The sequence below is a fragment of the Pelodiscus sinensis genome, chromosome 1, assembly GCF_049634645.1.
Source record: "Pelodiscus sinensis isolate JC-2024 chromosome 1, ASM4963464v1, whole genome shotgun sequence".
Lineage (NCBI taxonomy): Eukaryota > Metazoa > Chordata > Testudines > Trionychidae > Pelodiscus > Pelodiscus sinensis.
Genome location: NC_134711.1, coordinates 221,205,630 through 221,277,718, shown reverse-complemented (window position 1 = coordinate 221,277,718; position 72,089 = coordinate 221,205,630). Strand labels below are relative to the sequence as shown.

Sequence of the window (72,089 nt, the reverse complement as noted above, 5' to 3'; positions counted from 1 at the left end):
TTCCTGACAGTCTCCCTTCCCCCACCCCAAACTGTGACTGTCCCCAGACAATGACTTACCTCCATCAGGATGGATCCTACGGTAGACCTGCCCACTCCAAATTGGTGTCCCACGGAGCGGTAGCTGTCGGGGGTTGCCAGCTTCCAGAGGGCAATGGCGACCCTCTTTTCCAGGGGGATAGCGGGCCGCAGGTGGGTGTCTTGCCGTTGCAGAGCAGGGGAGAGCCAGGTACACAGCTCCTGGAAAGTGGTCTTTCGCATTCTGAAGTTGCGTAGCCAGTCTTGGTCATCCCAGATCTCCATCACGAGCCGGTCCCACCAGTCAGAGCTGGTGTCAAACCTCCAAACACGCCTGTCCACAAAAAAGTTAGGAGGCAAGGGCAGTGCGGCTGCTTGACGGAGGAGCCCCTCGTACCTCTGGTCTGGGTCCAGCTCGGGAAGTAGCCTCATGACTGTGTCATGCAGATGCAGCAACAGCTGCAGTATGGTGGTGTGGGGCCATCGCCTGCCCAGGGGCAGCTCTGGCTCCATGCCACAAAAATGGGTCTAAACCAGAAAAACCTCCAGAGAAAAAAGCTGCTGGGGTGTCCCAGGAAGCTGAGCACTCCAAACCAGCACTGCAATGCCTTGCTTACTTCCTCGAGGGACAGCAAAGGCAGCTGCAGAAGCAGAGCAACGGGTGTTCAGGAGTGTCCCTTTCACCACGCGTCTCTGCAAAGGGCAGGCAGGCAGCACCCGTAAGGAAATGCTGCCCCCATGCCCTGGCAGAAGCGGTTCCGGGTAGCTTTCAATTTCGAAAGAGCGTCCAGCAGTCAGGACGCTCTTTTTCGAAAAAGCGGATCGATTTTTCGATCCGCGTATTGTAGTCTAGACGCGCTCTTTCGAAAGAAGCCTGCAGTCTAGACATAGCCTGTGAGTAAAAGGATCTGAAAACCAAAATGGACTGGAATCAACTGAAAAACAAAACAATGTTATTTAAATTGGAGGTTTACCTAGAAAAAAATCACACTTAACTCCATGGGCATCTTGACACCATCTAACTACCCTTCATTATTATGAGACCTAGCATCTCTAATTATAATTGGCTTGCTCAGCACCTTGCAGAATTGAGCCCAATCTTCCTTCTGACGAGTACCCATAAATATTATTAAACTTTCAAGATAATTTTCTTCTGGGTTGTAAGTGACTTGGAAAGAGTGCCATTCCTTGTCTTTTGCCCACTTCATTCTTCCTAAATAGAACCACAGATTTTAACATTCCCATTGTGCAAATCGTCCCACTAGGTTTCAGTAACACCAACCAGATCAAATTTATGCTCATAAATGAGCAAGTCCAGTTCCTCTAGTTTGTTTTTCCATGTTCCTAGCATTGATGTGTAGACAATTAAATCATTTGTTCTCTTTTTGTCCTTTGATTCCTTGATTAATTTTGTTCTTAGTATCTGAAATTTGTGCTAAAGGAGTGCTCATATCTTCCCACTTTTTCACCCTCTCCCTGTTATTAGTTTAACACATGCTCCTCACTAGCCAGCTGATTTATCTTTTTTTAATGTGGAGACAACTTTCTGTTGGGAGAAGACACTGTATAGGTGTTGTGGCCTCCACCTTAATAATGCTTCTATGATGTCAAACATTCTTTCTGACTTCCTCTCTCTCTCTCTCTCTGACATTTTATGAACAGTCTCTTTCTTTCTTTAACTTGTTTCTTGAACATGGCTATTTAGGAGCTTCTCAGCTTCTCTAATTCTCTGTAGTATCATTATTTGCCCTTCCAATTTCTACTTACCTTTCTAATCCTATAATAATTTCTTCCAGGACAGTCAACAGTTTGCACTTCATACACAGGAAATTTCTTCTGGTTTCAGGTAGGGAAGAAAATACAGCACATCTGTTGCAGGTTACTGCCGATGTTCCATCTCTGGGTGTGGTAGAATTGCACATAGAGCTTAAACCTATTCAAATGCCCTCCAACACCATCACCCCATTGGCAGACTCTGTTGTGGCTCTTGAGTTCACTTGCCAAATGACTTTTTATACTAATTTTTCCTCCTAAGCTCAGTTCATATTAGCCCCTCCTTCACTACCAGGCAGCAATTAACTATTTTACAGAGAGTGATACTGATGAAAACTAAACAATCAGAGCCATGCAACCCTTACCAAGGCCCCAACAAATAGACCCGATTCAGCTGCTTGCTCAGGGACAAACAGCCCAGCTGACAAACAGTCAGACAAGCAACATATAGACTAACCAAATCCATCATTCACCAAGTTCTTTCAGGCACAGATTCTTCAGTTATATACTCTGAAACTCTCTTGTTAGCTGCCTTTGTTGGTGGCAGGAGAAGTGTGCTCCAAGTCTTAGAAGGAATGTTGTCTCTAGCCTCTATTTATCGGAAGCTTGGAATAGGTGACAGGGGACAGATCACTTGATGATTACTTATTTTGTTCATTCCCTCTAGTGCACCTGTCATTGGCCACTGTCGGAAGACAGGATACAGGGCCAGATGAACTTTGGTCTGACCCAGTATGGCTGTTCTTGTGTTCTTATGTAAATGCATTTCAGATATCTTCTATTCCTAAGAATGGAATATTAAGTGACATATCCCAAGACTGCTATACGCTCAAGGGTACACATGAGGAATTTAAGAATGGTTGGATTTGTAAATTCTGGAAAAACCATGGGTGAGTGTCTTCAGTATGCTGCAAGAGAGTAATAGGTGTATTTCTGTGACTAGTGCAGGCATCCAGGTATCCTGAATTTAGCTGAAAGCTTATTTCTGCCAAACTACAAAGATAAACTCTGCTGTAGAGGTTTTATTTGGGTGGGGGGAGCTTTAGAAGGATTTAATATACAATGACTTACAGGGATCCTTCAATTGGAGAGGAAGATAACAAAGAGTGGATAAACTTATGAGGACTCATAGTATTCAAATGAAATAGTCACCATTATTGCCATTCTATTAATATGTAAAGGCACATCACATGTGATGTTTGAGAAATCCTAGTGCACATTATTGGTCTATAGGTATGAGAGAACAAAACATGAATAAACTGTGGCCAAGAATAAATTAAAATTAAATTCTGAAATAATTTCTACTTCCTGATAAGAAATATGTTCTTTAAAGCCACCCAACCTTGTAAGCAAACCTTGTTAATGTGTTCAGAGTTTGCAAAGAATGAATGCATAGGTCATGTCAAACTACATTAAATTGTTTGGTAAGTTTAAATGAATGACAATAAAAGTTTTAGAACCTTTAATGCCTGAGCAATTTTTCATCTGAGTTCTTTCTTTCTTTCTTTCTTTCTTTCTTTCTTTCTTTCTTTCTTTCTTTCTTTCTTTCTTTCTTTCTTTCTTTCTTTCTTTCTTTCTTTCTTTCTTTCTTTCTTTCTCAGAATGACAGTTGGGCTCATTACTTTCTTTCTCATCACCTTTACTTTATGACTGGAAGGAGAGCATTAACAAAGGTCAAACAAATTTTGAGATCTGGACTTTGGGTCAAAGTGAGGTTTTATGGAACTAACTGACAAAGTTGCACAACAATTCCACAGTAAGGTTTTTAGGTGAATATGACATAGACAGATTTAATGATAAAAGCATATCATAGTCATTCCTCTAAATTCCTGTTACTAGTGGCATATTTAACAACTAAAAATGGAGCACTGGTTTTAGGCATATCTGCCTCAATAGCCATTTATTCACGTTAGTGGAAAATGGGAGGGGCAAACAAGTTATAGAAACATATACACAAGCCCTCTTTGAACAGCTGCTGCTGCATCATATAAAACATTGAAATAGTTTTCCCCACCATTGTTTTTGATTATTTAATTATTCCAGGTTCTAACTGTTGGGGTTTCACATCATTTGATTCTGAAGGCAGATATGCCAAAAGCGGGTGACTACAGTGAAAGCTTTTTTTATCCAGCTCTCTGTTAACTGGAAAACTTTGTTGACCAATGTCGCCCCCAGCCACAATACTGTCAAGTCTCCAGGCGCACACATGATAGCTGTGTATGTGTGTGACAGAACAATAAGCTTTGTATCTGGCACATTCTGTTAACCGGCAACCCCCATTCCCTATGGCTACATCTACACTGCAATGCTATTTCAGGATACTGGAATGTCCCGAAATAGCTATCCCGCATCTTCATAGCAAGCCTGTTATTTCAAAATATAACAGGCTCCCTATTCTGATGTCCCTGTAAATCTCATTAAGCAAGAGTTAAGGACATTTTGGAATAGCAAGTTATTTCGGAATTTGGTGCCAGATAGACAGCACCAAAGAACAAAATAAGCTATTTTGAAATATGATCAAAATAAGATACACAATTTGCGTAGTTCAAATTGCTTATCTTATTTCGAGTTACTGTGCAGTGTGGACATAGCCTGTGAGTGCCAGATAAAGCTTGTGCAGTGTTTCCATCTTTATTTTGAGCTCTTCAGGGGGAAGGAGCCCTTATGTCTCGTGAAATGAGGTTTACAGGATCAGTCGGCAAAGGCTTCCCCAGCCGACAGATCCGCGTCTAGACTGACGCGCTGTGCCGGATCAGCTGATCATCGGCACAGTGCAGTGGCCATGTTTATTTTAATGAAGTGGGGATTATTTAAAACCCCACTTCTTTGACCATGCCAAATAAACTAATTTACATGGCTCCGTCGACAGAGCCATGTAGTGTAGACATATCCCTAGAGTACAATCCAGACCAATGAGTAACTGTATCTTCCCTGCCCTGAAAATTTGGATGCCTTACAAAGCCTTGCTGAAGTAGTTCCCACCTGAGCCACTTACTCACAGCACTCTAGCGTGCAAATCGCATCCTGAGTGTTTGTATGTTGCTGTAGCTTGCCAGCCATACTGAGTTAGACTCTGACTCTCAGAAGCCTTAAATGTACTGTGAGGGAACCCCTCCCACACTCCCAGTCCCAGTTTTCTCCCTAGAAATCTATAATCTATAATGTCTAGCCTTCTCCCGGAGAGTACAAAATATTTTAAGTCTGTTATTCTTAAATGGAATAATTTCCCATCTGACCCTCTCATATATTATTCAAACACTTACACATAAACACACTAGATTAAATGAAACAGCCAAACAAGTATATTAACTACAAAGAGAGAGACTTTGGCTACATCTAGACTGCAAGCCTCTTTCAAAAGAGGCTTTTCCAAAAGATACTTTCTTTCGAAAAAGAGCATCTAGACTACAACCAATACTTTCAAAAAACCAAGCCACGTTCTTCCGATTTACTTTCGAAAGAATGCAGCAGCAGTCTAGATGCAGGGGAAGTTTTTTTGAAAAAAGGCCACTTTTTTTTAAAAAACCCTGGAGTCTAGACACACCCTTTGAGTAACTATAATTAATGAGACATAAAATTCAGAAAAGTTTACAAAAAAAAATAAAGATAAGACATTTACTCAAACCTAACTTAACAAACTATATCTGATTCTAGTAAAGCTTCTCACCACATGCTTCTAGCCCTCTGACTAGCCAAAGTCCATAGATCTGGACCTCTCATCCATAATCCAATGAATGCTTCCTTTCTTGCTTCAGGTACAGTGAATGCAATGGGCAGAGAGGAAGAGGGGTTCTTTGGTGAGTTTGTCTCTCCCTTTTATAGTTTCAGTAGCTCGCTTGAAAAAAAGAAATCGAGCTAGGTTCCTAGAAGACAGAGAGTCTATGTTGAAGGAAGTTCCCTGGTGGCTTTTCATCACTGCTTTGGACTTTCCATGTTTCCCTGCTTGCCTGATAATTCTTTTTACTGATAAAAACATATTAAGTAGGACACACATTTCTTTATTTAGGATAGACCTATTGGCCAGCTGCACTTTGGACAGATCTGTGGAGTTTGGAACATATGTTAAGAACATCACACTGGGAAAATGTATGTCTTCGCATCTAATGTGGCCACACACATTTTATGAGGACAGTACTGACAAGCAAATTATGTGTTTTCAAATTATATATTATGAACATGCTAGTTTCAAAAATTATTATAATAGTGTATAGGATGTGTAAACTAGGGATGTGAAAAGGTAATCATGTACATGGTTAACCAGTTACATGCAGTCTCCCACTATGCAAGGGGAGCCATCTGAAAAACCAGCTCCCTATGTGCAGTGTCTCCTGGGGAGCCACCTGTGCGCTGCTGCCTCTATATCAGAGGTAGCCATGCAGGGGGCAGGTGGGAGCTGGTATGTGTAGGCAAGCGTGCACTGGCTCCTGAGAAATTTCTTCCACCCATCCATGCTGCTTCCTTTGTATCAAAGGCAGCAGTGTGGGGGGCCAGGTAGGAGCCAGTAAACATGGGAAGCCAGCTTAAAAGCCAGCTCACCCGTGCACTGGCTCTCAGGAAGCCAACTGCTGCCCCTGCATATAGCCACATAAACATTGAAAATGTCAGCAGTTACATGATTAATTAAACACATTTTAACATATCTAGTGTACACAAGAGTGCATTTTGTCACACTCCTGATTCTAATAATGAAATGAAACACTGCAATTGCTCTAATTTTTCTTTGAATGTTGGTGATCATATGATTCTAGAATTTTCAAGATTCTGCTCTAACTCACTAGTTAATAAATCTTATGTAACCTCCCTTTTCCTTCCCAGGTTACTTGGGAGCAGGTCACACTCATAGGTGTGCCTGGGCGCTTCAGGGTTTTAACATAAAAGGAGATCTTGAGTACCCCAGTGGTGATTTTGTTTAGTTGGGGATTTCTTATCCACCCCCTTGCTGCAGTCTCTTGCTCATAAAGAACATACAATGGTAGTGCCTCCACCTGGCTATCCCTGTACACACTTAATGGTGTGCCTTGGGATCCTCCAGGAATAAAATTATTCTGGCAATAATCTAGATCTAATTCCAGGACAACAATTATAAATAATATACATCTAATTGGTTACATTAGAATGAACACACCTTTACTTAACAACTTAAAGAAACAGGGTTTAACAGATTAACAGTGAATAAGATCAATTAAAGTACACAGAAGTAATAGGAACTTATATAGCTGACATCTGTACTGCCATCATTTATCCCACCCCAGAGTGTGCATTCCTCTGGATTCAGAGTCCCAGACGCTTGCGTGGGTGCGCTTGAAGGTTGCAACTGAAGTGAATACAGCACTGTGTAGGTCTTGAGTGTGTTGGTCTAAGCTGAGCAGAGAGCTGCAAAATCCCTCTGCCACTGGAGCAGGTTGCACCAAATGCCAACATCTCTGGTTCACTGGGCTGAACACTCTGCCTCTCTTTGGACCCAGAGTTAGTCTATATCTCTGAGATCTGTCCCAGGCAGCAGTTTCCCAAAGAGACCATTTACTTACAGCCTCCTTCTGTGTGCTGGTTTTTGTGTAATCCTTCTCAGCCACAATACAACCACAGTCTCTCCCCTCTAGGGCAATCAACAGCCCCTGAAGTAGCCTGCTAGATCCAAGCACCATAGGCTCTCAGTCCCAGGCTATAGCTGCAACACAACAGCTCCTGGACTGGATATAAGGCACCTCCACAGTAGGCTGGTTTCTCTCTCCCAAAAACAGAGAGCCCCAGACTGCTGAGCCCCTCTCTCAACATGCCCAGAAGAGCCCTCTCTTTGGGTATGTCTACGCTACCCCACTAGTTCGAACTATTCCTCGTGGAATGAGGAGTACAGCTAGTTCGGATTAGGAAGCCTAATCCGAACTAGCTACTCCGTGCCGCATGTAGCCGCGCGGCACGGGGTTCGAACTAGCCGGGATTTAAAAATGGCTGCGCCCGGCTTATGCAAATGAAGCCCGGGAAATTCAAATCCCAGGCTTCATTTGCAAGTGCGGTATGCCTACATTACCCTCCTAGTTCGAATTAGGAGGGTAGTGTAGACATACCCTGACTGGTTTCCTTAAGGGCTCATGGGAGTTGTAGTCTCTAGGGCTAAATTGTAGCACACAGGATCCTCCCAGAAAAAAATTAGAGGCACCTTTAGCAAGGGGACTACACTTAAAAAACAACAAAGATCCTGTAGCCCCTTAGGGTACGTCCACACTAGCCCCCTAGTTCGAACTAGGGAGGCTAATGAGGGCGACCGAAATTGCATGTTAATTCGAACTAAGGGGTTTATCTCGGAATCGCGCTTCTCTGCCGTGCGTAGACGCAGGCAGTTACTTCGGGCAAGTCAGATTCCAAAATGGTGACCGTCCGGGAATATGATAATCAAGCGCGGGATATTTAAATCCCGTGCTTCGTTAGCAATTTCGGTCACCCGCATTAGCCTCCCTAGTTCGAACTAGAGGGCTAGTGTAGACATACTTTTAGAGACTAAAAAAATGGTCCCCACCTGCCACCAGCTCACTGTCCTGCCATGGCAGCCAATGGTACCACCACTGGGGCTCTCAGCTCCACTTCGGCAAACCGCTGCCCTGCTACTGGTACTACCGGCCCCACCACCAGTGCTCCTGGCTTCACCAGCTCTACCGTGGCAGTACCAGCCCCGCCAACCTGTGATACCGCTGTCAGGACTCCTGCCCTCTCCTGCACCTCCTGTATGGCAAATCACTGCCCCATCATCAGGGATCTCAGCCACACTGCCAGTGCTCTGAGCCCTGCTGTGGCAGCACCAGCTCTGCCAGCCTGCCACCAGGACTCTCTCGCTCCCTTTGGCAGACCATTGCTTAGCTGCTGGGGTTCCTGACCCCACCAGCCTTGTTGTAGCAGCCCACAGTCCTGCCACTCCCGGTCCCACTGCAACACACCACTGCCCGGCTGGAGCCCCCTGGCATTCTGGCTACCCTGCCACTGGCTCAGCTAGACTTCCTTGGCAGGGCTCCCAGGCATTGGCCTCCCTGAAGCCAGCTTGGCTGGGTTCTCAGCCCTCTGCTGGGCTCCTGCCTGTGGCTCTCCATGGGGTCTCTCTGGTCTGGCAATATTTGTAGTCCTGCCCACGGTTGTTGTAGGACCAGGGAGACCCAGTTGAGAGAAATTCAACCTATAGATAATCTGGCCCAAAGAATCAAAAGGGTGATAGAGCCATGAATAATGGTTTCACATTATTGGGTTTTATTGTAAATAGGCAGATCAGTGTTGCACCCACTAATGTGTGTTTGCCCCACATTTGGTGCAAAGTGGGCCACATGAGGTGTCAAATGAAAGCTTATGTTCTGCTGACTCTGTCTAGGCTACTCATGTATTTGTACAATCTGTGTGTGTAAAGTTATGAATATGGGCTTTGTATTTATATTTTAAATGTTTTCTGCTGGGATGGGTGATTACTCAATACTGCAGGGACAATGTTTGATTGGTTTGGTGATTTATACAGAAGGACTCTAGTCTTGGGCTGCAAGTAGCACTGGTTTTAAGCAATTTGTCCTGATCTCACGCCCTCAGAGGTGCCCAGATGGGCCTGGTATATTAGAAATGGGGAGCATGGGTATATAAACAATAAAACCTCCCAGACTAACCTGATTGCTTTTGTGGCTAGAGTTACAAAATGAGAGGATAAATGGACTGTAGTAGATATACTATATATTAGTTTTAGTGAAATCACAAAATCTTAAGAGAAAAGTTATTTCAAATTGGTTGTGACAGGACTGCTCTAACATAGACTGAAGCTGGCTATTAGGCTATAATCAGAAAGAAATGTCAAATACTAATCTTTTGAGATAGAGGATAAATAGAAGTGTCCTGCAGGGACTGGTTTTTCTTTAATATCTTCTTTAAAGATATTGAAAAAAAAGAAGACAAGATATTAATAAAATATGCAATTGATGCTAAATTGAAAGGAGTTGCAAACATCAGTAAGGAATAAGAAAAGGACCCTTGAGAGAGCAAGGAAAATATAAAAAATGAGATTCAATTTGGAAAAATACAAATCCATTTGTGGACAAATAATCGAAAACACATCGAAAGAAGCCTGTGCGGGTGTCCTAGGGTGTGATAGTAGACAGCCAATTAGACATGAACTTGAAATGTGATGTTTAATTTAAAAGGATTCAATGCAATTCGGATGTGTACATCACCCATATGCAGGGAGATAATACACATTCTCTATATGATTCTGATGCATGTGCATATGGAGTGCTATCTTCAAGTAAGGACATGGCATTACTAAAGTGATAATCAGGAGGCCAGAGAAAAACTTCAGTATTGATTAGCAGTGCTAGAAAGTGTTTTATGAGAAAATATCTAAGTCTGGGAGGCAAGTAATTAGTCACCTGAATCCTACTGAACTTCAGAAGATCAATGGGATTTGTAAACCTTAAATGTCATAGGCTCTTTTGAGACTTTCTGCCTAAATATATCTCATTTAGTTAAGTAAGGTTCCAGGAGTGAAATGATAATAATCTGACACCAAAGAGGGAGAAAAAACAATTAGTGTAGTCCCGTGATATCCAACCAATTCTGAAGCAGTAGCCACTATGGTTGCCACTATAGTGACTACTGCTACAGTGAACTAGCCACACTCAACTACACAAATAGTCAAATGTGGCTAATGGCTAGTGTGTTGGACACTACGGGATAGTCTACTGAGGTGTAACTAAAATTATGAGATGACATAACAAGAAAAATGGAACCTGGATATCAATTACATTTGACAGACAATGAGGCCAGGATCCATGCAAAGTCATAATACTGTAAAACGAAACCTTGGAGTGGGGGTACCGGACCCTCCTTTTCCATTAACCAGGTGAGTGTACTAACCACCAGCCATAGATTTGTCCTCAGTTTAGACCACTGAACATTTAAATATGTTGGAAACATCTTCAATAGGAGGTGTTGGGAGATCTCCGTAGCCCACGGAGAATTTCATATGCCAGTGGTTAGAACATGCACCTGAAAAATAAGAGACCCATATTTCAGTATTCTTTCCCCTCAGGCAGAGGGCTCAATGTCCCATGAATTGTTTTATAATTTTTCATTCTCTTGGTCAGATAAACCCTGGAATTGCCTCTTTGGATTATCTCAAATCCTTCCTAGTGATTTTGTTGCTAGAAGAATTCTCCACATTCTCCTGCTCAGAAGCCAGATATTGTTTAGAGCATGGGTGGGGAGGCCCCCGACTTGCCTGGACCTATCCCCAAGGCTCAGGGCTTCCCCCCAACACTGTTTCTCCAGACCTCCCACTTCCCTGATGGGCTAAAACATACAAAATCTATTAGCCTGGGCTCCTATAGGCTCTGGCATGTGAGGGAAATGTCTTTCTCCTTCTCAGTCAGGGTATGTCTACACTACCCCGCTAGTTCGAACTAGCGGGGTAATGTATGCATACCGAACTTGCTAATGAAGCCCGGGATTTAAATTTCCCGGGCTTCATTAGCATAAAGCCGGCTCCGCCATTTTTAAAAGCCGGCTAGTGCGAACCCCGTGCCGCGCAGCTACACGCGGCACGGGCTAGATAGTTCGAACTACGTAGCCATTCCGATCTATCTGTACGCCTCGTGGAACGAGGTGTACAGATAGATCGGAATGGCTACGTAGTTCGAACTATCTAGCCCGTGCCGCGTGTAGCCGCGCGGCACGGGGTTCGCACTAGCCGGCTTTTAAAAATGGCGGAGCCGGCTTTATGCTAATGAAGCCCGGGAAATTCAAATCCCGGGCTTCATTAGCAAGTTCGGTATGCATACATTACCCCGCTAGTTCGAACTAGCGGGGTAGTGTAGACATACCCTCAGGGTCAACGTCTTGCTTGTATTCATACTGAATTATTTGCTATCTTATTTATTATGTTATCTTACATATTTGTATTACATATTATACAACCATTTCAATATTATTCAAATGAAATTTTTCAATTTGTTCTTTTGCTGAGAATTTTGGAGTTTCAATCCAAATTGGAACAAAACCAATTATTTAAATACTGAAATCATTTATTAAATGGAATTCTCACCCTTTTTCCAACTTTGGTTTCAGGTCAGTTTGACAGTGCAATATAGTTTAGCTTGGGTTTAATCAAACAAAATATTATTTAATTTAGGTTTTCCTGATGAGAAAATTCCATTTTTGGATTTAGATAAGTTGATTTTTTCACATTTTTATAAGTTTTTCCTTAGAAATAAATCTTATTTTCAATCACCTGTAGGTATATATATCCTTGATGAGGGAAAACATCTGTGAAACTACTTTAGCCAGGTAATTAAATCAGGTTTTCAGCTGTCTTGCATCACCAGAAAGATAGAAAGCAAGCAGAAGCAGAAAACAGATGCTCCAATCATAATTGACTATCATCACTGTAAGAATTTTGAGGCTTGCTTATGAAATTTTACTCACATCACTGAATATTTAATTATACAAATATTCAGTGGGAGTAATTAAAAAGCCCTAAGTAACAATTGGATACCATACTGCTAAGTAGTACTGCTTCTGAAAGCAACATAAAAACTTGATGAACAATTGTGGCAGTTATGAAAATTTCACACAATATCATGGACAAATCTTATTGGATTAAATTAAACCTTACTGAAATAAGTTTAATTAGTTTAGAAGTTTGTTGTATTAAAATACAAACATGTATTATTGTGATATTGTATGGAACATCTTGAGGAAAAAGATAGGATTCATGCAATCTTTGGGAAGCATTGTCAGATTTGAAAAACTATGTTGAACAATGTAGAAGACACAAATGATCTTTTGGAATAGTACTTGTCTAGTGGAATTCCTAGGAAGTACTTGGGAGGAAGGGATTGCAAATTTACAAATTTACAACTATGAATTCAGGTCTGATTTACACAACAGATTTAAACTGATGTAAGTTACCTTATTTATCAAGGTCCTTATTTATCAAGGACCCATGATCTGGGCCTTAGAACTCAACATACTCTTTATCTAAAGATAAAGAGTAAAGAGTAAAGAATATAAATGAATGTATTATATACAAAGGAAATGACTAAGAATGTTAATTTTTACTAAGAGATTTTAACAACAGGTCACATTCCTTGCCTTCAAAAATATTGTGTGTTAGCTGATGATACTAGACAATGAGTCAATAAAATATGAGAGGTTTGCTTTTGTTTGTTTGTTTTTACTCCAGGGAGGTAATCTTGTAATATTTTAGAAATGAGGGTTTTGTAGTACTGCAAAGAAAATTTTGGTGCTGCTGTCAGCTCTAATGAAGGAGAGTCAAGGATTTCACCTTTGGAGAGCAGAAGGGGATGGATAGATGGTGATAGCAAGGATAAATGAGAAGTCAATACAGTGGGACAAACACTCCTCCTGAGAGGCGTGACAGGACCTATTAGGATGCACGCCATAACTCATTTCCACACTAGCAGAGTGAGTGAACACTGAAGGCTCTCATTGCAAGTTATCAAAGCAGCCTCAGTGGCCTGGGCAGTTCCCACAATACATTGTGTGTTATGATTTTCCATTGTGATGGCTTTGATATTTTCCATTTTGCATTTTATTGCAATTCATAATTCATCAGGTGGGGTTCACCTGCACCTTGTATTAATCCAATACCAACCTAAACTGGCTGTCAAGTATATTCCATTGCAATAAATAATTGACAAATTAGGCTGTGTGATATTACTTTCCTAAATTTGCCTCCTCAATTTTACCTCACAATCCTTTATCAATACTACATTAAAATGTATAGGAATGTGCATTTTGTGGGTCAATGAAACTGCACCAACAAAAAATTTGGCCCCATGTGCTTTGTGGGTAATTCCAGCTATCCAGCTCGCTATCCATATAATTTGATGGTAATAAGAGACATACTGAGACATTATTTCCCCCATTTTATACATGAGGAATCGATTATTGCAAAATGCGCTAGAAGAATTGTGTGGTGTCGCCAAAAGTTGCACACAGATTTTCTGCCCCACATCAAGTTTATATACAAAAATCACTTATCCTCCTTCTTCTCCAAAATATGAGGTATGTTTACACTGCAGAGTTTTTCCAGAAAACAGTTGTTTTTCCAGAAAAACTACACTTATGTCCACACTACAATTGTGTTTTTTCAACAGAAAGTCGAAAGAACACAGAGGTTTTTCTCACAGAGGTAAACCTCTTTCTGTGAGGAAGAAGCCTTTTTCCGAAAGAGCTCTTTCAGAAAAAGGTGTGTGTGGACAGGGAAGAGAGAGGTGTCTACTCCATCCACAGCAATCAGAATTTAAATGCGAGACAGTGTCCAATGAATGTGGACACTATATTTTGAAAAAGCACATCACTTTTTCGTTGTGCTTTTGCTGTGTAGACGCTCTCTTTTGAAAGAAGTTTTTCCAGAAGAGATCTTCCAGAAAAGCTTTTTCCAAAAGAAGCCTGCAGTCTAGACATAGCTTTGATGAGTTTGCAGAGTTCTTAACACACAGAGGATGTTGCAACATATGCACTGAAGACATTAAGTAATGTTCAATGAAAAGAGGCTTGCTTTAACAATCCATATTATCAAATCATGAGTGTGAATGAACAGTATTAAATATCAATTTGCAGCATACCTAACCTGTGGAAACTGAAACAGCTTTTAAATGTTTACTTGCTCACACTCTTCGTTAGCTAATTCTGGCTTTTGTATTTACTGAAACAATTAAAAATATAAATCTATGCACTATTTTTTTAATGTTCCATTCAGCAGCTGTGATGCTCATTCTCAAAACTGTAAATTTTATGTTACAGTACTTCAGGAAGGATGCTTCATGCCATAGCTACTGAGCTTTTGCACAAACTGGCTTGTTATTTAGAAACCGACTAGGAGCAAGAGACCCTCACTCTAATAGCCCCAAATAGACACATTCACAATGATAAGTATCAAATAACCAGTCTGAGATGATGATGGGATATGCATATGGGAGAGTCTATGCTAACAGGATGATGGCATGTTAGTATGAGAAAAATGAATATGTTGATGAATATGGTAAGCATTTGAACAAGCCCAAATTGAATCTTAGCCTTAGGCATATCCTAACCTAAGTGATCACTCCATCAAACAGTGAGCTAGCGCTAGTGTTCATGCTCTTTCCTCTACCAGCGGAGGCATGGCAGAATGGCACCACCAGCCCAGCATCAGGGAACCATCCCCATCTGTTATTGGGTGTGAGGCCACAATGTTTTCTCTTTGACCTCAGAGTCTGCTGTTCCTCCCTTTGGTGGAAGTTGTCACATGCAAATCTCGTTACAATTGGTTATGCTCAAGTCATATCTAGAGGCTTTTCTCTGTAATCGTAAGGGCTAGAAACTTTTATTTTATTCCTCCCCACTGAAAGCTGGGATTTTGACATCAACATAATGCGACTCTGGGAGCTGGGGCTCTAGGCACTTTCTTACAGTGCCAGTACCTGCATTACGCCAGGCTTGCCTATCCCCAAAAGCCTAAGCAGGCTCAGCCAGATCTGATTGATCATGCAGATAATACAGCTCCTATGTATACAGTGCCTTTTTGTCTAGCCACCCTGCCTTCTGAGGGTTTACTAAATGTGACTGCTTGCATACCAACAGTCTTGTTATCCGGCTGGAGAGAAAATATGCAGTACTTGTTGATATTAGGGTGGCAAACATCAACATCTATTACTGAACTAATAAAGAGGGAAAGGGATATTTAGACAATTAAATTAAAAATAACACAACCAATGGCTTCTGTGGCTTGACAGTTCATCCATACTCTCTAATGCATCTGCTAGATATTTTCTGCATTAATAAAAGATGCTGCTCGAGTATGATTTGCTTCTTCCAATTGTTAAAGTTTATGGGTACATTTTGCATCTTTCTCTTGCTTGCTAGATTTAAAATGATGAGAACCCTTCAAGGCTGTGTCCAGACTCAGGGTCTAGACTCACCTGCATCTAGACTTTTCTTTCGACGGCGGTAAACCTAATTTCACGAGGAAGAACGCCTTTTTTTGAAAGTGCTCTTTCGAAAAAAGGCGTTCTTGAATGCAAACAGGGGTTTTTCGAAAGAGAGCATTCAGACTGCCTGGGTGCTCTCTTTCGAAAAAGTGGCTTGCTTTTTCGAAAGTTCCGCTTGCAGTCTAGACTCTCTTTTTCGAAAGAGGCTTGCAGTCTAGACATAGCCCAACAGTAACTATCAGCTTCTTGAAAACCAAAAGGAAAAGAAATAACAGCCTTTCTTGTGTTTTTTATCTGGAAACAGTTCATATAGGAAATCAACTCAAGAAGCCTAATTCCCCTCTCTGTTACATCAGGAGTAAATCATGGCAGTCCATAGATTATACTCAGGTTAAACAAGATAATTGAAATAAGAATCCAGTTCTTGGATCCCAAAACTTCAGCTGAAACTGCAGACATCTTTATATTTTGAGGTGTCTTGTGACAACATTTTTAAAAATTCTTTAAAGTTGTTATTTTTTCAACATCACTTTGGCTCAGATGATCTCACAGGCCATGCACGTTGCAAGGCTAAACTGATGAAAGAAACCCTGACCTGTTTTAACATGTGGCACATTTCATTAGTGAGACATAGTGATGTGCAGAATTACCCTAATACAATTTGAAGAGTCTTTGTAGCATGCTATCTGCTAGCTCATGGTTTTCACACTCCAGTGTCTTGCTAATCACATTTGTAGGTTAAAAGGGCTATAAGATCCATCTAGATGTACCAAAAGCCTATGAATGATCATATATTTCCCTTTATATTTACATTTATTGATACAGTCATATATCACAATGGCTTTTTAATAGCATTGCTACAGGGAATGATTGTTCAGAAACTACTTGAAATTTATCTGAAATATTCTTGGACTCAAGATAGATTCTGTTTGACCCAAGGCATGAATAATGCTTACTGCTAGTAGAGGAAAGGGAGTAAAAGATTTATGGTTTTTCTCAGAAGAGATGAAGCATCTGATAAATTGGCCTACTTCCAAATTGTGCTAGTCACTATACAACACAAATGAAGGTGTGAGCTCTGTCCCAAAGAATTTACAGTCTTAGATATCACGATAGTGACCAGACTTAATAAGCCCACTGAATAGTGTAATACCATTTGGAGCAATAGTGTTTCCATTAAGCTGATGTTCCTGTTAGAGCATATCTATACTATGGATTGACTCTCTGGAGGTTGATCTTATAGCATTCAATTTAGCAGGTCTAGTGTAGACCCCCAAATCGACTGCATAGGGCAACTCCCGCCGGCATGGTGTACTCCTCATTCTGTGAGAAGTAAGGGAAGCCAATGGGAGAGTGTACTCCCATCAGCCTCCCGCAGTTTAGATGATGTGGCAGATTGGCTTAAGGTAAACCAAATCAAGGTATGCTTAGTCTAGTGCTTGGTCTATTGTAGAACAGGTCCTAGTTGTATCATTTCTTGTGCTGCCCTGTCCAGTAATGATACCTGCTGTTATTTGAATATTTTAGTGCATGTCCATCTAGTTTTCAGCACAACTTCAGATATTTTCCTCACTTCTGCTTTCAATACTGCAAGAACCAAATTATGGAAGTCAGAATGAATCTACTAAGCAAATCGATAAAGTAAGCTCACAGTTTCCAGTTCTTGCTTCTGTGATAGGTAATGGGAAATAGATATCCACACAATGCTGAGAATGACTACTGCAATTTTCTAAATGGCTATGAGTTTTATTTCAAGAATTATGTTAAAGTCATTGGTACATTGATTTGCTGGAGCATCCCACTCTTTATTCTTAAACAATTCACTAAGTGCAACCATGACCCAGGCTCTGTTCATATTTGAGTGCTATTCTGAAGGTCTTTGTGAACATTATTAGTAAACGGCTCTTTTAACTATAAAGTATATTTCCCATCTTATTAACTGCAACACAAAATACTGATACAATTTAGAGCTACAAGAAGCTATTTTCTTCAAATGTAAAGTTTGACAAACAACTCCTTTTCTCGTTAATTTTTGTTGGGTAATGTCTATTGAAATATATTTTAAAGGAGTGTTAGACATGAGTCTTATCATTCACCTTTTGGAGTAACATAAAGCAAATCAGTAGAGATTATTGTGAAGGAAGGAGCAGCTGACTTGCGAGAACCTTTGGTAGATAAATCTTTCCCCTTGTTCTTTTTTTTTTCTTTTCTCACAATGAATATGTGAATGGAAGGAAGAAAAAGAAGAAGTCCAATTCCAATCAACACATTTATTGGACTCTTCTTTTATTGGACAGCGTCTTCAATTAACCAGAGGAGTAATGTGGTAGAAAGTCCAAGTATTGATGCACATCTCAGCAAGCAGCAAATGCTTGAAAAAGAAAATACAAAATCAGCAAATAAAGACCTGAAGGTATCATGGTTGTAGTATCCTGTGCTAATAACATATGTGAAACATACAAGGTTCCAGAGAACATTTAATGGCAGCTTCTCATTGACAGCATAAAAAGGAAAATGAAGAATCAAGAATGCCTCCATGATTATGGCATAATAATCTTCATAGCATGACAACATGGGCAGAAATTATGGTAAGACATTAAACAATCAATTGCTCAGTTTTATTTAAAGAATTAGCCAATACTTCTTAACATAGTGGCAAATAACTGCCTCACATTGCTGTACAGCTGCAGTAATAATGGGAAAAGTATTTGTTGTGCATTTTTTAAAAATTATACTGTTCCCTAAACACCACCCCAAACTCTTTCTTTAAATTAAACAGATTGAGCTCTTTAAGCATGTTTTCCAATCTTTCAATCATTGTCATGGGGCTTCTCTGAACCCTCTCCAATTTATAAGTGTACTTTTTGAACTATGGACACCAGGCATGGAATCAGTATTCCAGTTATAGTAGGACCTCACATCAATTCTACTAGGGACATGCGTTAATAACCTGATCCAACTCTCAATGAAGTCAGTGGAAAAGGTTTCACTGTATTCAGAGATAGTTGCACTAGGCCCCCATATGCACAAAACATCCAGAAACAGGTATAAATAATATTAATGAATGAAAACCTACAAAAGCAAAATAAACTCTGGAGAACGTTGCATTTATATATGTTTTGAAAAGACACAGATTTAGAATTGCAAGTTGCGAATTCTAAAAAAGATAAGATGGAACTGTCAATGCTGTTCCTTTCCTAGGTACTCATTAGTCACTTAGGACCACTAGGTCTGTTTTATATACTCTGCTGTCAATACAGCAACTCTAAATAAATGAGATAATTAGAATAGAGAATGAGATATTTTAACTTTTGAAAAGAGTTCTCAAAGGAACAATGTTGTTTTATACGATTAAAATATTGAGACTGTTACTGGAAAGTTACACCAGGTTTTTTACACTTGTGAGTATTGAAAACATGATAGAAAAAGGGAATGTGTGTCAGCCAAAATTTGTTTGTTTGTTTTGCTCTAATAGAAATCTACATTAGTGTCTAGTACCCACTGGCAGTGTTGATTATGAACAGAACATGTAGTACTGCCATTCTTGGACTAATATGTTATGAATGTCTTACCACAACAGCAACTTCCCATCATGTCTTATTAGTCTCGCAGCATGTTGAATTAACTGGTATTCATTAATATGATTTGAAAGTCACTAATAGGATGAAGCTTTTGTCTTCTATTACTGTTAAAAATATTAATGTGACATAATAGTGATGTGACATGATGGAAAATTGCTAATATTGTAGAATGTATCTCTCTCTAACTCCTCTCCTTAAGTGGAACAAATTTGGGTACAGCTAAATCTGTACTTTTTCAGTACCATATTCAAATGCACATAGTGGAAGAAGAGAAAGAAGCAGGAGGAAGAGACACTAACATTCCATTTTGGGCCCCGTTATTTGTTTGCCATTGTTTCTATGTTTGAAATTCATGATTTTTCTGCAGTTGAGTTCAAATAAATCAGATCAGTTTTTATATAACAAACATAACTGCCATTCTTTTGAAAAAAACAGAAAGAGGAAGAATTATTGATATTGCTTATAAATAGAGCTGCAATAATAATGGCTTTTTCCAGCTCTTTGGCAATTCTGAGAAGTTAAAAAATGGTTTGGGGTAAACCAAAAATAAGCTTGTATCAGACAAAATATTTTGTTTAGACAGAATTAAAGCCTTTTTTTAATTATTTTGACCATTTTTAAAAGGAGGGTTTAAATATAATTAAAGGTATTTTTTAAACAAAAACAGTTTTAAACAAAAAATGAAATGTTCATTCTGAAAGTGTTGAAACAAGATGTTTGATTTTTCAGATTTCTAATTTTTTTACTTACCCAAAACAATTTGGCAAAGAATTCACAAAATATCTTGGTATTGCCAGATTTGCATTTTCCACTGAAATCTGCATTTAGCTCTACTTATGATTTCTAATGCATTGTCTTTTGTCATCCATATGAAAATCCACTCCAATCTGGCATGTTATAACCCTTCCAATAATTGCAATTTGCAAATGTGCCATTGGGATTTCTTAAATAATAGTGTAGACCAAAGATTCTGTCTACAATGAACATGTTGCAGTCTATAGCTGAGCAGACTCTCCTTGAAATTGCAGCTCTGAGTTGATGCAGCCCCCTTCAGGTACACATCTAGGTACCTGAACTTGTTATCAGGGAGACTGTGTCTCCTTTGCTTTCAATGACCCTGCTGCTGGGTCCAGCTAGCATGGAGGAGAAAGCTGCCTCACTCAAATGCAATGGGGATATGAGAAGAACAGTTCAATAGTGCACTTTGATTTAGCAAATTTCAAGAGGAATATAACAAAGTGTGCTAAGGAACTTTTAATGCATGTCAGCAGCATTCACATGGACAGTTACTTCATGGCAAGCTAATGTGAAGTAGATTCACACCCGAGCTTCCCAAAAAATAATTATTTGTGTAAACAAGTCTCACCTTTCCTCTACTGTTAGTCTTTATCTGTGAAATCCTCTGGCAAAATGTCTCATTCCTCCTAAGTGCTGCTCGATGTAGAAGATGGCAGCCTGTTACTATTATCAGTTATTCCATTAGCTCAAGTGGCAGAAAACAGTGGCCCTAAAAGTACCAGCATGGCTGATCACACATGTGAGTATCAATCAGATGCCACAAAATGGAATTTCTCAGAAAGGGAGCTGTGTTAGTCTGTATCTGCAAAAACAACAAGGAGTCCTGTGGTACCTTAAAGACTAACAGGTTTATTTGTGTAGTAGTTTTTGTGGGTCAAAACCACCTTTTCAGATAAAACTGACAAAGTGATTTTGATCCTCAAAAGTTTATGCACTAATTTAGATGCCACAGATTTTTCCTCAATGAAATTTCTGTATTTCTAATTTGTTTTTGTTTTTAACCTTGGCTATTGCAAACACAAAAATCTACATTACAAGAACATTGTTAAGGTTCTAATGCCGAAGACTTAACAATTAGAAAATGCCTAAGTAAGAATTTCTGTGCACCTTAAGTCTCTGTCCCTATGCTTAACATTACAGTAGGGCAGAGGATAGCAATTCAGTCTTTTGTCAACTTCAAGGTTTAGAAATCTGTTTCCATTCATACTGGAACAAAACCACACTTTTCAAACAATTCACAAAACAGATTTGTGTTGAAGTGTCCATTTTCAGATCAGAAAGGCCATCTCTTCAATTCCCTGCTTCTTTTTGAACAGATTCCACCTTGGGCCTCAAAAATCTTCCCACAAACATGTCATTAAAATTGATACATCTCAGTAAAACCTTTTGTTTTGACAAAACTTCATAGTACATATTCATTTTTGAAGGGATGTTGTTGTCCTGTCTCACAACAATTATACTATTTGATGGAGTTTTAGAATGAATTTGATGAATCTGATGACTCATATGACCCTTTCCTAGGGCTTGAGACCAGATTTCATATCCAAAAAGCATCATAGTAAGGACAATATTATGTTCAAAAGTTAAGGCAAGTCTTAAATCCTCTTGGTCCTGTCTCAATTGATTTTCATTCCTGCAGCAGGGCCTGTCTGCAATCTCATGATAGTGGATGTTATTTTCCAAGATGCTTTGATATTGATTTGAGGCTCTTTTATCTTTCAACCATTTACTTTAGCTAATATTTTCCTGGATATGGCATCAATACCCTACACCATTGTCATTCCTACTTGAGTTTTCAATCTTCCATCTTTGGCCAAATCATTAGCTTCCTCTCTCCCATATATAACAATGTATGACAGAACCCATTGAAAAGTTAATTAATGGTCTTGCTCTCTGACGGTCTATTTCTCCTTATGAATTAAACTCATGCCAGTATCCTAGTTTCTCATAAAGCAGCCAAAGATCACTGCTTGCGAGTCAACAAACATCACAACATCCAGCTCTGTTTCTGCTCTGTTTATTTTTTGCAGTGCAGTAAGAATGACTTTCATTTCAGCCATATAATCAGGGCTGATATAAGCCAAACTAACTCTATTTTTTGTACTCCTTCTGTTAGGCCATGCAATAGAAACACCACAACCACCATTCCTGAAGGATTTGTCTGACAAATCAGCAGAGAGCACATAAGTCTGTTAAAGGAGTGTTATTAGGATAAATGTATTAGTGATTTGAGGCACTCAGAAACTAAAGTAATAGGAACCTTATAAGTACCTAAAATAGACAGATAAAAGAGAACATTATTAACTGTTTAAATTAAGCTCCCTGATTTGGACCAATAGTAATTTTAATCTCTCAATTTGCTGTCAGAATAATGATAGTGCCTTTGATTTTCTAGTGCATTGCTGAGTGCAATTACCACTTAATTAGGACTGAACAGGGCTACTTTAATTCCACATTGAACGTTTTCTCTGTGTGAGTGCTAGGACCAAAAGGAAGTGGGCTGTTACGACCTCTCCCAGGATACAAATATGTGTACTTTTGTAGGGAAATGTTTTAGTCAACAGATTTTGGGCCCTTCTTATTATTAGATTAGTATTTATTGTTTGTATTGCTATAGTACTTAGGAACTCTAGTCAGAAGCCAGGACCCCAGCACTAAACACAGATAGAACAAACAGAAGATCCCTGCCCCTGAAAGCTAACAATCAAGTAACCTGCTAGTAACAAAATGCTGTGATGACCACTAGTTTTTCTTTAAAAAAAATAAATAAATACAGCTTTCCATTGGTCAGAACTCATCTATCTTCAGAAACATTGCCACTCACGGCTAATTTGCTGCTTGATGAAGGTTGTTATCCAGGCAGTAAGACACAATTTAAACCATAATGACCTTTTTCCTATAGCCTATGGACCAATGGTTCTGGCAACTCCAAAACATCTGGATGGAGACAACTTTTAAATGATGAATAGCATAATTATTGACCAAATGGAAATTGAAAAGTCTGCAGTAAACATTCAAAGATGCATTCCACATGTGGGCATGGGGAAAATGAGATAAAACTTCACATTGTTGTGAAATGTGGTCACTGATAACCTTTATTTGAGCTACTGGTGTGGAAAAAATCATATCATTGTGAGTGGGTACAAATTCTAGAACACCTGATTCTGAAGACCAGACCCTGTGACTCGCTAGTGTCATTGAAGTACCAGAGCAGTACCAGAGCAATGGGAAGTGACTTTAAGGCATGGCTGATGTAAAACAGGCAAAACCCATTTTACAACAGCTGCTTCTGGTCTTTCTTTCCCACACCTACAGGACAATTGTGCCATTCTGATGCATGGAGGATGCTTCCAGGTGTGGAGTATGATGTAGTCTGCCAATTTCTAGTTGGTGGAATAGTCCCCATGCTAGCGTTCCAGCTGTTGTAAGTAGGATGTGAGTAGCACTGCAGATGATCTAACTTGCTTTAGTGGCCAGATTAAGTTAAGGAGAGGCAGCAAGGTGGCTCTGAGCAACCTTGCTCCCTCTATCTTTTCAACAGAGATGGGGATTGAGCCCTTAGAAATACTTGGGAATAAATGAATTAAGTTGAATACGAAGAAGGTTTTCGAATGACAAAGAAGGGATCTTATCAGCATCTCTTGTACCCATACTGAGAAAGGGTGCTAGCATCAGCCCAACTTATTAACATTTTAATTAATTCACAGATATTACAAGAAAGCATGAATGAAGTATAACAATATTTTGCTTCTACTTTTAGTGAAACAGTCACAGCACTGATCTCTTTTCTCATTACCATTTATTCTGGCTGAAGTGTTTGTATGATACATGATACAAGTTTTATGAAAGTTTCTCATAGACGCTTGCATGCACCAATAAACAGATAACAAACGGAAACTGCATCATGACAGAGGTGAATCAAAGGGTTTATTTGATTCCGCAAAAACATCTTGAGATCTTCCGCAAAAATGTCTTGCACAAGAGCGCTTCCACAATGCAAAAGCGCATCAGAAAAGCAATTCACTTTTGCACAAGAGAGAGTCCAGACTGCACGGATGCTCTCTTGCAAGAAAGTTCTGATTGCCATTAACAGAATGGCCACCAGGGCACCTGTGCTTCTTTCGATAGGCTATTTTTGTGAAAAAAAACCCTGTTTCCCATCCACACACCTTTTTGCACAAGAGCTCTTATGCAAAGAGGCTTATTCCTCATAGAAAGAGGAATAACTATTATGCAAAAACCCTTCTTTTCTTATTTACTGTAAATTTACTTGCTCAAAAACATTTTGCGCAAAAACTCTTCAGTCTAGACGTATCCCTACATAATGTATTTTAACCTCTTAACTGTACCCATATACATATGCTGTATGGGCATTTAAATGGCAATGAGAAAAATCTCACACCAGAGCATGAGAGCTTTTCTTAGAGAAAAGAAAAGACTTTAACTGGTCAGATAGTACTTAATTCCTCAGATACATACATTATTTATACCTACATCTAACATTGTCAAACAGCACAGAAGCATTTTATTTTTATTGTTATTGCTATTTTTCCACTGATATTTTCAGTTCCTTTCTTTTGTGCTTTTCCATGTGTTGTACATGACAGTATGCCAATTTGACCATGCTGTCTTAAGGATCTACTCCTGTCTAAAGGTGAGCACCAAGAACCTAACACACAGCCCTTCAGAATCAATGGGCTTTTGCTCAGTTCCTAAATTCAGTGACATAGTGAGAAACATGGATTAAAATGGTGGCATTTTTTGGTAAAATATTTCACTGAAATTTCAAAACTCAAAACATTGTACTCAGCTGTAACTGCGGGTGAGGTTTGCTTGTCTTTCTGGAATGAAAAGTTTTACCAAAACTTAAAGTGAAACCAAACCAGCTCACTAATCCAAAGATAGTGAAATGTTCCTGATTGCAGTGTAAAGGATTTCACTTGATCACATTTCTCTGCAAAACCAGGATAATTCAGAAGCACTGTAGTCTCCTGCTCGAGTTTTCTAACAGGTTCCCTTCCAATATGCAGTGTTAATAAGAGAGTATTGGGCCCAGAGTATCCAGACTAAAAGTTTAGGAAAAGACTTTTAAAGGATGGAGGTAAAATAAGACAAGGCCACATGTATGGTATGTTGAAAACAAGCATTTCATTTTGATATCTACTGAGGCCCCCTCCCCCAGGCCCTCTGATTCTTCTCAGGAACAGGGGGAAAAATCCACATTATTGACATGGATCAAATCAAACTACATGAAAATGCAAATTATTTCAGAGACACTGGAATAAATCCCGTTGATGAAATCCAATATACTGAAACTTTTGAAATAACCACCTTGCATATCAGGTACTGATCATGGCTTCCCCAGAGGATGGAGTGTGCCTCTGCATATTTCACTTTGATTCTTCTTTGGCACAAATTCAAGAATAATGCACAGAGACTTGGCATCTGTTAGCCAAGCTGAATGTATCCCTGTCCAGACAGAAACAAATCAAATGAAAATGCAACTTTAAAGACAGAAGCTGATCACTGAAGATTTTGCAAAAGCAGAACTGTGTCATGTAGCAGGTCAGTTGCATGCCCCCGGAAGGAGGTTATTCACGGTAAAAATAGCACTTGCTCCCAGTAGCTGATATCCCATGGATTTTTGCAAAGCAGACAGGATTTTTCTAGGCTCCAAAGTTTAAAAAAAAAAAAAAAAAAAAAAAGGTAGACATAGTTATTAAGAGTGTTGCTGAGCTGTGTAAACAGAGTCATTACAAGTGCTGCAGTACATGTGCAGGTGTCAGCAAGTAATATAAATAGCATGTGCTAGAAGGAGTCCTAGAGGCAGCAGTAAGACATCATAGATATTTTGTAAAACTATTTTTGAAAGATTATTTTTAAAACACCACAGCATTTCTAAAGTTATCTGAGCGTGACTACTGAGGATAAATAAAAAATATAGCATTTGCATTTGCATAATGTCCAACTTATGCAGGCACATTTTGCCTCTTGCAATAAGATTTTATGCATTGATTTCAATGATACCAGGATTTAAATCCAAAGTCATAGGCTGCCACACTGCTGGGGATATCAGTGGGACTAATGTGTTTGTCATAAATGCTATGTTCATTTTGGCTTCATTAAGTGAACCATTAAGAGCAGAGACAAGTGGTTACATACTTTTATTGCCTCCCATTGTTTTCTTCTGCAGATCAACAAGACTGTCTTGTGACTTTGGTTATAGTGTTAGCTTTAATACCAGTTTATGATGGTTTGGAGTTCCATGTTAACTTTTAAACTAAGTGGGTGTGAGGTTTTCCCTAAATCTTAAAAATGGACTATGGTTGCTTTCAGTGCTAGCAACATAATTAAATGTGGAAAAAAAACACGACAGTTGGCGCCTCCAAATTATTATTAAATTTTGTGGTGTTATGCAAAATAACAGTAAGATATGAATAACAAAACTGTAAACTCAAAGCACCAATAAAGTTAGTAGGGTTGCCAAGCCCTCCACCCCCTTGCATTCTGCCCCAATCCCTGGATTGTCCTGAACTGTCCAAGAATTTATGTAATCTGGCAGGCCAGAAACCATGAATTTTCAATGACAGTTCACTCCCTGGTTCAGGAATGAGCTATGTTGGAAGTGAAGAAATTCATAGACACATTAAGAAATCTGGTTCTCTAAAGACAGTCACTCAAATACCACAGGATATGTGCAGAAATGAAAAGCTGGAATATAAACCTTAACACACTTAAAACTACCTACACCAAACAAGGACGCTCATGGAGTGTACCACCTGCTTCAGTAAGGTGAGAGAATGAACAAACAAAGCATTGACCCCCTCCCATCATTGTCACCTACAACTCCACACTGAAATCCATTTGAAGTATCATCAGACATTTACAATCTGTACTTAATGATGACCACATTCTGAAAAAAAAAGTTCCTAATTGTCTTTTATCTGGTCCTCGAGTAATCCCCCAACCTTGCCACGCTCAGTGTCAGAAACAAGCTCTCCACAGAAAAGACTGAGCAACCCTAAACAGCACCATATCTTGTCATAAGAACAGATGAAAAACCTGCAGACGTATCTCCACTGCTACAACACCACAAGACACTTGTCAAGATCCATTGGTCTTACATTTGCCTATCAAAATGCGGTGTATTTCATCCAATGCATGAAACTCCTTAATAACTTTTTAACTTAAACAACAAATGGTCTGGTAACACTTTATAGACTAACCAAACATGTAGATGGTATCATGAGCTTTTATGGGCACACGAAAGCTCATGATACCATCTACATGTTTGGTTAGTCTATAAAGTGCTACCAGACCATTGTTGTTTTTAAGTTTGTCCTGTACAGACTAACTTGGCTACCACCTGAAGCTTCCAAATAACTTTGTGAGTGAAACCTGATGATCTGTACCTTCTTGAATGAACTCACACAGAAAAAAAAAGATAAACATAATATTGTCTGTTGGTGAACATTTTTCAAAAAGTGATCACTCCATATCAAGCCCCTAAATCATCTTCCTTAAAGGAATTCCAAATATAAGCTTGGGAATTTAAATTTATAACTCTGCCAGACACCAAACCTCACGGGCCAATAGACAGACTTATGTCTCCTTACTACAATTTGTAACCTACTAACTCTCCTTTGTCCTAAAACTGCGGTTATTAATACTTCTCTTAACTTCAACTGGTCTTCTGAATCATGTATTAATCTATTATGCTTAATAATCTGCCCATTTTATATTTATCTTTGATACATAGATTACTTTTTCTAGATCTGAAAACTCTGTGTAGCTCAAAACTTTGTCCCTTTCACCAACAGAAGTAGTTCTAATAAAGGATATTACCTCATATACTTTGTCTCTAATATCCCAGGAATACCATGGCTACAGCACTGCAAACAAATCTATTATGGTCATTTAAATGTCCACACTGTTAATCATTTCATTGATGTTCTTAATGTGCAACATCCAATGGTCAGAATGGGTTTGATCCTCTCTGGTGTTGATCCAGGAAATCCTTCAGGGACACATTTCCAAAGATGTTTAGGCACCTAGGGAGTACAGATAGATGGATAGAGAAATTTTCAAAAAATGCTTGAGCAGGTTGGGCACCTAATTCACATTGAAATCAACCTGCTTAGAAGCATTTGAGATGTAACTAGAGTAACTCTAGTAGGGAATTTCCATTCAGGATGATTTAATATCTTCTTATTACATCAGTAAGGTCTGCTTTAAAATTACACATCTGTCTCTCAATATACATGCATACATATGAATAGAAATTTCCCTTTTCCCTCTCTGACTCCAGAAGGGTAATTTTTGATGTTACATTGTATAAAAATTGGCAGGTGACAGATGGCTGCCTTTTGAGTTTGTTTGGTTTTGCTAATCCAGTTGCCATTATTTTCACAATGCATCTGTTGCATCTGAAGCAGGGGTGACTGAGACTTTGGGACTCTTAATATTTCATGAGATTCCACAGTCCTGATGTTATCAGCATTCTGCCATTTCAAACAGAGAATGCAGCAGGTGCCCAACCTGCTAAGACATAGAAAATTTCCCTGACCATCTATCTGCACTCCTGAGTGCCTAAATATTTCTGAAAATCTGCCCCTGAAGGCTTTACTGGATTGGGATGCAGTGGGCCAACACCACAAAGTTTCCAAAATGCAAGTGACATCTTGGTAATCAATTAAAATGATATCAAAATAAGACTTTTGATCTTTAACAAAAATCAAGGAATTATAGCTGTGGGTAGCAATAAAAAGTATGCAGATCAGCTGTCTTATTACACTCATTACACCTACCTGTGTGAAAGGTGTCAACACAATCATGAACATTAATAACAACCTTCTGAAATGAGCAAGCCAATCACACAACTTCTTTACGTGTTTTTTAATCCCTCTAAGCTTTTTACAGATTATTTTCATGAAGTTTGCTGTAGTAGTAATTGTACATATTGACTCTTTTGTAAACCCTAACAGCTATTAAAAATAGACTCTACAGGAACTTTGCTAGAAATATTGTCGAATTGCATCAGATGAGATTTTAATAGTACACGGATTTATCAGAATTGGTGTATGCATGCATATATGCAGCTTTGACTTCAAATAACTATCTTCTGTACTAAGAGCCAAATTACAACATTTAAGCAGTGTTCAGTGTAGGGTTTAAAAATGGAAACAAGAAGGGGGAAAGGTGGAGATATAACTCAGTGTTTCTTAACCATTGGTAAGAGAACCCTTAGGGGTATTTGAGAGAAGTCTGGTGGGTAAGTCAACACAGCTGAAATTTGGAGAAAACTGATTTTTTGTTTTAAGTTTTACAGCATTTTATTATTTTTGTGCTTTTTACAGCCAAAAATTTCATCGCCCACCCGGCTACGATTAAGTTGTTTAAACAAATGTGTTGCACTGGTAGAAAAAAAATTGTGTGTGAGAGGTGCTTATAATTTTTTTTAAAGGGGTACTTCATAAGAAAAGGATGAGAAACACTGATATAGCTTACCAGAGCCTGTGAGAGAAAAAGGAGATCTAGAAAAATATGTTCCATGGATAACTATTTATAGTCAAGTGATATCACTTGATTATGTCTGCAGAAGCTTATGTTGTTCTGACAGGATGAGGTCCACGTTTTCTTGTCTATACCTACGAAACCTAAACTCTGATTGTATTAGATGTTACAGGCTTTCAGGACCCATATACTTTCAAAAGGAGGATTGTGTCATGGGATCGACCCAGATTATTTAACCATTATGATTTTTCACAGCTCTTATTAGTTTTCAGGAGAACCATTTGAGACACTCTGGCCAAATGCATATAGAGACACAGGTTGTGGACTATGAGCTCTGTTCCTTGGACATCCGATAGTTCTATATGTCAGACTATACATCTACGTCTATGTCTAGACTGCAGTTTTTCCTGGAACATCGGAGGTATCCCAGAAAAGCTCTGCCATGTGCAGGGAACGTATCTGCTTTTTCAAAATAATTTCTGAAAAAAGCAGGTGCATTCTTTCGGCATCCCTATATTCCTCTAGGTGAGAGGAATAAGGGATGTTCTAAAAGAGAAGGTTTTTTTCCCAAAATTTGGCCCTGTGTAGACTGGCCAAATTTTGGAAAAGTCTCTTAAAAAAAAAAGCAGGAAAAGTTATGCAAATTGCAGTTTTCAATTTGCATATCTTTTTCTGATAAAACTCTGCAGTCTAGACATAGCCTAAGTGTGTCTGGCCAGATGAGATATCCATACTGACAGAGTTCTCAGTTTACCTGGTAGCGGCTTCAGGGATTGTATTTGTTGTGATGAATGAAGTCACTGATAAATATCACAGTCAATTTAGGATTTGCTGTTAAATAAAGAACCAGCATCTGACTTTCATGCATCTCTTCCCAGAATTTGTGGAGTGAGCAGATCTAGAGATTATCAGAAGTAGGTTTATTCCTTGTCTTCCACTGTTGTATGACATTCCTGTTTATGAAGACCTGCAAACAATTCTATCCCAGATTAAGAATGTGGGAAGATCCTGACAAATTCATGAATATATTTTTAAAATTTGCTCAAATATACAACTTCCAAAAATAGTAACCAGATGCCTCATGTCAACTTTTGTCAGTTCACTAAGGCTACACTAGGGGTACATCTAGACTACATGGCTCCGTCTACGGAGCCATGTAAATTAGTGTACTCAAAAAAGGGAAATGAAGCGGCGATTTAAATAATCGCCGCTTCATTTACAACAAAATGGCTGCCATGCTGTGCCGATCAGCTGCTGGTGGCACAGCACGGTAGCCTGGACACTCCGCAGTTGACAAGTGAAGCCCTTGTTGACCGTCCCGGTAAACCTCATTCCGTGAGGCATAATGGGGCTGTCGACAAGGGATTCCCTTGTCAACCACGGAGCATCCAGACTACCATGCTGTGCTGCCAAGCAGCTGATCGGCACAGCACGGCAGCCATTTTGATATAAATAAAGCAGTGATTATTTAAATTACCGCTTCATTTCCCTATGTCTAGAAACCTAATCTACATGGCTCCATCGATGGAGGCATGTAGTTTAGACATACCCTAGGAGATTATTTTGAATTTACTAAATTCAATTTCTGGGCACCTGATTTTACAAATTTGAAGTACCGTGTCCTCACTATGGGGAAGAATTGAATGTAGTCCAAGGTAGGCTCTGTTAATGTGGACATGCTACCATGGACTCAGAGCCCCAGAAAGAACTCCAGTGAGCCATGGGAGCACCAGAGCATCTGTGCTAGTGTTATTTTGGACTAACTAGTTCAGGAATATCATTATTCCTTATGGGCTGGTGTACGCTAAGATTTGCAACTTCAGCTACGTTAATTGTGAAGCTTAAGTCAAAGTATCTCAACTTGAATTTTGGCACTGTCTACACTGTGGGAAGTCAAAGGGAGAACACTCTCCCTTCAACTTAACTTACTCCTTGTAGAAGCAGGACCACCGGCATTGACAGGAGCGCCCTCTCACTTTGAATTAGCATCTCTTCACTAGACCCACTAATTCAAACCCCAGAAGACTGAGTGCAACTACATCAATCTTATCTGCACTATAGACACGGCCCATTAAAAGCAGGACTATAGAGTTTGAATTCCAAGGCCCCTTATTCCTAAATAACAGACTTGGTAGTGTGAACGCATCGCTTTCTAATTTGATGTTGGGGGGCTAATTTCAGACTAAGGTCCTAGTGTAGAACAGGCCTATGTTAGGCCAACCCCCAGAGGTTTGGCAGAATGAGACATCCCACTTGAACAAAACTTTTCCAGCTAACGTAAGTCCACCATGATTACGAGAGATAAAGAGCACTGGTGTCCTCTGGCCCTCACTCTTTTAGTTCTTGTGGAATGAGCTCTACAATTAAAATTGTACTGAACACACACACACATTCATTACAAAGGCAAGATGTTCCTGTGAATGACCGAATGCAGTTGAGAATAATTTTAAAACAGTCTTGTATGCAAAAGTGTTGCCAGTGAGTCTTGGTTGAGTTTTAGTTGCAATGCAATATGCTGATGCTTGTCTCATAGATGGCCAAGACCTTTTTCCTCTGCTACTTTCAATTAATGCCAAAGCTTTCCCACTAGATAGATCTTCGAAGTTAAAAAATGTGTTATTTTGCTGCATCTTTTTCTAATGAATATTCATCCAGTCACCTCCTTTGCCATCTTTGTAGCAAACCACCTGATAAACCTGCTTAATTAAATAAAGTTCAGAAGCAGCTTCTCTGGCCCTTGACAGCTGCTGTCCAATGAGATGCATCCAAAAAAGATAGACATGCTGAATTGTGGAGATTGTACAGTATGACCTAGACAGCTTTTCAGAGAAGACTAATGGAAAGTCGCAGCAGCATCATTTTCTTATTGATGTTCTATTTTTCAGCTGCTATCACATATTCCTTATTGCAGCCTCTGCATTTCTGTCATGTTCACAGAGAACATGGATTCCTGAATCGCAGTCATATAGGCTCAGCTTTCCAAATGGAAGTCAAGGGGATGAGTCATTGCAACAGAATGAGTTCAGCTAAATAAAATGGGATTACATGGTGCCTTTAGGCATAGCCATGCATGTGGTGCAGTTGTATAAAAGTTGCCTTCCCTAAAGGAACACTGGCATGTCAAATGAACATAAAATTATATTCAAGTGTCACCTTGCACCCATTTTGTTTAAATCCTCTTATTACCTCTTGGGTAAAAACTACTTGATTGTAAATAGAGATTTCTTATTATAAAATACACTCCCCATGGTACCAGAAGAGATCAGCTAACAGCACTAGTCCCCGGTAAGTGTCTTAAAAATCAATGAAAAATGGAACACGATAATAACAAATCTAATTCAGAATGTGAATTCATGGTACTTCACTGAATTTAATTAGGTAACATAGCAGTATTTGATCAGTTAGTTTTGTAGCCAATTACTTTGATAAGACTCAAGTATCCAATTCATGAAGCTCCTTCAGCAGGCATGCAAAAGTGAAAAGAAGAATTTATAGTAGCTGCGAAGATAAAGATTACTCACATTCAAGCAAAAATCTCAATTATATTATAAATATTGAAAAGCAACAGGCTTTCATGTTAATATTCAAAATTTCCATAACATATAAACACTTGTTCCTTGAAATTACTCTACTGCTTTTATAAATAGTTATTTTTTTAAATAAAAATCATTAAGAGATTAGCTAGTGCAGAGTATTAATGAAGCAGATTTTTATTTAGATTAGACAAAAAGGATTTAAATGTGATTTAAACTACATGGATGTGATCTAAATCATGTTTGATTCAATGTAAATCTCTGGCCTTAACAGGTCTTAAATGACAAATTTGGACATCTTAGTTTTGTCCAATTTGACATGGGCTCCCATTGCCACATTATTTGACATGCTTTTAAAATTCTGTTTTATTCAGGAATAGTATAGCTGCTGATGTCTGAATTAACAGGTATATCAGCAGAGGAAAGAACATTGATGGAAAGCATTTTTATCAGAGATTAGTCATTAGAGAAGGTTGAGTTTTGTTTTGTTCTTTTCTCAGTTGGAGAGGGGCAGATAGTGAGTTGTTTTGTTTAATCCAACAGATGCTTGTTTTCTTTTTGGATTGTCAGGGCAGTTGTTTCATTGGATCAGGTTTTATCCCTCTCAAGCTCAATAAGGTTTATCAGAATTATGACAGATTGGATTACAGAAGTCTGCCATCTGGTGTGCTGATCATGCCACTGAACCTACCTTCCTGCCCTCTGGAGCTCCCCATCACACTGTCCTGATGGGCTAGAAGCTCTGGTCTTCCGCAGCCAAGAAACAGAGTTGGGGTAACATTCTCCCAGTGGAGTACCACAGACACTGAACCAGCTCAGTTCTGGGAGAGCTTAGCTATAGGGCTGTTGTCAGCATCTAGCAATGCAACCTCCACAAGGGACCAACACTCCAAATAAATTCATCTTACTCAATATAAAAGTTTCACCTGAGAAAGCTTATAAATTCACACTCTTTATCAATGAAATTCACTCTCTTTATCAGTGAAAAAGAGATATGCTCAGTAGTTCACATGATCACTGAGCTCCTAAAGTATCACTAATGTCCCTCATTAGCACATTTAGAATTAAAAAAACAGATTAACACTTCATATTTCTAATGTCACATACAAGAATACAAGAATGATACATGTGCAAAAATAAGACATACACATTCAAGGAATTACAGGGTCTTGAATGACAGGTTACATAACTGTTTTGCATAAAGCATCTTTGAATTATGCATATGTATATCCATACACCAATTTTTATAAAGCATAGGGGGAAGCCTCATGACAGGAATAGTTTCAGATATTGCTTTTTTGTACTTCCAGTTGTAATTTTCAATTCTGGGCTTCCTAAACGTTTCCATAGCAGTTTCCATCTCACCATATGATGGAGAGGTCATTTTGTGAACTACCTCTCCTTACTTTTGCAGTTGCAAAATATCCTTGCTGTAGCTACAGGAATTGCTACACTGAACTGTAGTATTAGGAAATTAATTATGGCTTTGTCAGCTGCCTTTAGTTCTGTAAGAGTCTGGTTGGTTGTGAAGATAATACTTCACATAGCTTCCCGTAGCTTTTCATTTCAGCTCCCCCTGTTATCTCTTCTGTTTCTCTCATATATGCTTCCCTAGTATTTGGCTCCCTTCTCCTCCGAACAGGCTATCTAGCAGTAGCTGTGGGTTTTTTTTTTTTGTTTGGGGTTTTTTTTAACCATTTCCCTGAATATTCCTCTCCCACTGGTGACTAGCAGCTCCAGTCCCTGAAGCAGCTTTTGTTTCCTCACCTCTTCTAAAGGAGCAGCTTTTAATGGAATTTGCTAGTCTTTGCAATAAAGAGTCTTGAAATCTGTAGAAGAAGCTAAGTGTAAGGAAAATGTGCCAGATCCCTGGAGATCACCAGTAATTTCTCCACAGATCACTTTTTGGGAGCCACAGTTTTAAAGAAATAGGACACATTAAAAATGTGTTTTACTACAATAACTAATCTAAGGGCTTGCTTATATGAACGCTTAGGCTACATCTAGATTACATGGCTCCGTCGACGGAGCTATGTAAAATAGTTTATTCGGCATAGTCAAAGGCGTGGGGATTTAAATAATCCCTGCTTCATTAAAATAAAAATGGCCGCTGCGCTGTGCCAGATCAGCTGATCGTCGACACAGCACGGTGGCTATTTTTATTTTAATGAAGCAGGGATTATTTAAATCCCCACTTCGACTATGCCGAATAAACTGTTTTACATGGTTCTGTCGACAGCCTTTTTTCAAAAAAAACTTTACCTGTGTCTAGACTGCTGCCACAGTCTTTCAAAAGTAAATCGAAAGAATGCGGCAGTTTTTTCAACCACGGAAAACCTCATTTTACGAAGAAGAACGCCTTTTTTCAAAAGTGCTCTTTCAAAAAAAGGCGCTATGTAATGCAAACTGCTTTTTTGAAAGAGAGCATCCAGACTACCTGGGTGCTCTCTCTCGAAAACACAGCTTGCTTTTTCAAAAGTATTGGTTGTCGTCTAGACGCTCTTTTTTGAAAGAGACTTTTTCGAAAGTATTTTTCAAAAAAGCTTCTTTTGAAAGAGGCTTGCAGTCTACACATAGCCTCGAACCAGCCGGGATTTAAAAATGGCGGCGCCCGGCTTTATGCAAATGAAGCCCGGGAAATTCAAATCCCGGGCTTCATTTGCAACTCCGTATGACTACATTACCCCTCCTAGTTCGAATTAGGGGGGTAGTGTAGACATACCCAAGGAGAGCAACAGAAAGTATCAAAAACTTGGAAAACATGACCAATGCGGCTCACAGCCACTATGAGCCCAGGGACAAGTTGTGAGGGGAGGTCTGCTCAATGCCTCAGAAGGGGTGGGGCCTCAGGTAGAAGGGGCGGGGCAAGAGACAAACAGCCCTGAGCACCACATGTGTTGTGGTGCACACCCATTCCTAGCCCTCATAGCACTATGGAGCAGCTCTCTGATGCCAGTTCAAAGGGAACCAGGTTCTAGGTGCTGCCCCAGTAGCAGAGCAGTGGCTGGTACACCCAGGCTCCCTTTGAATCGCAGGGCCATCGGACATCTACCTCCTTTTCCCCCTCCCTTCTGTCAGCTGGCCTGCCTAGGATGAAAGAATGAAAAAAAACCCTAAGTTTGTTTGAAGAGATGATTGTAACAATCTTAAAGTACATAAAAGGTTATTATAAGACGATAGTTGGTCTCCTTAACCAATGAGGTCAGGACAAGGAGTAATTGGTTTATACTGCTGTCAAGGAGATTTAGGTTAGACATTAGGAAACATTTCCGAGCTGTGAGGTTGGTTAATCATTGGAACAAATTAGCTAGGGAGGTTGTAGCATCTCTGTCACTGGAATTTTTTAAGCACAAATTAGACAAACACATGTTAGGGATGACTTGAGTAATACTTAGTCCTGCCTAAGTGCAAGAGAGTCAACTAGATGACTTACCAAGATTCTTTTCAATTCTACATTCTATTATTCTTATGTATAATGGGAGACTCCGTTTGTTTCTTAGTGCCATTACTGAATGTGTTGAAATTTGAAAATAGTAAATAAATATTATTAAATAACAACAAATACTATTACTACTAATTCTAATAATACCAGCAAATGTGCTGTGCAGAAACCATCCTCCAAAAATCCAAGCACTTTTAAGCACATCAGTGGTTAGTTTTCCTTAACCGCGGTAAATTGCACAGGGCATTGTTGACAATTTTAAGTTATGTTAACAAAATGGCTTAATTTCCTTTCCCTCACTCAGTAATCACTCATAAATACATTACAAAAAGTCTAAGTATAGTCCATAACTGGGTTTTCTAAAGAGGCCTGATTTTGGTCAGGCACTGAAAAGTTAAACAGGCACACTAATATATAATTTTTCTCCAAAACTGAGAAATGTCACACCTTAAACAATACTTGAAAGGCTGAAATTAGGAACTCCTTTCAGCAGTGAATTGTGTTATTCAATTAAGTACTTTGCAGTACAGTATTTCAGAAAAGAATTGTAAAGGGCTTCTTAACCCATTAAAAGCAAAATCAAAAACAACTGTGTGAAGTGGCGCTCCCACACTGTTGTAAAAGGGGTCAAGGAGATTGATAATAAAAAAATACATAACAGTGCCTGAAACTGTTATCATGATCACACCTTTCCCAGTAGTTTTTTAAAAAAATGAATAATTATTAATTAATTAGCTAGCATTCAGGTGTCAGTAATGAGAAGGGCAAAAACATTGAACAATGAATCGATTACAGCAGAGATGTAATCCCAAACTATTAATCCAGGGTCCCTATAACTGTCTTTAAAATGTACAATTTGACATGCCAGAATGGATAAGAAACTTCAACTTTAGCCAATCAAATGGAAATGAAGCCTGTACAATGATATGAAGCTACATAAGCATGTAGGTATATCCTTTATATACAGTTCAAGCAGATGCTCCAAAAGAATGTGAAAATGTCCCTCAGCACAAGCAGAAAGCAGATATCCTCAGCCCACCTGATGTGCTGGTATATGTACACATATGACATTCCCAATTTGCCTTGCATGCTGGAACTTGGTGTTGTATCATTTGGAGTTACAAAGTTTAGGAAGAAATCACTTGAATACAGAGAGCTGCAGCAGTTGCAGGTTTTTCCATTTTATTCCCTAACACAGAACTAACTAGAACCAGCCAAATCCGGCTGGGCTAACCCCAATAACCTAACTCAGTTACTATAACAACAACAAGATCTATCACAGCGACAATCCAATACACAACACTCAGGAACAGGATGAATGTGTCTGGGATCCAGCTGCCTGTATAAAGTTTGCTAACCAGATGTGTCCTGAATCCATTCCGGATGGAAGTACTCCCCTTTGCCCTCACAGATATTGCACAGTGTACAGATAATTATGATATGAATGGTGTTTGCCCCGATTGGAATCCAAGTAGTGTCAAGATGCTTTCAACGCACCAAGGGTTTACCTACACACAGAGCTTAATTCGAAATAAGCTACACAAAATGAGCTACATCAATTGCATAGCTTATTTAGAAATAGTTATTAATAATAATTATTAATAATAATAATAATAAATAGCACTTATTTTGAAATAGAACATTCTTCTTCTGACTTCCCTTACTCCTCAGACAATGAGGGTTAGAGGAGTAGGAGTGAGAAGTCCTCCAGCTTGACAGTATTTCGACATTATTTCAAAATAACTGCCTGCTGTGTATATGCAGACTAAGTTATTTCAAAATCACGCTAGTTATTTCAAAATAATGTTGCTGTGTAGATGTACCCTAAATGTACACTCCATTACCATTCTAAATATACTTAGTTTGAAAGTAAATTCTCTCCTCCAGGCCCACTGATGTTGGGTACACTTTAATGAGCCAAAGCAGAGAAGTAAATGTAGGTCCCCCAAAATAACAGTTGGCACTGTTTCATCCTATTATTATTTCTGGAGAATATTATCTCTTTTTCCTGTTATAAGTACAATCCTGATCTCCTCAGCATTTTGGTGTCATAGACCTTTCCCATCTTTTCTCCATTTGTATTCAGTACTGGGCCTTTAGGACCACTTGGTACATAACCCTGGGGGAATGCACACTAACCCGATGTATCCTCACCATCAAGGGCATCACTAAAGGGGATTGGACCTCAGCCACCCTCCTACAGTCTGGGATTGGGGGTGGGTGCAGATGGAAATGGTCTCAAGAACCAGTATGGCAAGTACAGGTTGGGGAAAACAACGCTTGGTTTTTAGTAGGGTTAGAGGTATACTATCTGCACATGGGATTTATATGGGCAGGACCTAGGAGAGATGGCCACAAGAATCACCATCCCTACATTGTGCAAAGCCAGTCTCCCTTCAGCACTGGGTGGAACAGGGAAATAAAATTTGTTGGAAGGGATCAGTAATACTCGGTAATCAGGCTCTGAAGGGTGGAAGATCTGTGGAAAGGGTAGGGTTTAGTTTGGGTAATTTCTCCATGCAACTAGGAAATTCCATCTATTGGATTCATATACCAGCCATCCAACAACTTAACCTAACTGGACACCTGATGGTGCCAACAAATTGGACTAAAGTAGTACCTGAGCCTACCTGGATAAAATGAGACACTTTGATACACCTGTTAAAGCAGCTCCAGGCTGAACAACATCAAACACGAATCCTGGAAGCCCAGGCCATCCAAGGTACTAATGCATTCCAATTAGCAACTAAACTGCCTGAGGATTGTGCTTGGACTGATTCTTGGACTGCACTTGGGAGTATTGGGATATGTAAGAATTAACAGGGGAATGGCTATACATTAGTGGTAAAGGGGTCCAGCCAGAACAGGCATTGCCCTTTGAGCATGTTTTTTATCCCCTTTGTTTCTACAGTTTGAAAAGGGTCCTGCCAAAGCAAGTATTATCCTTTTTAATGTATAAATATCTTCTTTCCCTCTTTTTTTGCAGCCTAGAAAGACAGATAAACACCAGCTATTCTTTTTTTGTTCTGTCTCTTACTTACTCTCATTTGCTCTGTAAAATAATAGTCAGGGTCACATTCTTTGCAATCTCTGCTGACTTGGAAAGTTTGTTGTGTAGAAAAGTGTTGATTTAATTAGAAATTCTGTAAACAATAATTAGGGGTGGGTATAATAATATTCATCACATGCTTCCTAATATTCATTGTATGAGAATTAACATTACTAAATAAGGATTTAGAGAAAGTAGTGATAGAGGTATGAATTAACACACTAAAATGGATAAAAGAGTGTAACTGGTACCAAATTGTTGCCACCTGGAATTTTGTACTGGGGGGTCTGAGGTAAACATGTGTTGTCAATAAAGTGGTCCATTTACCCTATCCACTTCCAGGTCAGCTTTTTATTCTCTAATAATGTATATCACTATTATACGAGAAACCAATAGAATTAGAAAAGCCAAATGACACCAGAAAAAAATCTTGCAAAAATAAGTAAACACCATTCACACACACAAAAAAAAAGCTAAAACAAATTTTGTTGGTGAAAACTAGACATTTTCCCAAGACAAACTTTCCTCTTCCCTTAATTGTTGGGGGTAGTGGTATAAATTTAGTAATTCTAGTTCTGGCCCTATAAGAAGTGAGATCATATATACCCAGTCAAGATGCTGATCCAAAGAAAATTAAGGCTCTCTCACTCAGCTGTAGCTGCCCTTAAGAAAGTGTGAAAAATATGTGGTATCTCTGAATGTACAAAAGCGCAACTAGTGAAAAGCCTAAAATTTCCCATTTGATTTGTAGATGTGAATTGTGTAAAAAGAATGCTGGTGACAAAGTGAAAACTTAATTATTGAAAACTGTTTCTGGTGAACATGCTTTCATTTCTCCTATATGGGGAAGATGAATTCCTATGTTAGAGACATTGAAGAGAAACAAAGCCAGGTTTGGAAATCAACAGACAACCTTATTTAGAACACTGTCATTGGGCTTACAGATAGAAATAATCATGAGAAAATTATTATGGAAGGAATGACGGAGAGTTCTCATAGTAGGGGCAATCTGAAAACAGGAATGCATGGACTACAGCGGACCCCTGGAAGGTAAGCTGCTGAGTGCTTAAAGTTAACAATGGATCAGGAAGACTTCTGAAAATTCTATTATGAGGTCACCAATATTCAGTCATAAATAGATGAATTTACTTACTAATATTCATAAGTAATATGATTAAAGGTCTAGAGAACATGACCTATGAAGCCAGGCTTCGTGAACTGGGCTTGTTTAGTTTGGAAAAAAGAAGATGAAGGGGGGACATGATAGCGGTTTTCAAATATCTAAAAGGGTGTCACAAGGAGGAAGGAGAAAATTTGTTCCTCTTGGTTTCTGAGGACAGGACAAGGAGTAATAGGCTTAAAGTGCAGCAAGGGAGGTTTAGATTGGACATTAGGAAAAAATTCCTGTCAGGGTGGTCAAATATTTGAATAAATTGCCAAGGGAGGTGGTGGAATCTCCCTCTCTGGAGATATTTAAGAACAGGTTAGATAGACATCTGTCAGGGATGGTGTAGACGGAGCTTAGTCCTGCCTTGAGGGTTGGGGGCTGGACTCGATGACCTCTCGAGGTCCCTTCCAGTCCTATGATTCTATGATTCTATAACCTTTATAAGCTTAGGAGACATGGAGCTAGAATTGAACTTTTCCCAAGCAGTGTTGAAGGGGATTCAGATCCAGTCATCCTTATTTCTACTATATCAAGGCCTAATCTTACTTGCAGGAATATACTACTTCTTTTAAGGGAGCACTTTATTCTTTTGAGGACTTATCCAAAGCCTACTGACACTAATATGAATCTTTCCATTGATTTCAATGGGCTTTAGAACAGAGAACCGGCTGTTCTACATCATAGTTTGTGTTTACAAAAGAAAAGGCATCAATTGGCAGTTCCATACTCTGCACCAAATACTTTTCCTAAGGGCTGTGTAGAGGGAAAGTTTGGGATAAGATGTAAAACTAAATTCCATTAATCAGTCATTAAACACCCCAAGGCACATTTGTAAGGCTGTGTCCATACTGCAGGGCTTAATTCAAAATAAGCTACGTAAAATAAGCTACGTCAATTGCATATCTTATTTCAAAATAACTTATTTTGAAATAGGAAGGGTCTACACAGCACTCATTTCAAAATAGAGCACTCTTCCTCCAACTTCCCTTATTCCTTGTACAATGAGGGCTATAGGAGTTGGAGTAAGAAGTCCTTCATGTTGACAGTATTTTCACACTATTTCAAAATAACTGCTGCTGTGTAGATGTGGACTAAGTTATTTTGGAATAGCACTAGTTATTTCAAAATAATGTTGTAGTGTAGACGTATGCTAAGAGTGCTAATAAGCTGGATATCCGGTCTAAATTTTAACTAAACTAAGGACATTGTTTCTCAAACAATTTCACCTGCAGTTTTAACTGGAGACTGTAAACTTATTTATTTCCTCTCCTAAACTTCCTGTCAATCCTATACACACTAAAGCCAACATCAAAAGTCCATTGAATTCATCTGGAATCCATGATACATTACTTACATGTACCTTATAAAAACAACCATAGTATTTCATTTCATTGGGGGGTTGAAGTGAACCTTTTTATGGGATTCCCTTATCTACCTCTTATAAATGGGTTTTACGGTGCTTTATACAACAAAGAACATTTTTTTTAAATCAGGGTATAAAATATCCTGTAGTCAGTACAGTTAGCTCCAAACTGGAAAGTTAAATAATTTTGAAATGTTCATCTGCCTTTGTGGAGTATAGGAATAGAATACTAATAGAAATTTGTGAGGCATATCGTGAAGCCCAAGATGTTATATGTGTTTGTAAACTGGTCAGAGAAGCAATATGAACTACATACTCATACACACCTGTTATGTTTCCATAGGTGGAAATTCAGTTTCTTGGGGATCTAGCTATGCCCATAAGGTTTCTTCACTTTCTTGTCACTGTGTAATGAAAAAAAAATGCAACATTCATTAGCTATCTTAGAAAGTGCTCCAACTGGTGTCATCACAATAGGTGAAACACTGGAATGTATTACCTAATGAGGTTGCAAAATCTCCATCTTTAGAGGTTTTTAATACTCATTTTGACAAAGCCCAGGTTGAGATGACTGAGTGGGGGTTGTTCCTGCTTTGAGCAGGGTATTGGACTAAGTGACCTGCTGAGGTCTGTTCAAACCCTAACCTTCTATAAGTCTATGATTCTATGCCCATTGACTTCTACAGGACTCCCTGCCACTGTAGTTTCAAGAATGAGGCCTACTTAGATCCTTAGATAAGGTAGATTACAGTGCTTGAAGGCAATGTTTACAGGGGTGTTTCAATAATGCTGAATGTTTTTTTCCTGGTAATTTGTTGTCAATAATTCATACATTTCCATAAGCATGTTCAAACCAAAATATAATTGGAAGACCATAGAAAGGTCCCATATGTGTTATATGAAGTATAGACATAAACTTTCAAGTGGTGGCATAACACATTAAAATTAAATGATTGTTTACAATGCATTTATTTTCACATTTTCATAGCACTGCATAATTTGAATCCACTGTATACTGAATAGAACATTTCAACTCTAAAGCAACAGCAAAATAAAATAATAATAGTATTAAAACCACTTTGAAAGCAAATCTTCAGGTGGGAATATAAGCTTGTTTGATGGAAAAGCAGCTCATTTTTGCTCCTGCGAAGCAATTTGCAGTAGGAAATCAGTCCGATCTCAGCTAAGAGATTAAAAAATGAAACTGTAAAATGAAAGCTTTTCACTCAGTATCATAGCTGTGGTGTATGTCCATGATGAGAGTTTTAATAATATTCTAACAGCCTTTGTTATCTTGCTCTGGTTTGCATAGTCAGTTTTGTATTACATAACTTTGCTTTCCTTCAGACTCTAAGGCTAAATTCAAGCAGAACTTATGCTAAATTTAAATGAAAAGGGCAGTGGTTTTAATAGGCACTTTACATGCTTAAAGAAAAAAGTATTTAATCAGAGTCTGGGAGTTAAACAAGACATTCAAAGCACTACTTAAAAGCTCAGCCTCTTTCAGAATCTCTGCTGCAGTGAACTAGACAGCTGTGTAATCCTTGGAGGCTGTCTTTTTATTGCTAATAGCACCTGGAAATGTGGCTGCTTCTGTTTATAGCAGGATGGGAAGATATGATTTATGTATACAGTGCTAAAAATTGTGCTTGATGCTTCATAGGCACATTTAATAAGAAACACTATCCTTGCTTTGAAGAGATTACAGTTTAACACCCAACAAAGTAAAAGCAACAAAACTTTGAGAGAGCCTAGGGTTAGTAGGAAGGGTGGGAGGAAGGATTAATGTTGCAAAACAAAGATTGATTAGTTATAAAGTTTTCTTAGTATCATATCTTTGGGTATGTCTACACTACCCTCCTAGTTCGAACTAGGAGGGTAATGTATGCATACCGCACTTGCTAATGAAGCCCGGGATTTGAATTTCCCGGGCTTCATTAGCATAAGCGGGGAGCCGCCATTTTTAAATCCCCGCTGCTTCGAACCCCGTGTAGCGCGGCTACACGGGGCTCGAACTAGGTAGTTCGGACTAGGGTGCCTATTCCGAACTACCGGTACACCTCGTTTCACGAGGAGTAACGGTAGTTCGGAATAGGACCCTAGTCCGAACTACCTAGTTCGAGCCCCGTGTAGCCGCGCTACACGGGGTTCGAAGCAGCGGGGATTTAAAAATGGCGGCTCCCCGCTTATGCTAATGAAGCCCGGGAAATTCAAATCCCGGGCTTCATTAGCAAGTGCGGTATGCATACATTACCCCGCTAGTTCGAACTAGCGGGGTAGTGTAGACATACCCTTTGTGACTTTATTAATTCTATTAGGGATGCTATAGCAAACAATTCACACAATCCTAATATTATTGTAAAAAAGTTAAATGCCCCTCCATATCCTACCCAACTTTATTTTCAGGCTGTGAAGGAATGGGAGTATTGGAGAGACAGAAAGATGAAGAAATGTGTAGTGGTGCAGGGGCAAACTCAGAGAGGAGGAGAAAGAGGGGAAGGATAGAAGTTTCTTCTTTTCTACACCTAGCCTGTAGGTAATTTTCACTCTTCCAACCCCCCATATATAGCACATGTGTGCAGACTCAAAGCAGTCTATGCTGATAACCACATGGGATTCTTGGTGTGGTAAAGGCCTGCTTTTCTCCTGGCTTTCTCCAGTTCTTTATTCCCAGGACCATTTCTGGAGGTGGTGGGGAGGGCACATTGTTGGATCTGGCTGGTGAAAGTATGCCAGCATCAGCCATGTGCTAGGGTGAGAGGAGAGGCTGTCTTCTGGGGATGGCCAGGACCCTGCTATTTCAGACACACCCTTACCTGCTCCTCTGACACATCCAGAGGCACAAGGAACAGAAAGAGACTTGTATGGTAAATTACCTTAGATGGGCTCTGTAATTTTGAGTGTAATAAATGCATCTATAAAATGCTTACATTTTTTTCCTCACAGAATACACATAGTAAAGTTTAGATCATTTTGAACCTGGTCTAGAAACACTCCTGACACTCTCTAGGTCTTTCTGCATTTCCTCCTGCAATATGGAATAAGTGTGGAAAAGAAAAAATTTCTACCCTTCCTCTCTCTCTCCTCCTTTCTGTGTTTGCCCCTGCCCTAGGGTGCATCTACACAGCAGGCAGTTATTTTGAAATAATGTCGAAATACTGTCAAGCTAGAGGACTTCTCACTCCAGTGATCTCCAGCCTTTGTAAGCACAAGACCACTTTTTCAATTTAAGTCAATCCAGGGTTTACCTCAAACCCAAATACACATGTCCCACCTCCTTCGCCATCCCTTCTCCAACATCCCACCCTACTCACTTTGTGGAGACTGGATACAAGTCTGGAGGGAGGATGACATCCTGACATCAGCACTCCCCTCTTCTGCTTCCCCTCCTCTGCACAGCAAGCAGGAGGCTCTTGGGGGCGGTTCCAAGGCAGAGGCCAGGAAGGACAGTGGGGGGAAGGGCAGCAGAAGTACTGCACTTGGTAGTCTCTTGGTCAAACCAGTCAGGATCATCTATCAGAGGCTCCAAGATCTACCAGTAGCTCCCGATCTACTAGTTGGTGGACCAACTCCTGTATCCCTCATTGTATGAGGAGTCAGAGGTACAGTGTTCTGTTTTGAACTAAGTGTTGTGTAGATGCTCCCAATTATTTCAAAATAAGCTATACAATTGATGTAGCTCAATTTGCATAGCTTATTTTGAGTTAAATCCTGCTGTGTAGATGCACCCCTACTGTCCTGTCCTGATTTTCATTGCCAGATTGACAATATGGGTACAATAATAACCGATTAGTTATTTCCTGTATGTTTCCTTGTAAATGAAATGCAAACACTTTTGATGAATGAGTCAGAAGTAATGGGTCGTGTAAGGGAAAAGTGGCTAATTAATTCATTTCTATATGGCAAAAAAACCAGTGCACATGCACTCTACACATTTTGGCTTGTTCTCAGGTTTCTGATACCAGCACTGCTCTGAAATAGCTGGGAGCTCCTGAGAAACTGATTGGATATTTACCATGAGCAAAACTGCCACCAAAACCAATTCTAGGTTTATAGAATTTCATGTCTTTTCTATCATTTTAGCATTAACATTCCATCCCTTATCACAAACACAAACTGAAAGCCTGTTGCTTTTCATCAAATTTGGAAAATGGGGCTATTTTCTCAAGACGGTTATTTATTTGTCCAAGTAGGCCTAAATATCAAGGTATCTAGATCTCCAGTCAACAGAGAGTCTGTCTGGAGCTGCAGGCTAAAGTCCAGATGCCGCTTTCATTCAAGCTACTAACCTAATCATTATGCAGTGAGAATGCAGGAAAGCACTTGAGTGCTGATAATTCAATGTCTTCCCACAATTGCCCTCATGTGCCCAGCAGGACGGACCAGTTGTTTCACAATTCACTGGAAAAGAAACATAAAATAGCTCATTATACTCCAGTGCTGAGAAACACAGGAAATGCTTACAGAAGTCCTAGTGACAAATCAATGAGGACTCAGTAACCTAGATAGGACTTTGCAACGTAGCTGTTTGGAACTAATCAAGGCTACTCTGGTTGTTCAGCCCTGGGCACAGATCCCTTGCGTTACTCTGCAGTGAAGATATACACTTAAGGGAGGCATGAACCTTCCACATTCTCTTGCTTTTTGACTTCTGATTACTTTATATGTTAATAATCTCTGCTTTTTGCATCTTTATGATTGTTGTGCATTCTTCTTCCAGAAAAGCAGCCTGCCAATGTAGACACTCCTTTTCCGGAAAAACTGAAAACGGAATAGTATTCCATTTTAAGCATTTCCGGAAATTCATGCCAGTGTAGACACAGCCCATATGGAGTCACTATGCCTAAAACACCACTACAAATCACTGTCATGCTTTTCATAGACCTAGATTTGATATCATAGGTTAAAGAAAACAAAACTCAGTGTTTGTGTTCAGGAGAACCTTTGGCCATCATTGAGGCTTACAGGCTTAGCATCGTTGAGGCTAACCTCCCCAAATATTTACCCTCCATTAGTTTTTGCTCAATTCAATCCTTTATTTCAAGTAACATTCTGCAGCTGTCATGGTTCCAATGAAGACCTTGCAAATGGGAAGGAATGTTGTGTTGTGTTCTGGAGCCTTTAAACAGATGTCCCAAATCAAAAGTTCCAGAGCAAAGTATGAAGTTGGCCAAGATTTGCCCCATAACTGAGATCCTCCTCCTTTTCTCAGCAGGGGATAAGGAGGAGAGAAGTGCCACTATTTTAATCTGCCCCATGTCAAGGAAAGCTGGAATGGGAAAGAAGTGAGATCCTTCTGGATTGTTTTGCTCTTTACGAATAATAAATAGGGAAGAGAGAGATTTCCTTCCCTGAAAAGAGATTCCCTCTGATCACTAGGCCCTACTTTAATTGCTGCTGAGAGACGGGTACCAATTGCCTTGTCCTTTCTCAATGCTATCTCACTACTGTCCCAATCGCCATCAGAGGGAAAAAGGGTTCTGTTGCTGCAAATCTTCCTATTTTAAGGCCTGTTTACAGTATTCATATCTGAGCAGCATGCTTAAAACAATGGCAATGGGAAATTTTGTTCAAAAGGAAATTTAGAATAGGTGGGTTATATCCAAACTGGACCACAGAGGGAGTCATGCATTGTGGCTCCCATCTGGCAAGTCAGGAGAACCACTCTGCAAAACCTGAGTGAGAATGGGGACAGGAAAAGGCACAACCCGGGAAGAAGACAGTAATTGAAATGCAGAGGTTAATGGAGAGATGATTGAGCCCTTCAGAATAACCAGATAACTTTTCTACTTTTTATTGGGTAAACTGACAGTAGGAGAAATCCAAAAGGGATTGGGGACAAATCAAAGTTTGAAATTATTCTACATATAAAAGAGGGCCTTATGAAGGTATTTAAGAAGCACTAGATGTTAGTAGATATCTCAGTCTTACTTGAAATCGTGTTCTACTCATCTTCTTAACTGTCTCTGCACCACGCACTCGCTCCTAACTAGATGAAGTTCGGGTGGCTTAGGAACGTGATGGGAGGTGCAGAGTCAGGCAGAAGCATTATGTGGGATGGAGCGAAGACATGAGTTCAAATACTTATCTCTGTCCACATTTCCCTTTAGAGTTGGTCCTGTCTGAGGTTTCATTTCCACAAAGTAGCAAACTGTTCTTCCGTTTGCAAGTAGTAGGATTTGGATTAGAACATTTGAAGTGTTTATTATGCTCTAAAAACTGATTGTCTAAAGAAAAATATGAGTATCTTCAGAACACCATTGAAATTTCCTAGTGCTGTAGCTGAGTTGCATCTTCATTAAACTACTCAGTGTGTGTTCTCAGCTGGACATCAGCTTTATAACTTCTAAGTCAAGTGGAGCTCTCACAACGCACAAAATGCTGCAGTCACGAGAAAGAAATTTTCCAAGGAAATGCACTGACACTTGTTAAAAATCATACCACTGTAACATTTGTCTCTTATACCAGCTTGGAAAGAATTTGTTTTATATTTTCAAAATACAGCACACTAGGGCTTAATTCGGTCACTAATTTCAGGAGAGGACCTAGATCATTAGGAGATGATTATGCAAAATCAGCAAAATGGCACTTCCAAATGGTACAGATAAAGGTTTTTAACATTTGAAAAAGTGGGAAATTCAGAACCATCCTCAACTTGCTTTGCTATATTTTTTGTTGTTGTTGTTACATATAAGTTTATTGCAGAAGTGGCAAAGACAAAATTAATTAAAAAGGGGGTTTTGAGGGAAGATGGATTTTTCTGTTCAGTTTGGAGAAGTTTAATGCCATCTAACCAGTGCTGAAACTATCCAGAAGCTAACTGGAGCTGAAACTTCCTCATTTATGAATATATCGTTTACGTATATCTTCAATTAATCTATCATTATTTTAAAACTATAGCCTCTATATAGAAAAGATGTACCCTTTACAGTACATTGTAACTCCAATGAAGGGGTTCTGAGTGTCTCCTCACTGGGGGAAGAAAGTTCTGTATTCTGTGCGTGCTTTGTTTCCTTCTCAAATGTGGAAGCACCATGTCTGGCTGAGATGGTAATGACTTGCTTTTTGTTATTGTTGTTGTTGTTTTTTCAGGGGCCTTTGGTATGCAGCTACATTTAAACAAATTATGTAATATATGTGCCCTAATATAATGAAAATATTGGATGTCACCTGGGCAGCATTTATTTAAATACTGCACAATCAGTCCATATTTTAACTATGTTGGAACAATTACTGGTCGAAGTTGTGTACCCCGGTATGTTTGATTTTGTAATTTAGATGGGACTTTATGATTAATAGTATTTTGATTTTCCTGTTGAGGATAAGAAGGTCAGAGGCAAAAGAGGCAATGAAAGAAAGAATGAGTGACAGAAACAGGAGAAGAGAAAAAAAATGTCTACTGAAGAATCTAAAAGCACCCCTGAATAAAATACTTACCCTTTGTATAAACAAAGAATGTAGATTCACAGAGGCCAGAGTTCAGGAAAACAATCTAGCCATTGGAACACTAGGCTAGAACATTAATTGCAACAATGAGTCCTCTCTTTTAGACATATGTAAAACCATATTAGTACACACAGTGTTTCTGGATTATAATTTTGCTCATAGTTACTGAATTCATGAACTGTGGCCATGCTTACACTGTTAACTATAGCAGGATAGGTACGGTACCATAGTTATGCTGGGTTTTTTCTTAGCTCAGGTGTAGTTTATAGTGTCAACCTAGACCCTCTAATGAGATGCAGAATCTAAAACCTCATCAACTGATGTTGCTACTATTGATCTCTTTTTTTTCTTCTAATTTGAAAGTCTGAACTGAGGAAGGGGGGTACGATTCTGTGGGGAATTATAGTAGGGAGCAGCTTAGTTTTCTGGCAGCAAATGCTCTTCAAAAATTGGTATGTAAAGTCCAAAAGTGCAGTAGTGCATATTGCATTAAATCAGTTTCAAGGAAAATGTGACCTCTCCTCCATTTCTTGAGGACTTCTTCCACCAATGCAGAATGACACTAGGTGGGACAGTGGGTGATCTTGTAATTTACATATAAAACAAAATTCAGTAGAAACATGTTCCTTGCTTATTGGCATTATATTGGAACCAATATAACTCTTTTCCAAAAAGTGAATGTCAGGCATACTAATGTTCAATGCAGAGTTTAGCCTTCCTCCAAGCTAATCTATGGCACTTTTCCTCTAGAAGGTAATTTCAATTAAGGAAGACTGACTGTTTTCTCTGGAGAATATTATCTGTCACCAGCAGCAGGAATTCTATATCAATGACCAAAGTGTCCCTGAAATTAGAGTTCCAGGACGTAAAGACCTTCGTGCTCCTTATCACAGTTAGAATTAATGAAACAAATTAGGAACATTGTTTCTGAGATGTTAATTACATGCACCTATCTAGGACATTCAGATGAGGTCAGTCCATATCCTGAATGACTGATTTTCCTGACAGAATTTCAGCTCTACTTTGTATCACAAAATAAACTACAAATACATACTTCCCATGGAAATGCATATAAATCCATAATAAATACATACACAATTGCATTTTTAGTACATTCACTCAAAGGTGTTCAGATTAATTCAGTAAGGTTTAACTTAAACAAAATTCATTCAGGATATTGCAGGGAATTATCATTTTGTCACATCCGGATGTTCTGCAATGTAGTGGAAGTCTTGGTCCTCTGTCATGTTTTGAAGTTTTGGCTTAGAGGACAACTCCGTGAAGAAAAAGATAATATCCGGGCAGAGTACTATCAAGCCTTAATTCATCAACTGGTGAACTATTTTTGTTAGGATTAGAACATTAGTTGTTAATATCTGCTTTCTGACTGTTTCTCCTTTAAATCTGCCACAGTCAAATATATTGGGATCAGATCTGACTAAACTCCTTTGTTGAAAATCTGAAAGATCTAAACAGTGAATTATGCAAAAGCACGTGTCTTCCTGTCACAAATTTGCCTTTAAACATTTCATGAATGCTCAGTATATATTCATTTCATCGCTAGATGGAACTCTCCTGAAATTTCACTTGCATGTCAGATGAAAAAGCTCACATTTCATTGTCTTGTAGACTAAAGGTTTTGTGTAGTTGTGTTTAATGATATAATGTCTGGTGATATTTGCCACACAGGAAACAAAAACAGGATTACTTTCAGAGATAGATAAAATAGGGAAGTAGACCAACTCCCTGAAATGTCTATATTGGAATTTTTTCACTGCATTTTTTCAGAAGAAAATATTGACTATTCATTGAAAAAAACCCCCTCAAAATCTGAAAGTTGCCAGCCAATGGCAGCTTAAAACTAAACAACAACAAAAATACCACCCAAATTTAACAAATAAATTATAGGCAAAATTTTTCAGCTGATGATTTTTCAATAAGATATCAAAATAATTTGAGGAAAGCAAACACTTCACATATCTTTATTTGTTTAATCAAAATCCCACTTTTCCATTACAAAAAAGGATCAATGATTTATTTTCAACTAGCCCTAACAAATGCTTAGAATAAAACATGGAAAAAATGATGGTACAGCAGGATTACAGTAACATCAGTGTCTCTCTAATAAAGCCTTGATATACCTTAATTGCTTTGATGAAAATGGTTCATTGGTTAATACTTTTCTTCCTCTCACAATGACAAGATACAGTAGAGCTGAGGGTTTTTTCCTAAAAAGATTTAAGAGACTAGAGAAGTAGCTGGTGAATAGATTGGAGGAGGATATTTAAAGACAGAATTTGGGGGGAGAGGTGAGGAACATAAAGGTATTTGAGAGGGCAAAAGATGAGACTGGTTTCACTAATGGATCAGAAAAGTTAGGAACATTGAAGGAAACCAAGTCTGAGGTATAGGTGAGGATGTTGTGATTAAGGAGCTTGATGCACAGGATAAGAATGTTGAAGTTACTTTGTAGTGCAATGAATGGTGAGTCAGTGATACTGTTCAAAAAGGGGTGTAATGGGGATCCAATCAACATGCAAGAAAATGGATTTTGGTAGTAGCATTTTATATTCTAAATCACATTGTAAAACTCATTTATTGTGTAATGACAGGCTGCAACAATCATATTTGCACAACCCTGGGAAACCATGCATCTTAAGTCAGGCATCAGTTACTTCTCGTTAGTTATATTTCTAAGACTAAAGAACAAGGAGTCCATTTCTTTAAGACACATTTATTAGGACATAAGCTTTTGTGTAGGTGAGCTGTATTTCAAAAAAGCTCATGCACTATTAAATTTGTTAAAAGTGCCACCAGACTCCTTGTTATTTTTGCTGAAACAGATTAACACAACTACCTCTCTGAAATAGTACATAAGATTCTACCCTACTAAAATTGCATAGGTTCATGTTATGTGAATTCTTGAACTTTCATGGAAAATAATGCAAAAGATGATTTAGCACAGATTAGACACTGCAGAAGATATGCCTCTTTCCTGAAAAGATTGGTGATCAATATTCCTGTTTATTATTTCTTACGGGTTCTCATCAGACATAAACAAAGAGTATAATATATATAATCTTCATTAGCAATTGAATGGAGGCAAATGAAGTTCAAAGATGTCAAAGTTTAATTATGTTATGTATAGATTTGTTCCTAAACTTTGTTCTTTCCAATGTAAAAGCATTGTGGATTTGGATTTCATTATTTTTAATATGAGAAGAACTTTTCTAAACAATTCTTCTTTACCAGTCCAAAAACGAAGTCTCTGTGTACATGTCAATTAGTGGGTTTATTAAGGTTCCAATTGTCTCATGCATGGTGAGATGGTGGCTATTTTCAGCAATGCAAGGAGCTATGATTACATCAGGTGCTGTCAGTAAAAGCATGTAATTAACTGGGTAAGGATGTCAGAGAGGCACACTGCTGAGCTTCATTAATTAATAGTGAAATACAGTGCCAAATACAAGTGCTGATACTCAGAACACGACGATATTTCCCTTTAGGTCAAGTGAGGAGCTTGTCAAAAGATGGTGATGGTCATATTTATATGCAAGGGAGTGTAATACAATTACTGTGAATTACACTTGTATTTTACAGTCTTAGATGTCACAAGTAGTCCTGTGGCATCTTAGGGTATGTCTACATTACCACCCTAGTTCGAACAAGGGTGGTTAATGTAGGCAACCGGAGTTGAAAATGAAGCCCAGGATTTGAATATCCCGGGCTTCATTTGCATATTGCCGGGCGCCGCCATTTTTAAATGTCTGCTAGTTCGGACTCCGTGCCCGCGGCTACACGCGGCACGAAGTAGGTAGTTCGGATTAGGCTTCCTATTCCGACCTACCGTTACTCCTCATGGAAGCCTAATCCGAACTACCTACTTCGTGCCGCGTGTAGCCACGGGCACGGAGTCCGAACTAGCAGACATTTAAAAATGGCGGCGCCCGGCAATATGCAAATGAAGCCCGGGAAATTCAAATCCCGGGCTTTATTAGCAACTCCGGTTGCCTACATTAACCACCCTAGTTCGAACTAGAGTGGTATTGTAGACATACCCTCAGAGACTAATATACTAATAGATAGATATATAGATAGATATAGTATCATGAGCTTTCATAGGCAAAAACTCACTTCTAAATTCACAGAACCCCTTGAACACTGTGGACTGGAGACTAGATTTGAGGTTCCATAAATTTGATTCCCTGCTTAGTAGCTTGTTCCTTACTATGCTTGTTGCATACCACCCAAAATGTCCTTGGACCCATTTAATAATTTTTGCAATTCTTAGGGGGTAACAGTGTTTGTTCCCCTCCCAAAACTGTCTTGGTTTCCAAGAAGGGGTAGACTCAGTCATTCATTTCCCATCTTTTGTCCTTAATGGGAGGGCTGGGGGGGGGGGGGGAGTCACAGGAGAAGTAAGGTATGGGATGTCGCTACTGCAAAATTGAAGGCATATTATGATGCAAGTTTCTGGACTATACTTTGTTGTCCATCTGGTTATATAAATTTACAAGAGTATGTGTCCATTTGATTAGCACTTCTTCATGTATAATTTTTGCTGCTACTTTGTCATACCATCATTTTATAGAAATTAATATTTATTCTGATCCATGAAATTCAGAGAATGGGAAGATATTTACATTTAGGAACCATCCAGATTCAGCAAAATCTCTATACAGACTTGTCCTGAGGCTATGTCAGTATTATTAGTTACATATTTTCTCCCATTATTGTTAAACATTAAAAACCAGGATGTCAATTTCATTTGCCGGGGTGGAGCGTGGGGGGAACACATTGCAAGTCAATCAGCATTAGTGCTGGTTACCTTACCAACAATTTGAGTTGTGAAATAGCAATTCACCTGATGTGAAGGAAAGTAGATGGTTTGTGTTCCTTATATCTTAAACTAGTATTATCCTCTTCGAAAGGAAAATATATCATTTCCTTGCAAACTGAAATTGCCATCTTAGTATATCAGATTCAGCGCTCACCACTTACAGAGTATCCATAGTGATTAATGATTAACATTGTGGTCATAGTGGTAAAGGTTTTCTTTGCTTTGAATAGGAATGCGTCACTTCAGTTAATTTGCCCTTCCATAATCTTCCTCTGTGCAAGACATATTTATTTTGACCTTCACATTTTGAATTGCAGCAAAAAAGTCAAACATGCCTTGCCTTGTTTTGAACAAAACGGTGAAACTTTAATTCATCCTTATCTAGGAGGCAACTTAACTCAATTAAAGAAAACTTTCATTTTACAAAGGAAGTGAGACAAAGAAACACTGTATTTTTTACAAAGGAAACATTGCTGACATGTGCCAAGAGGATACTAAACTAATCCATATTTAAGGGTGCCGTTGTACAGCTAGAATCAAGAGGAGTGGAAGCAGCTTTCTAAACTGACAATCTATGGGGCTGGGAAAATATATAAGACAGAGATGGAAATGTATTTATGTTCTCATAAAGTAATAAATGATCTGCCATCATTAATAGCTACAGGAAAGGATTGGCAACCCATGCAGAATAAATAAGAAAAGACCATGACAGACTGTCACTGCCTAATGAAGCTGAGAGATTAAAGGTATTCAATCATAGTTTTTTACTAGTACACCTGGATTCTCTTTATTAAAAAGGCATTTATCTAATGATGCATTGCAATGTATTACCAGTAATTGAAGTGTGTTTTACTGATGGCAAGTGAATTGTGAGAAAGCAAAGAAGGAATACTCCATATTATAATGAAGCAGCAGTGTACTTGTTCAGTAAGGGCCAAACTCTAAGACCAGAGCTTGCAGACATTCACACACTTAGGAGTAGCTGCATTAAGTTTAACATGTCACTCTCCACAAGAGTCCAATTAAATGTGACTATAACTGTTTGCAGGCCTAAAACAATAGAGCTTGAGTTTAGAACATGTGTGATAGATTAAGAAAGCATAAGAGATATCCATCCAGAGCTAAAGCCAAAGCCAATGAAAGTCAGTGGAAATAATTCCATGAACTTCAATGGGTTTTGGATCAGGCAAGAAATGAAATCAGATAACAGAAACTGCTCATGCATTTGTCACAAGCAGAAAAGAAAATACATTAATCCAGTAAAGGATTCACTGCAAATTACTCACTTAGGATTTTAGCCTATAAACTGTAATGACAATTTCACTGGACATACGGTATTGAAAAAGATAGGCAAACAGACTGAAAAGGTTATAAATACACTCATAAAAGCAGAATAATGTACATCTAATGTTGATGCATTCCTTCAGATAAAATATAAAGTACTCAAGGAAATTGGTACTCAAAATAATTGATTGCATTCTCTGATTTTTTTATCTTGATTATTCTAAGTGAGAAAAAAATGTGCCTTAGGTCTGAATGTCTTTATTTTGATGCAGTAGAAAATTAACATTACACGTTGCCAGGAGAATAACAGAAAAATCTGACGAGTTTCAGTAATGTGGCATTATGCTTGTGCATGCACAGTGTTAAACGTTGTGGGGAATTTGTCTCCAGATAGGGCCTGTACTTTCTAGGAGTAAATGACAGCTCCAAAACACTTGTAAAGAAAAATACTTGTATAAGTGTGCATCTAAATACATGGTTGAAAAACAAACATTCTTAATTAATATGGATTACTTTTCATAGATTTCTGACTGGTTGGTTTAATACAAATGTTAAAAATGAGATTTTGATTACATAAGAGTCAGGAGTCAAAATCGTCTTTCACATTGCCCCTTTGAGATATTTTATAACATAGTATCCTATGTCTTAAGGCTGCTTGAAGCATTCTGGGAAAATCCTATCCAACTCTATCTCAGTGACTTCATTCTAGCCTGCAGCACTGTAGCAAGCACAATAGCAGGATGGCCAGTTATTGAGCACCAGCCATGGCCACAGGCATTTCTTGGAGGCCCCTTAAAAACTCTATGCAGATTCTTGTATCTCACAACATTCTCCTCCCTTCCCGCCCCGGGGAGTGACAAGTGATAACAGTGAAAGGTTCTGACAATCCTTAGAGTCCACAAAGTTAAGTCCATAACAATAAAACAGAAGTTCATACTCAGCCCCTAGTTGTTCTGCTATGTACACAGCTCTTCCTGCTCCACCTGAAGCTTCCAGACACAGCTCTTTCTATCAGAGAGCCCTGGCTTTTTTTTCCGCTCCTTGTCAACTACATCTTGCATCTTGTTGCTAACATTTGTAAGGAATCCACTGATCCATCCCAAGTATGCCTTTCTAGTATCAGGCTCCACTAGCCTCAGCTCTGAAAGCTTTACGCCTGGGACAAGAACCAAAGTTCAAATGTGGAATATTGGAGGTCAGTAGATATAGATTCCCAGAACTGTGTCATGACATAAAGAGCTCACCATTGCATCACTCTGAACACATTTCCTAGGCCTGGAGAAGAGCTCTGTGTAAACTCAGAGGTGTGTCTCTTTCACCAACAGAAGTTGGCCCAATAAAAGTAATTACTTCCATCCAACTTGTGTTTCCATTCTAAAATACAACCACATAACAGCCCTAGAGGGAAATGAATCTGTGTTTGGGATTTAGGCTATATCTTCATTGCACAGTTAACCTTAGCTCTTACCCAGGTTTTAGTGTAAGCCTAATTATCACCCACACCTGTGTTTGGGCATATTTTAAGCCCAAACTTGCTTACTAAAGCGATGTAAATTAGAATATGGATTCCACATTAACTCACATTGAAGGGAATATGCAGTCAAAATAACTCACTGTGTGGGAATTTCCTTAGTTTTTAAAATGATTAAAAATGTAATACACAAGCTATAAAGAAAACCAGCAGAAACCAAAACAAAACAGAGAATGCAACCATGTCTTATTTCTAATGATTTGTATGAAGTATCAACTTTAAATCACTGCTTTAAATTATAATTTTAACTTAACACCAAAGCACTGCAAAGCAGCCACTTAAAATGGGTTTGCAACTGTTTTGCATCAGGAGAGCAGTATATGATAATCATGGCCTACTTGTGAATCTTACCTCTAAATTGCAATTAACTACTTGGTTGGAAGAACTGTAGTATAGAGGCTGGTGCAAATGTGTGTGCCTATGTCCCAGTTTCTATGTGCTTCAGAGGCTTCCTTAGTTTTGCAGCCTAGGTTCCCTCTATGGTGCTGCTTAGTGTCAGGTTCAAGGCAACAGAGCCACGCAGAGAATTTAAAGTACTGATGTCCAATGAAATCTTTAAAGAGAAGTGACATTTGAGCCAGTTAATTTACCAATGAGCACTCCTACACCATGTGATCAATCTTCCTAATGCCACTAAGTCCTTAGAACCAATAGAACTGTTACATGCAATTTAATTTTAGAGGAAGGGTGGTGATTGGTTGAGTAACCTATGATTTCACAGTGATCCATTTATGGGTTATCTAAGCTGTCGACCTGAGCCTGACTGCAGATTATATAGGCATAACAATTAGATTCAACAATAGGTACTAACTTAGTTTAATTACAAACTAATTTATTCAAATATAGCATGTGTGAAAGATTTCAATTAATTTTAATTGTATGCATAGTTTGAAATGGCTGCATTATTCTCATGATAAGATTGTAAATCAGAACAAAGAAAAGACTGACCCAGATGTTAAATTTCTTAAAGTATCCAGTTTTTAATTAATTTTAATTAATCAAGTAATTAACAGAGTTACTTGTAAATTTTCAGAATTTTATTGTCTGTTCAGAAAGTACTGTAGTTTGGAGAGCATACTCTATTTTTGAAGCAGAACAAAGAAGTAGAATCCATGCTGTAAATGAAAACTGGAACTCAGTCTTAACTATGATGTTGCATATAGCATCTCTGTAATATAAATGGACTGGTAGGTCTCTCATTGATGGTTCAGATTTTGAGTAGATAGTGAATAGATAGGTGCACCCTATCCCTATCTCTTCCACAGAGTTCTTATTTCATGCTGGGCAAGTCATACAAACCAAATATTTCAGAAGTGGCCAATGAATGTGTCTGTCTCATGTTTGGGTGACTGACTTAAATTCTGCAACTGAAGTCAGTGGGAACTCTGCTTTGAATATATAAAGTGCTATATACATTTCAGTATGCAGAAAAATGACACTGATCATCTCAAATTGGGCACCCAAAATAAGTGAAATTTTTTTATTTAATCTCTGTGCTTTAGTTTAACATCATTGTAAACTGGGTACAATATCACCACCTTTTCTCACAGAGATGTTCGGAAGATTAACTAATGTTTGTAATGCACCAAAATACTATAGTGATGAGCCCAAAATGAAATTAATAATTCTATCTTTACAGGAGGGTGTGAACAGTGTTCAATAAGTCTTAGGATGGTTAAACAATGAAAAGAAAACAAAATGCTGAATAGCTACTCCTAGAGCACTATCCATCTGTGCATTGAACGAGGTAGGGGTTCTGTAGGAAAAATAGCATATGTTCATGCTGTTATAATGCATCATTCACAAAGGGTGTGAATTAAGGTTATACAGGCAAACTTAATTCCGGCATTTCTAAACTTCTGAGTTCTTGACTTTGCATCCTCAATAATGTGGTTTTAATATAGTGTGTTTGTGTATGTGTGTGTGTGTGTGTGTGTATGTGTGTGTGTGAGTAATCTCATACAGCATTTAGTACTATGTGTACATATAATATCTAATACAATGGTCTCCTCATGTCAATTGAGGCCTTTTGGTTCTACTTTGCTACAACTACTACTACTACTACTACTAATAATTTTTTCCTATCTGTCCTGGTATAAATTTGACTGTAATGAATACATACTGAATTTGGGAACACAATTTTCATAGCTGTAGCCTGAATGTATAAGCAAAATTATATGACTTAATTACATATATAAGAAGGCTAATTAAGCCAATTCCTTTGTTGTAGAGAAGAAAATACCTTTCTAAATTATATTTATATCCATCAATTAAAAACAGAGTATAGTTCTTTCTATTTAAACAATACAATATCCACATTTGTTTCATGGTGAAAATTCTTCTTTAAACTTCTGTCATTTCAATATTGGTGGAGAGTGTCCTACCTATCTATGCTGTGAAATGGATGCCTACTTCAGCTACAAAATCAAATATTATTATAGTACATCATGTCTTAAATTGAAGAAAAAAGAACAAGTAAAAGAAAATTGAAGTTTTGTAAGGATTTGCAAACAAATCCCCCTCTATATATAGTTAACTTCAGCTTTCTCTTAAGAATAAACTTGTTTTGCATCCATTTTAGTAATCCCTGTCTAGTTTTTTTTTCACCTTCAATTACCTCCTTTTTGCCTCTTCAAATTAAGCCTAGTTAAAATACCATCGATTGGCATGGTTATAACTTGATTCCCAATTAAAATCAATGAGTTCCTCTTTACTTCCTAATTTTATAAAACTAACTTTTCTTAGCCTTTCTGACACAGAAAGGAAAATCCAATAAAGATTTAGGGTCCAGTTCTGTGCGATGATGAGCAACTCCATCAGCGGTTATTGACGGTGCTCGGCTCTGAAAAGTAGGTGCTCAGCATTTAGTTAACCAGTATGGACAAAATACTGCCGCATCTTTACTCCTTGAATTGGCGCACTAAAATTAATGAAAAAATAAGATATTGCTCAGCTTGAATGAAGGTCGCATAATTTGGTCCTTAGTGATGGCTAAATCTTTAGATTCCTTTATTAAATTTACTCCACATAAGTAGTCCCATTGTAATATACTTACACTATGTAAATAAAGTTACTTGTGGAAATATTTGCCTTATTGTTTAATCTAAAAACGAACAAACAAATAATAACTAGTACTGTGGCATTTTAGAGACTAACAAATTATATATATATACAAATTATATATAATTATTGTGAGCTTTTTGTGGGCAAAACCCACTTCTTCAGTTGAGAGTGGAGAAAAAAAAGAAATGTTTCCCAATTTATGACAGAAAAAAAGGGAGTGGGGGAGAAAAAATACTGCCAGTTGTAGTTTTGGTGTTAATTAGGCTAATTGAGTCAGTTGTAAATGTCTCATAGTTAGCTTTTGATGCCATTTGTGTGTTGAATATAATGGCCCATCCAGTTCATGTCTTTGTTTAGTCCCTGAGAGATAGTGTCAAATTTTCATATGAAGGTCAGTTCTGCAGAGTCTCTCTGTAGTTGGTTCCCGAAATTCCTTTGTAGAAGAATGGCTACTTTAAAATCCATTAATAAGTGTCCAGGTAGGTTAAAATGTGCTCCTACTATCTCTACTCATTTTACCTAAAGGTTTTTATGTAGTGTCCATCATCCAGGTATCAGAATGCTTTAACTTTTCCCCCATTTCAGTATAGTTCAGCCTAGTTTATCCCTCTGATTCTTTTTTCTATTTCATCCTCTATGCCCTTACATTTCAGTGAAGTGTTTTTCATCTCCTCAGCTTCATTACAATATAATTTGAATGTATTTCCATAATAGGATAGTTTCCTGTTTTCTTAGTGGCATAATCTCACTCAGTTTTATTCAGATCCTTTTGTGGTTAGTAGGATTTCAGTTATTTATCACTACTATAGAAATTCAATGCACATATTCCTAGTCAAGCACACAACTTTTTTTTAACATACAGTCATTTTAGTAACCTAACAGAAAGAAACTATATTTAGATATTTGACGTAGGGCTGAAAGAGCAGTAAGTCTCATTCACCAGTAAACTATCCATCAGGAGCTACAATTCAATCATATTTTCCAAAAATGAAAAATGGAACAAAGAGGATGAGTCTAAATGTTTTATTTAATCATTTTGATTGAGACTCTCATGATGCAACATGCTAGTTCAGCCAGAAAAGAGAGGTCAGTGCATCATGGGAGATGTAGTCCATTTGGGGAGTCTGGTTATGGGGAAGACATGGAATTTCAACTTCCATGAGACACCATATAAACTTGGGACCACTTAATTCACATATTTAATAAGTATAATTTAAGTCTCCTGAAATGAAAAAAGTGATTTAATAAAAGGAGAAATCACATAGTACAAGTGATGAACACTTCTGCTTATGTCATGATGTATTATTCACTATTATCTTTGGATTGCCTAAAACATTCAGTTATGCCCATGTGTACTATGACCAAATAAACTATTTACTGCTTGAATTTAACCAAAATTTCAAGGTGATGCTAGCTTTAAAAGAGAAAAAACATACACAAATACTCAAGTTAGCAAAATAGAAATCATGTAGTTCTGCTTTTTATCAGGAAAAGATAAACAATAAAGTGCTAGAATTATGCCTGCCAATTAATAAGAGTTAATTCAAGCAAATTAACTCAATTAAAAATAAAATAGTTTGTTATTTTTTATCATAATTTTAATCAGATGTTTAAACAATAATAGAATACCAATTTACATGTATTTACTATATACTTTAGAGAGTTTCTCTGTTTGCCTGTTTGTCTGTTTGATCAAGAATTCCTCCTAAATGATAAGAGCTCAGACCAGCAAGGACCACATTTGATATACAGCTTATTCTTGTCATTAACTTACTGCAAAGTAAGGTTTGGTTGTGCCTGGAAAACGGGATGTGCCTGGAATGGGATTACTTTTCATAAAACCAAACAGAAAAGATTCATTCAACCAAGCACAATCCTCAAAACTGACATAGTTCAGCGAATGTTGAAAGAGACTGAACCAGAAGTGAAAGTAAGACACTATGCCCTGGTTCAACATTCCAGTAAAAAAGGAGCCGGCCATTTGGGGTACTCAGCTGCAGGAGGCAGTGCACACTACCAGCCTGGCTTCTGGGACTCTACTACAGGCTTCTGTATTAAGCAGCAAGCAGCCAGATAGGAAAAAGGGGCTGGCTGGGGGTACACTCCATCTTGGGCTGCCCCAGCCACTAAACTCCCATTCCCTACGTGCTCTGAAGCTCCCCACCCCAGAGTCATATGAGGATGTTGTTTGCTGTTCTCCTTCATCTCTGTCAGGGAACAAGGGGAAAGTGCACATTTTGCTGCATTCCTCAGTCTGGCTGGGGAAGGCAAGGGGTAGATGAACTGTGCACTTTGCTCTCACTCCCTAAAGGGACACACTAACCGCCAATGCCATGAGGCCCCCACACTCCTAGCCCCTGCCCTGACTCCTACACTTCTCCAAATCCCCAACCCTGATTCCTGCACCAAAATACATCCCAACCTGCCTTGAACCCCATACATACCCAGCCCCCTGCCTTGACTCCTGCTTCAAACATACCCAAATCCCCTGCCCTGAACCACACACACTGCCAGTCCCCTGCCCTGGAGCCCCTCCTCACCCCGAACCCTCACTCCTGTACCCCCACATATCCCCAGCCCCCCTGCCCTGAACCTCTCCTCACCCCCAAATGTGACTCCTGCACTCCTCACACATCCTACCCTGAGCTGCTCCTCACCCCCCAACCCTGATTCCGGCACATCGCAATGCACTTTCAAGATAAAGTGATTTCACTACAGTACTTGTATAGGGTGTATTAGAAATGCTATTTCTTTTGTCTTTTTTTACAGTGCAAATATTTGCAATAACAAATAAACTAAAGGGAGCACTCTACATGTTATAATCTGTGTAGTATATTTGAAAATGTAGAAAACATCAGAAATATTTAAATAAATGTTTCTATTATTGTTTATCAATGCAATTAAAACACCAATTCGTTGTGCTTTTTAAAAATTGCATGATTAATCACAATTATCTTTTTAATTGTTTGACAGCCCTCAGTACAGTATTCCACAAGAATAAGTTCAAAGCTTGTGATTGTTCACTTTCACTATTCTGGTTACTTTCCCTAGGTTTTGATGATGAGGGCTAAGTTTGTAACAGCTTCAGCAACAGAATTCCAGATCTGCATGTTGTAAGTGCTCATCTTAACATGGAAATCAAACCCATTTTTCACTGTCATTCTATCCACTCTGTACTCTAACCCTCTGCAAGCCTTTCCCCCAGTGTAACTCATGCCAGCCACTAACATTGTAATTATCTGAGCAGCCAAAAGTCCAGTGATTTATTGACTGTATTGTAGCTGGGATAAAATGTAAATCTGGATAATAGCTGTCATTTTTATTGTCAGAGCAAGGAATGTGTGATAGAGATTGATTCGTAACTGTCCGTTTCCTTAACACAGATCATTATGCAGTGTTTCATTTTAGTTTGCACTGAGTGTCTGCTGTTGAAGACACAATAACATCTGACCAAATCAGGGTGTCTAACCCATTTTTAAAATGCTTTGTTCGGGTACCTCCTAGAATCTATTTAGCAAAAACTATTTTGGTTTGGGATTTAAGGTTCTCAGAACTTGACTACACTTGATCATTTGGTTTCCACCGTATCTGAAATGGAAAGGAAAGTGATAGGGAAACTGATTGATTATATTTCTCCACGAGAGTATCTCATTATCCACAAAAAGTATGATATTGTAGAGATGTTAATACAACTTATTTAGCCATTACCTACTTAGTACCCCACCATTTGTTTTATATTGACATAGGGCATGTCTACACTGGGAAATTATTTTGAAATATGTTGTTTCAAAATAATAACTCCTGAAATAACTATTTTGAAATAGCATGCCCACACTACAAGGCACCATTGAATTAGCACAAAATTATTTCAAAATAGTGGCCTGAATCACATTTAGAGCCCTCCGAAGCACTCCGGGGAGGGCATCAGGAGAGCAGTCATTTCCTGTAGCTGCTTCCTGAGGCTAGTTGAGACTCATGCTTAAAGGGGTACCTCTTTACAGCCACGTCTCACAAGCCACTTCTCCATTGACTGCCCCCCTTCATGGGACCCCAACTCATGTTGTGTGCTCTGGTTTTCCTTGCAGATGACACAGCACTCTTGTGACAGGGTGCAGTCACAGATGACCCCTTGGGGGTGCCTCCCGGGGTGCTGACATAGCCACTGCCACATGCCTTCCTGCTCTCTGGGACTCCTCAATGCCGGATCCTGCTAGGCCAGCACCACTGGTCTCCCACAGCCAAGGCCCTGAATTGAGGTCCCAGACTCCACCGAGAAGCAGTACAGACACTGAACCACTTCAGGTCCAAGGAGACGGCAGTGTAGGGTCCAGCCTCCTGGGATATCACTCCCCACATGGGATCAGACAGCAAAGAATTAGGTAAGCCCCCTTTAGCAATGAAAGGGAGAATGTGCACACTGGTTGCCCCCCCAGGTAACAATCGCTTACACTGGGTTTGATAGAAAATATAAATGGTTTTATTAAGTTGAAGCAGTGGGATTTAAGTAGTAATAAGTGAAAACAGGCAGAGCAAAGTAGGTTACAAATCAAAAGAAACAAAACTGCTTGGCTAATTCTATACTGAAACCTCAGTAAAAACTTAATCAACCTCACCTTAAAACCTCTTTTTCAGCTGCCTCTCCAAACCAGGACTCTCTTCCCCAGACTGGGGTCCCTGGCTCCTTCCTTTAGGTGCAGCCCAGCAGTAAGACCCAGGCCTCTGCTTTCCTATTCCTTTTGTTGGGGAGTTGAGGCCACTCCCTACTAACCACTGGTCAGACTGAAGGACAAAAGAGTGTTTAACAGTGGCTCATCTAGAAGTTGCAGGAAACACCCTCCATGTCTCCCATTCACACATTTGAAACTCACCAAGTATTCCCCCCTCCATGTGTCTAATTTTACACACACAAATGATACATACAACAGAGTAAGATAAACAGAACCTGCAGATTGTGACATGAAGAGGGATGGGTTACATGAAATAATTCACTCAAACCACCTTCGAGTTACGTATATTCATGTCCATGAGTCCATTTCATAAAGCATGGGAGGGGGGTCTGTCAGAACTCTCATCATGGAGCCAGAGCTGATGCAAAGCAGTGCTAGGCTCTTGGGCCTCATGATGTGCCTCGATGCAGTTCATGCAGACTGCCCATGTGGTGCTTCAGGACCATGATGACCAGCATGGACTGGGGGACTTCTTTACCCAGGGCCTGGTGCGACTCATGCACCAAATTCCCCTCCATCCTCTGCACACCTTGGAATGCTTTTTCTGGCAGAGGGAGACCAGTTCCCAGTGATAGGACCACATAGTCCTACAGCAGTGGGACAACCAGCAGTGGTTCCAGAACTTCCGCATGCAGAAGGCCACCTTCCTGGAGCTCCGCAAGTGGCTCTCCCCTGTCCTCAGGTGAGAGGACATTTGCCTGAGACACACCATCCCCCCCACCGAAGCACGTTGCCATCACAAAATGGACGCTCACCATGCTGGACAATTACCACTAAGTTCAACATGGGGAAATCTATGATTAGGGCAGGTTTGACTATTTTACTATTTCCCTGGGAGGGTGCTCAAGCACTGGAATGGGTTCCTAGGGAGGTGATGGAATCTTCTTCACTAGAGTTTTTTCAGCCCCAGCTTGACAAATGCCTGGCTGGGATAGTTTAGTTGGTATTTGTCCAGCTTTGTGAAGGGGACTGGACTCAGTGATCTCCCAAGGTCTCTTCCAACCCTATGAATCTATATTTCTATGATTCTATAAGTGGTCAAGGCCATCAACACCATTCTGCTGTGGAGGGTCATCATCCTGGGCAACATGAACCCAATCATCACTGGTTTTGCCACCATGGACTCCCTAACTATGGGGGGAGGTGAGTTTTGTTGGCACCCACATCCCCATCCTGGCCCCCGACCACCATGCCTCCGAATACATCAATAGAACTGGGTACTTTTCTATGTTGCTTCTGGCCCTCCTGGACAAAAGGTCCTGTTCACAGATATTTACATCGGGTGGCCAGGAAAGATACACAACTCCTGTGTATTCTGGAACTTGAGCCTCTTCCACAGGATGCATGCTGATACTTTTTTCCCTGTCTGCACCATCAGGGTTGGGGATGTTAAAATGCTCATGTGGATACTGGGTGACACAGCCTATCTCTTGTTCCTCTGGTTGATAAAGCCCAACATTGGCAGCCTGGACCCCACCAAAGATATCTTCAACACCAGGGTCAGCAGGTGCTGCATGGTGATAGGGAGCACTTTTGGCTGCCTCAAGAGGAGGTTCCAGAGTCTCCTCACCTGCCTGGATCTCAGCAAGCAAAGCATCCCCCAGGTGGTAGCAGACTGCTATGTGCTCCACAATATATGTGAGAGCAAGGGTGAGACTTTCTTGCCAACATGGGGAGCAGGTGCAGAGTGGCTGGCCAAGTCTTAGGAGCTGCTGAGCACCACTGCCATTCAGTGAGCACACTAGGGGGCTGTGCTCATCTGGGAGGCCTTGAAGGACAGTTTCAGACAAGGCCAGCTGTGAGACTCTCTCCCAGGCCTCCCCACAAAGGGCTTCTGCATTACACCTGTGTGCCTTTCCTCTCCCACCTCTCCCTTCCCTGCCCTCCCTTCCCACTTTCCAACCCTCCCTTGCAGACCAAATAAAAAAGGCTTTTTTCTCTGGAAAAAACAACTTTCATGTTTTATTTGGAGGATATACAACAGTGGGGGGACTGGAGAAAGAACCAGGGAGGTTGGAGGAGTGGGGAGGAGAAGACAGAGGATCTCAGGGAGGAGGCTGTGACTGATTCCTGTCTTAGGTACTTTGGGAGGCTTCAGCTGCCCAGGAGCACATGCTGCTGTCCCACCACCACATGTTTACAGGCCTTGATAATCCCTGAGAGGGCTAGAGGAGAAGCCAGGGAGTGCGGGTAGGGGGGAAAGTGGGGGGGCTCAGGGAGTTGGGTAGGGAATTAGGGAGCAGGTGCTGGGAGGTGGCTGGTGGACTGTTCCATACATGTGACCGTGTGCTCCATGACTGATACGATGGAGGAGCACATGGCCATGTGCTGGTACGTCCATTGCTTCCACATGGTCCTACTCAGTTCATGGTCAGCTCAGCACTCCTGGTGCTCCTTACTGAAGCTCCAGCTGAAAGAATGGAAACAGTCCATGTATTCCTGCACCAGGTCCTTGTGAGTTTGCTTTCACCTGCAGATCTCCCAGGGTTGTGAAGTGGCGGATGCCCCAAACTCAAACCTGGCCCAACTGTGAAGAAAAGTGACCAGGACAGTCATCCCAGCAGACACTGCATGAAGTCTAGCCCAAATCTGTGAGAACAAGTGCTGAATAGGGAACAAGTAAAGCTGCCCAAAGCAATATTCTCTTTTTATAGCAACTGTTAAGGTTTTGAAATTTGGGGTGTTTTTTTCTTACATTGAAACAAAACCAAAAACTTTAAAACATTTTCATAAAACCAAAATGGTGTTGACGTGTCTGTTTTCAGATGAGAGCCTGAACTTTTGGATTTGGAGAAGTAAATAAATAGCTAGCAGGACACTCCTGGCATGTACCTAGTTCTTGTTCCTTCTGAGTCAGAGAAAAGGTGGAGGTTTTTTTGTTTTTTGTTTTTTTTAATGACAGATCACTCTTCACAACCTAACCAGCATGTGAGACAGTTGTCCTTATCACAAGCAAAAGATCTTCATTTTGTCACAATTGTTCTGATGAGTACTTATAATAAGCAATGTCCATTCAGTGGGAACTTGTGAAACTTGATACTAATCCACATTTTCCTGAATATGTAGCTATCATATGACTATCCACAAATTATAAATAGCAGTGAATCACAATGTTTTATTCATCAGTCTAGACGTAATTTTGCCCCTCCATTATTTGACCACATTGACTGATGACACGTAATTTAAGTTTAACCAAGGAAAAAGCAATTATAGGTACTTTTTTTTTCTTTATTGGATAAATTTTCAAGCCTAAGTGTAGAAAGTTCCATTCCTAATTTGATACTTAGGCAATTGATAGAAGTGGACTCAAATTCAAAATACAAATATAAAATGCAGCTTTAAGTAAGGAGAATGACTCTTAGAGACCTTCAAAATAGCTTAAAATACAAATGTTGAATAAAACAAAGACATATGCATTTTAAGATTCTGTTAAGCTTTCACTTTGGAAGCTGAAATTCACTTTTATCATACAATATACCACTTTGTTCTTTATATGCATTATAACTCCATTGTGTGCTTAATTATAGGAAATTAACATTCTGACTTTTCTGTCAGAAAGAAACAGAACAGGAAACAAAAGAAGTGTTCTCTTGTATTTCAGAAGCCTCTTCTTTTCTTAATTCAGCTTTCTTCCCTACAGCCTTTTAATACTATAGGGCATCCTGTATTGTGTTTGTGATGTTATTACCAAGGTCAAAAGATAACTGAAAGAATTTATCATGATCTGCAGAGACTGTGTATGAATTCTGGCAAGACTTTTATACTTTTTCACTCTATTGTTAATCTATCAATTTTCATGCTTGAAACGTAATTCAGCAAAAGTTATACCCATAGTATATAGTATAAAATGAGCAGAGAGAGGAAGGAAAAACAAACTCCAGAAGAAAAACAAACACCAAAAACAGCAGAAGTATAAAAAAGCAAACTTTATTCTCAAATATCATTATCAAGTTAAGGAACGATCTTATCAATACTCCACTTTAAAATCCTTGGGAGAGGGTTGGTAGAATCCCAGATTATTCAATTCATATTGTGTTCTCCCACATTGTATTAGACTCAACTTTAAAGGAAATAAAACTGAATGTTTGCTGAAACTGAAACCTGTTGTGATGTCAGAGTCCATTGGGAAAGGTTTATTTAAAAATGTTTTTAACGAGTGAGTAATATACAACAGGAGACATACTCATAAGGTAATGTGTTAACATCAGGTCTACTATAGCAGACCTATATATGGAGAGAAGGATAATGATTCTCTCTCCTCACTCATTCATAGCCAGCAGGGTCATGAGGAAGTGAAATCAATTGAGAGTCCACTGCCTTCCTCCATCTATGGCTTGACTCTTTCAGATATCAACAACCCTATTGTCCCTTTCCCCATTCAGAATGGCTTCAAATAGGCACCTCCTTCTTGCGCTGTTAGCTACTAAACACCTCTTTATCTATTCCCACACATCTATTATGGTATTAGTTCTTCAAACCTCCAGAATACCATCTGGTCCCAGTGCATTATTAGAGTTTATTTTACTAATTTGCCTATTTGCTGTGGAATAATTCCTCAGATTTCTCACCTAAAAAGAATGACTCAGGTGCAGAAGTCTCCTTCACATCCTCTTCATTGATAATTGATACATATAATCAATTTGATTTCTGTAATCCTGTGATTAAAACATGTTCCCAGGTCTATCTTCTTTCCCCCTGAAACTTGCAACATGGGACTTGCCCTTTCATAGAAACTGAATGAAATAGATACTCATTGGCTGCGTCTAGACTGGCAAGTTTTTCCGCAAAATCATCTGCTTTTGCGGAAAAACTTGCCAGCTGTCTACACTGGCCGCTTGAATTTCCGCAAGAACACTGACGATCTCATGTAAGATTGTCAGTGTTCTTGCAGAAATACTATGCTGCTCCTGTTTGGGCAAAAGCCCTCTTGTGCAAATGCTTTTGCGCAAGAGGGCCAGTGTAGACAACGCGGTATTGTTTTTCGCAAAAAAAGCCCCGATCGCGAAAATGGCGATCGGGGCTTTCTTGTACAAAACCGTGTCTAGATTGGCACGGACGCTTTTCTGCAAGAAATGCTTTTGCAGAAAAGTGTCTGTGCCAATCTAGATGCTCTTTTCCGCAAATGCTTTTAATGGAAAAAATTTTCTGTTAAGAGCATTTGCGGAAAATCATGCCAGTCTATACGTAGCCATGACGTATATATATATCAGGTATGTAACGTTCATATTCATACACTTACACAATGTTAATTTTTCACAAACAGTAATAGTTAGGAACATAGCAGATACTGGGGTAAGTTTAGTTAGCTAGGAGAGTTGGCAAGATTTTAAGGATTTTATTAACATGTCAAGGAGAATCACAATAGGAAAAACTCATTGATCCATAACAACGGAGAGGAGCATAACAAAACATCCATTTCTGTTCATAAAATCATGAAGTTCAGAGATACAAATGATATCCTTAGTCATTCTTTTAAATATTTTGCCCATTCAGAATTGTTCCTTATAGGGGATTTTATAGTGCGTTGTAATGCTAGAGCAAAGGTGAAATCATAAATGAATAATTCAGATAGCAAAATTCCTAACTTCCTAGATGCTTAGAAACTCCAAACAGAATATACATGTCAGACAAAGCACATAATCTTCCACAAACAAGATTGGGAGATCAATAAGAGCTGCACAGTAACAATGCAAATGAGAGGTAACTAAGGGTACATCTACACAACAGCCTTAGCTCGAAAAAAGCTAAGCAATTTGTGCTATGCAAATTGGGTAGCTTATTTCAATGCTATTTTGAAATAGATTATTTCATAATTTGGTGCTATCTACACAGTGCCAAATTTTGAAATAACTCACTATTCTGAAGTTCTCCTTAACCTTTGTAGAACGAGGGTTACTGGGATGTTGGAATAACCCTATTCTGAAATAATGGGATGATTCAATAGACACAGAATAACTATTTTGGGATAATTCTGGTATCCCAAAATAGCTCCACACCGTAGACGTACCCTAAGGCTATGTCTAGACTGCAGGCTTCTTTCGAAAGAGGCTCTTTCGAAAGCATCTTTCGAAAGAGCCTCTTTCAAAAGATCGCGTCTAGACTGCAGGCGGATCTTTCGAAAGAGAAATCCGCTTTTTCGAAAGAGAGCACCCAGCGAGTCTGGATGCTCTCTTTCGAAGATGGCCTCTTTACATTGAAGAACGCCTTCTTTCGAAAGAGGAACTTTCGAAAGAAGGCGTTCTTCCTCATGAAACGAGGTTTACCGCCATCGAAAGAAAAGCCGCGTTCTTTCGAAATAATTTCGAAAGAACGCGGCTTGAGTCTGGACACAGGGGAAGTTTTTTCGGGAAAAGGCTACTTTTCCCGAAAGAACCCCTGAGTCTGGACACGGCCTAAGATATGTGAGTAACAATGTGCCATCACAAGAATAGCTCATAGATGTGGTTTCTGCACTCTCCTAATGAATTAATAAGATTCTGTTCTGTCAGATCTTCCTATGCGGATCTGACTTTGAAAGTCAAAAGGAGTTCCACATTTGTTTATTGTATTTCTTGAACAACATCTGCAAAGTTCTTTTGGCTGGAGATAGTTTCATCATTTGAGTGCTTTGTCTCAAGGAAATTTTCCCAACCCCCATAGTTTTTGTAAAGAGACCCTGGATAATTAAATGTCAATGTGTATATGTGTTTGGGGGAAATTATTATTACCGCAGCACCCTAAGAGCTCCAATTATGGCTCAGATGTCTATTGTATTAGACAGACAGAACAAAACAAAATACCCCCTACTTCACAGAGCTTACAATTTGAATGTATGACAAGAGACAGATGGATACAAACACTTTGGGGAATAGAAGGAAACAATGAGAAAATATTGGTCAGCATGACAGACTGCCATCTCAACACACCGGTGATCCAAGCATTGTCAAATCTTGTCTATGCATCACAGCAAAAGAAAGTATTTGAAGGAGGATAATGAGTTCTATACACACACACACACACACACATACAC

General features: G+C 39.1%; 1 long non-coding RNA gene across 1 annotated transcript; it reads right to left on the bottom strand.

The window, feature by feature from the left end:
- Positions 1–17,997: 17,997 nt before the first annotated feature.
- Positions 17,998–47,267, bottom strand: LOC142827027 (uncharacterized). Its single transcript, XR_012901389.1, has 5 exons — positions 47,195–47,267; positions 46,479–46,590; positions 42,516–42,593; positions 25,453–25,590; positions 17,998–18,113 (listed from the first exon to the last, which is right to left on the bottom strand). It is a non-coding gene; the product is annotated as an uncharacterized LOC142827027 (long non-coding RNA).
- Between the last annotated feature and the right edge of the window lie 24,822 nt (positions 47,268–72,089).